At 52.3% G+C, this 69902-nt stretch overlaps 2 protein-coding genes across 4 annotated transcripts; one reads left to right on the top strand and one right to left on the bottom strand.

The window, feature by feature from the left end:
• The first annotated feature begins 1410 nt into the window (after positions 1–1410).
• On the top strand, positions 1411–10236 carry SLC30A2 (solute carrier family 30 member 2). Of its 3 annotated transcripts, none has more exons than XM_084609619.1 (8): positions 1411–1561; positions 2635–2849; positions 3396–3542; positions 5738–5891; positions 6681–6852; positions 8459–8564; positions 8697–8831; positions 9780–10236. In XM_084609619.1, exons 1-8 carry the CDS (start codon positions 1506–1508, stop codon positions 9923–9925), a joined length of 1131 nt encoding a protein of 376 aa, XP_084465745.1. In that variant the 5' UTR covers positions 1411–1505; the 3' UTR covers positions 9926–10236. The 3 variants fall into 3 exon arrangements, with proteins under 3 accessions (XP_084465745.1, XP_084465746.1, XP_084465747.1); XM_084609620.1 differs by having other exon boundaries at positions 2565–2849; XM_084609621.1 differs by lacking the exon at positions 9780–10236 and adding an exon at positions 9552–9648.
• Positions 10237–16039: 5803 nt separating this feature from the next.
• Positions 16040–62812, bottom strand: EXTL1 (exostosin like glycosyltransferase 1). Its single transcript, XM_084609618.1, has 11 exons — positions 60216–62812; positions 27028–27121; positions 26301–26408; positions 25201–25320; positions 22222–22354; positions 22017–22135; positions 20917–21012; positions 20477–20563; positions 19086–19246; positions 17836–17992; positions 16040–16554 (listed from the first exon to the last, which is right to left on the bottom strand). Exons 1-11 carry the CDS (start codon positions 61148–61150, stop codon positions 16366–16368), a joined length of 2199 nt encoding a protein of 732 aa, XP_084465744.1. The 5' UTR covers positions 61151–62812; the 3' UTR covers positions 16040–16365.
• Positions 62813–69902: the final 7090 nt, after the last annotated feature.

Genomic DNA, 69902 nt, shown 5'->3' with positions numbered 1-69902 from the left:
AACTCAACAGATGTTACTTCCATGCATACGTTTTTGCAGGATCAGTGCATTTCAAACACAAGCTACATTGGATGGCTACATGAATATCCCAAAAGCCCTACCACTGTTTCTGTTAGGATTGTCTCTATTAAAAGTGTCACCAGTTTAACTAAACGGGGCCTATTTCCGATCCTCTGTCCGTTCACGTCTCCGAGCGGAGTTCCTCTGGGCGGCGTCCACCGACTCCCTTGACGCCTTTGAGGAGCGGTGGGCGCTGTCCGGGGTTCTCTGCTCGGTGTCCCCGTCCGGTTCCCTTCGTTTGACCCTTTGACCGCACTCCCGTCCCTGTTTTTCATTAGTTGTCCCCCGTAATTAGTTGGCTCCAGGCCCTGTGGATCTCCCCCTTAGGCTGGGGGGGGCTCCTTTCGTAGTGGACGAGCTCCGCCCGCCCACTTCCTGGATCCCAATAGGACCAGTTTAACTAAAGATATGCTGTTAAACTGATTTAGTGAAACCCATGTGGACGCTATTGAATGGATTTAAACCAATTCAAATTCGAGCCCCCTTAGTTTAAACTCTAACCACCTTAATTTAAACAATCTTTAAATTAAATTCAAATCATCTTAATTTAAATCACTTCAATTAAAGGAACCAGGTTCGAAACCAGTTTAAGAGGGTTCACACAGGGATTTGCACTGGTTCAACGAAATCGATTTAAAAGCAGATATGCATTAAAACTGCTCCAAGGTCTAACTCAGTCAAGACTTCCCATTCCCTTTTCCTCCTGGCACTGGGGGCGAAGGTGTGGGGAAGGGGGCTACAGCAGGAACTGGGGCGGGATCGCAGGTGTTTGACACGTGGCTCGGGAGTTTGCTACGCTCCTTGAGTCCAGTTAGCCCCATGGCAGTCTTGCTGCCCGGGCGCCCCGATGCCAGGACAGGTGACCGGCTCAGGGCAGGATGGAGCTGCGGGACCAGCTAGCTTCGCATTCCTGCTGCGGGTCTAGCTCTCAGTTGCTCCGTGGAGTGAGCCAGGCTCCAGCGGGGGCGGGTGGGCGGCGGCAGCTGGACCCATGGCTCACACCGGGATTGGGGACTGGCACGGCGGGAAGGGGGCGACTCGGGGCTGGAGCATGCCAAGGGGGTGCATGGCCAGACCCCCTCCCCCAGGCAGGGCTGGGCCCCGGGGTGAAGCCCCTCGCTGCCCCGGGGGGAGGCGCGCAGCTTCTCCAGGCGCAATGCGCCCCGCGGAGCGCACGGGAGTGGCCAGCCGGGGGTCCCCTCGGCTCCCCGCCGGGCGGGCTGCCGGGGTGCCCGGCCCCCGGGGAGGGAGGCAGCTCTGCAAAGTTTGCAGCCGGCCTGGCCGGAGCTCGCCGCCCCCGCCGGGCCCTTTGCACACGAGTCCCCGGCGCTTCACACGGGCCGCGGCCGGGGCCAGATAAAGAGGCAGCTGCGAGCCCGGGGGGGTGGCTGGAGCAGGGGGACCCTCGCGGAGAGCCAGAGCCGAGCGCGCCCCGGCAGGTGAGGATGGCGCAAGGGGACGGGGAGGAGAAGCGGCACTTGCTGGGGGAGCCCGGAGCCAGGTGAGAGGCGATTTCTCCCCCTTCAGTTACCCCCTCCATGGGGCAATCGTGTAACCCCCCCTCCCTTCTGAGCCTCCTCCCAGTAACAAACCCCAGTCCCCCTTTCCTTCCCCCATAGCACCCTCCCCCTACTCTGTCCCCTGTGTCTCCCCCATCTCTTGCAGGGGATCCCAGTGCTTCCCCCAGCCCAGCTCTGCAGCTCCCCAGGCTGGCCTGTCTCCCCCCTGCACTGTGGGACCCCAGGGAGAGAGCCCAGCCTGGCTGCAGCCTCCTTTCTCCCATTCCAGGCTGCCAGGCCCAGCTCCCCAAAGGTATTTAGGTGCCCAGCTCCCATCAGTGCCAATGGGCATTACGCACTTACCTACGTTTGAGGATCTGGGTTCCAGGGCACCTGCTTCTGGCTCAGCAGGTTCCCTGGCTCTGGTGTCTCTCTACCCGATGTGTGTCTGCCCTTCTGGGGGGAGAGGGTGACTCTGGCACAGAAGGGCTCCCCAGTAATTTAGTCTGGGGGACCAAACCAATCCACTGTCTCCATCTGCTGCCCTTATTGGGAGGAACTTGGAAATGGGGGCTACAGCTGGAATAACTGTGGTTCCTTCAGTGTTAAGGGGGGGGGGGGGAGGAGGGATTGCCTGGCAGGGAATGAGTGATGGGTGGAAGAAGGAAGGGGTAGGGAATCTCCTGCTTTAGAGCTTCCAGTCCTCCCTGGATGGAGGGGAGTTTTCAAGCAGGGGAGACTAGCTAGACTTGGCCCAGGGCTTTCATGAGTGACTGGTGATTTTTAGGGTGCCCAGAATGAGATGCCACCAAGGGGTCTGGCTTTCAGAGGGTGAGTGCTCCAGCACTATCTGAGAATTGGGCGTCTCAAGGTGGGCACCCAAAAATCCCTAGCTTCTCTTGAAAACCCTGGGGCACATTTCCTTTGGGGGGTGGGAAGGGAAGGGCCTTGGGCACAAAGGGGCATCATTTTAATTTCAATTGGAAATCTCTTTCCCCCTTTCAGACCCTCTCCCCGAGTTTCTCAGCCAGCAGTTCCCAAGGGTGATCAGTAACGGTGACTCTCTGTCATTCAGGACCTATCTGAGCATCTCCGAGAAGAACTTTCATAATTCCATGCTCAAGTACATTCCAGACATGTCCTCCATCGAGCTGGGCCTCCCGGGGAACCAGCATTGTCATTCCAACTGGGCTGCTGGCAGCCACTACGATTCCGAAAAGCAGCGGGCTCGAAGGAAACTCTACATCGCATCTGTGATCTGCCTGGTCTTCATGACAGGAGAAGTCATAGGTAAGACGCCAAAGTAGCCTATGTTGTATGGCTTCCTTGGCTGGTAAGAGCCAAGATGCTGGAACAGCTAGATTGGACAAGAGATTTTTCTCCACCTCCTCCCTAAACTGTTATGTGTGGCTATTAAACAGCTGCCACGGTCTGCCCTAGAAGTAGTTGCATTTCATTGTTCAAACAGCTAATCCCAAAAATATAATTGTGTATCTGGGTAAGGGCTTCGTCCCGCAAGGTGGGCACTTGGTAGGATCAAACCTTAGGGCCCTGATCCTAAGCCCATTGAAACTGATGGCAAAAACTGCCAGAGGGGCCCTGGGTTAAAGTGGCAGACACAATGAAAACCCAGGTGAGTATTTTGCAGCAGGCTCCGCTTATAACCAGGAGCCCCTCTGGTCTCAGGAGCCCGCCATCACATGGACTCTGATCTTTCTTCAGGGTTTCCTCGGCACTGGTCGCGTGCCCTGTCTGTGACGGGCATAGGGGCAGCATTGGTGCTCCTGGAGGCTTCCATCCTTTCACTGACTCATTCTTTCTCCTCCACGACTTCAGGGGGATACCTGTCCCACAGCCTGGCCATCATGACAGACGCAGCCCACCTGCTGACGGACTTCGCCAGCATGATGATGAGTCTGTTTTCCCTGTGGATGGCCTCACGGCCGGCTACCAAAACAATGAACTTTGGCTGGCACCGAGCAGGTAACTTGCTGAGTGTATTCCCCTGCAGGGCAGGATATGAAGCCCAGGTGCTCAATGGAAGAACAACACTGGGTGTGGTGACATCTAATAATGCTCCTTTCTGCTGCTGGGTTTATCTGAAAGGAAGGGAGTTTCCTTGGTGTGGGGTTTGCAAAGGCTCTTGAATGGAGAGGGGAGGGAGGGACACTTGCAGAGCAGTGGGGGATGGGGAAGATGTCCAGATCCCACACAAGTCCCATCTGGCCAGTGCAGGCTAAGAACTGGGATCCAACAGACCCAACCCTGCAGAGCACACACCTGAATGCACGGGGGGATCACAGAAATCTGGGTGCAAGCTGTTTGCTAACCCGACTCCCCCGAGCCGGTGAGCCTTGTGATTGTCCCTTTTTACTGCCCCTGTGGATCCACTGTTCCAGGATCGTTGGCACCTCTGGCTCTAAGATCATTAGTTACCCCTGTGGGACCCTACCCCAGCAAACACCCATGCTGAGCCACTGGGCCCTTCTGGCAGCAAGTACTTCCCCATCACGTTGAGTCCAGTTGTAACCAGCCCCGTGGCACTCCTGCTGGAATGGGATGTTCCCCTTTCCTTGTTCTGACCTGGTATTTGGGTACAGTAATTCCCTCCCTCCTTTAAGGGCCACCCCTGTTAACTTCCATCTGAGGGCAACCCGAGAGTTAGCTCATCACTTAGCTGCAGTTCTAACCAGGGGAACAGCTTTGCTGAAGTCAAGGAGAGCCTCCTGCGAAATGCAGCAGCTGAATTATTTCAGCCCACTATCTGCCCAAGGGCGGGGAAACCGCCAACTGCCTTTGCTCTCTACATTCTTACAGAGGCTCTTTAGTGCTGCAGTTGTTAAAGGTCTGTTAGCATTCCCATTGCCAGTCTCCCTTTGTCTGTCTCTTCTCTCTGGCATTTGTGAGATACCCAGTCCCCTTCTCCGCTCTCCATTCCCGGCCATCTCCACGGTGTTTTTCTGCTGTCGTCATCTTGACGTCATTAATTTTTTCCTAACTTTGAGCTAACGCTGTGGAAAGTGCCGGACCACCAGCCTTGCAGACTGAGGCCTGGTCTGTAAATAGATGTTTACAGGCTATCCTATCATATCATATATCAAATAGGCTGTCATGATTTCAGTGCAGGGAGGTGGCATTTAACTGAAATAGTTACATCTGTACCGCTCCGAGCACACACGTAGCTCTCTTGGGGTAAAGGTCCATTAGGCCCTGTCTAAACTCAAAGGTTGTATTGCTTTACCCATCCTGGGATAGTTAAAATGGTATCCGCTTAGTATGGATGCGGTTTTACCCGTATAAAGGTGCTTATCTAGTAAATAGCTCATTTCCATATGGGAAGGTATAATTGCATCCACACCAGCAGCTGTACCAGAGTAACTAGGTTTAAAAAATTACACTTTGGAGTGAAATAAACTGGTACAAAATCTGTGTAGATCAGACCTTGTTCTGGTATAGCTTATGCCCCTTCCCTTACAGGTATAAATGATACAGGGGTACGCACCTTTATACCAGCGTCACTGCATCCACACTAGATGGGGTTGTGTAGCTTTAACTAGACTGGGAGAGTACAGAGGTGCAACTTGTGCCCAGAGAGCTGAATTCAGAGAGGACACGTCAGCTATGTTTCAGAGGGGGGCACAAGGGGAGGGTAAGGTGGTGTGATTGACGAGCCGAGGGGCTGGAGGAAAGGTGTGGATCAGAAGCAACAATGAGGGGGTGACTTAGAATTGTTAAACATAATTAGGACTAGTCCTCCTGCGGAAATTGACCAGTATAGCTAGAGTGGAAGAATCGTTATTCTGCTAGAGCTATGCCAGAATATTTCCCCATGTAAACCAGCCTTTAGGGGTCAATTCTGCACACCCCCCTCCCAGCTCCAGCCCCTATATGCTGCTCCGGTGCTGTATATGGACCATAAAGGAGTTGCAATTTCCCCTGGTGCAGGAGCTGCATAAGGCCAACGGAAGTGGCTCACCACAGACCCCACTCTCAGTCCCTGGCGCTGGGGGAATCTGGGATTCTGTGCAGCCCTGGGGAGGCAGCTGTGAAGCCAAGAAGTCCCTGCATGAGGCTCCGTGGCCGCTGTCCCACAGGGTGGCGAGTGCTGGGTGTCTGGAGGAGGATTTGCTGTGTGTTTCTTGCTCTCTAACCCTGCGTGTGCCGGGCTGTCTCTGCAGAGATCCTGGGGGCTCTGGTCTCAGTGCTGTCGATCTGGGTGGTGACTGGAGTCTTGGTTTATCTGGCCGTGGAGCGTCTGCTCTCAAACAACTATGAGATCGAAGGGGACGCCATGCTCATCACCTCCGCCTGCGCTGTGGCGGTGAATATCATGTACGTCCGGCCGAGTCACTGGCTCTTGGCTCCTCTGAGAACACTCCAAGGCGATGGGGCGGGAAGGGTCATTCATTGCTGGTCAAATTGCAAAGGTTAATCCCTCACACTGGAATGTTTCTTCTGGCCAATCCGAAAGGCCTGCCCGTCCAAACAGGCGATTAATCCGGGGATTAGCGGTCTCCCGAGGCCCGATCCTGCTCCCGTTGGAAGCCCCTGAGAGTCTGGCCGTTGATTTCCACTGGGAGCAGGGGCAGGGCCTTGGTTGGTAGAATGCCAGCAGGGATTTTGCAAGTGAGTTTGGAAGTGGCTGTGAAGGGCTCTGTGCTCCTCTCCCCTCCTTCCCACCCCCGCGCTCCCTGGAGCTAGTGTCCGCTGCACGCGGCTTGCACTAGAATCCAGGGCACCAAGGGGGCTGCGGGGTTCTCAGCTGTCTCCTCGGCCTCTACTGGGAACTACCAGACTGGGGTTCTGTTGACCCAAGCAGTGGGGCATAGGATTGAGGATCTGAGCCTCCCTCTGTGTCAGGGTTCCAGGCCCTCTGTTACTGAGCCAGAGTGACGCAGGCCAGAGGGTCTGTGGTTAGCGCTGTACGTTGCAGTCCGGGTCGGAAGCTGGCAGCGAGAGCAGGGTGGAAACTCGCGCTGCACCCTGCATGGGGAGATGGAGGGGAGGTGGCTTTGCCCCTCTGCAGGCAGGGCTTGTCTCGACTGGTGCAGAAGGCATGGGAGGAGGCCGTGGGCTGAGGTGCCACGCTCCGTGACCTTGCTGCTCCGTCTTTCCCTGAAGAATGGGAGTCGCTCTTCACCAGTCAGGTCATGGGCACAGCCACCACGGCCATAGCCACCGTGGGCACAGCAAGCAGGGGAACACCAGCGTCCAGGCCGCCTTTATCCATGTGGTCGGGGACCTGCTGCAGAGCGTTGGCGTCCTGGTAGCTGCATACATCATATATTTCAAGGTACGGGCTCTGTTGCTAAGAGTGTCTGGGTGCAGAGGGCTGGAAACTCCCCACTGTGCGATGTACGAGGGATCTTTCATTTGTTGTGGCATGGAAGCTGGAGCATGAATCGTGCTGTCCTAGGTGGAGGAAGGAAGAGGTGTGGTCTGAGCACAGGCCACAGGTGTGGTCCGAGCACAGGACTGGGAGCCAGGAACTCTTGCGTTCTTATCTTTGCTCTGCTGGTAATTCCTTCTCTGTCCTTGAGAAAGTCACTTAACCTCTCTGCCTTAGTTTGAATGCCTTGCCCAAGGACACAGAGGAAGTTAGTGGCAGAACACAGATTATATATGAGTTTTTTTTTTTCAATTGCATTTCACTTACTTCACCCACCACAGAAATGCAGCCACCTCTGGAATGGCATGCAGCAGCTGCCTAGCAGCATTGCACAACCATGTAGGATAGAAAGTAAGGAATTATGTGTGAACTTGAAACTTCAGGGGAATGCAGGGATGCAGCTATCCAAGTTGGAACTTAGTGGAGACACTGATGCCTCAGCTCTGTGCTATATGATCCTTATTGTCCACACATGGTCAGGATCTCTGCTTCTCTTCTCATCAGCAAGGAGGCAGAAGGTCCGGTGATGCTACACTAGGGCATTGGGGTCCACACTCAGGCCAGGTCTATACTGAAAATTTTTGTCCGCATAGTAATGTCGCTAAGGGATGTGATTTTATTTGCAACATTACTACGCTGCTCAGAGTTTCACATGTACAATTATGCTGCCAAAAAATGCTTGTGTCAGGATCTCTTATGCACTTTTTTTGACACTATAAATTGCTTCTACACTAGAATCATAGAAGATCAGGGCTGGAAGGGACCTCAGGAGGTCATCTAGTCCAACCCCCTGCTCAAAGCAGGACCAATCCCCAACTAAATCATCCCAGCCAGGGCTTTGTCAAGCCTGACCTTAAAAACTTCTAAGGAAGGAGAGTCCACCACCTCCCTAGCTAACCCATTCCAGTGTTTTACCAGCCTCCTAGTGAAAAAGTTTTTCCTCATATCCAACCTAAACCGCCCCCACTGCAACTTGAGACCATTGCTCCTTGTTCTGTCATCTGGTACCAGTGAGAACAGTCTAGATCCCTCCTCTTTGGAACCCCCTTGCAGGTAGTTGAAAGCAGCTATCAAATCCCCCCTCATTCCTCTCTTCTGCAGACTAAATAATCCCAGTTCCCTCTCCTCATAAGTCATGTGCTCCAGCCCCCTAATCATTTTTGTTGCCCTCTGCTGGACACTTTCCTATACCAGCAAACCTTTACTCAGAGGAAATAGTGCAGCATTTTGAATTATTGGCACCTGGATGTTCCCTGGAGGCCTCCCATCCAAGCAGTGACCAGGCTGCACCTCTGCTTAGCTTGTGATCTGTTCAGCTGTCACAACACACAGTACAATTGCAGATGAAAAATGGAATTTTCGTTTGGCATGAAGCTGAGTAGCTCAGGAAGGAAACCACTGAGCATTGTGTAATGAGATTACGTGGAGTCTGAGGGCCATTGTTTGAATATGAGGCATTTGTGAGCTTTACATTAAATATACTGAGTAACTGCTTTCCTCCTCCCACCAGCCAGAGTACAAATACGTAGACCCCATCTGTACCTTCCTGTTCTCAATCCTGGTCCTTGGAACCACACTCACCATCCTCCGGGATGTCGTCCTTGTTCTGATGGAAGGTAAGGAGCTCCACAGAGCAGGGTAGTTAACCCAGTCCCGCCCCTGTGGTATGTTCTCCTGTGGGTTACAGGGTACCTCCCTTTCCTGCTGATGTGGGGCTCTGACCCTGTGTGCTTCTTGCTGTCTTGAAGGTACCCCAAAAGGGGTGGACTTCAACAACGTGAAGGAGATCTTGCTGTCCATCAATGGTGTGAAAGCCCTTCACAGCCTCCACATCTGGGCCCTGACTGTCTCGCACCCAGTGCTGTCAGTCCATATAGCTATCAGTAAGTATCTACCCTGCCTGCCCATTAGAGAGACAAGGTGGGGGAGGGAATATCTTTTACTGGACCAACTCCTGCTGGTGAAAGAGATGAGCCTTTGAGCTGACACAGACCTGAAGAAGAGCTGGAAGGCTCGTCTCTTTCACCAGCAGGAGTTGGTCCACTAAAAGATGCCACTTCAGCCATTTGTCTGTCTAACATCCTGGGACCAACCCGGCCACAGCAACACGGCACACATTTAGGACCTGGTAGAAGTGCTCCCGTCGCTTCGGTGGCATTGGATCGGACCCTGGGGGTAGAGCAGCGTGCTCCAAGAAGATGCGCTTTGGAGGCGTCAAGCGCTCTTGGCAGAAAAGCTGTTGGACATGGAGGATCATGGGAGATTCCTCAATGCTGCACTGGCTTTGCCTGGTTTTGTGTCCAGCTCAGAGCTCTGCTTAGGTTCACCCAGAAGCTCATGATCCTTTAGTACAAAATTGGGGCCCTTTTTTTTTTTTTTGGTGGCTTTGCACAAGTTTCCATCCCAAGAGACCTTTGTGCTTTGGGTGGGTTTTGCATAGGTCTCGCTTAGATAAGAGAATGTGATTCCCTGCACCCCCCAGATTATACAGTTTAAGACCCTGATCCTGCAAACTGATTGGCCTAGGCAGTCCCGACTGGACTCCGGGTAGTGACTGTGTCCTGAAAAAAATCACTTTTAGCTTTCTTTATTTTTATTTAAAGCCAGAAGGGACCATGGTGGTCCTCTCCTCTGACCCCCTGTATGATGCAGCAGCTAGCCTTTCACCCAGCGATTCCTGTCACTTGTGACTGAGCTGGAGCACTGTTATCTGTTGGCGAGACGATAGCTCTATCTGGGTCTATGGATGTAGTGCACCCTGGCAGGCTCAAAGGCCAAGTTTTTACCCCACTACGTGACCTCTCCAGCTTCCATGCTTGTGTTGGTTCCAGATGAAAACACCGACGCACAGACAATCTTGAAGGAGGCTAGTTCCCAACTGCAAGGGGCGTTCAACTTCCACACCACCACCATCCAGATCGAGAACTACTCTGAGGACATGAGAGACTGCCGGGAGTGCCAGAGCCCCTCCGACTGAGCGCCTCTCTGCACGGGGCGGGGGAATCGGTGACCGACTGTGGACCAACAGTCCTGGAAACGCTGCGACCTCAGAGCTCCTTTGCCGCCTCCCCAAACAAGGACGTGCTGTGGTCAAGTGGCCGTTCGGAGGCAGCAGGGTGCCAGTCCCTGGGGCATTGGGATGAGGTGATATGACCGTGTTCTCCCCTGCGCTGTGTTTGAGAGACAGTGACATTTTCTTTTCTTTGCTTTTCTTTTTATTTCACTTTCATCCCATCCCAAACAGGGAGCATCACTTTTAATATTCTGAAAATAAAGCAGATTAAACGATTCTGTCCCTCTGGCTTCATGCTCTGTGTGGGAGAGCCTTGCACTCTTCAGCGTGCTCTCGACTGCTTGGTTTGCCATAGGAGCAGCGGGAACGTCTAGTCTGATCCAGGGGCGCCATTTCACATTTTGGGGGCGGTGCAACATAGGCACCTGAGAACTCTAGGTTTTTTGCCGCTAACAACTTAGAAATTAGCTGACGGGAACACTGTATCTAATTTCTATATAAAGAAAGAAAAACATATATATACAAACGCCACCTAAAGCCATATTTTAAGTGTATATGTAAGTTTAGAACAATCAGGAGATAATACAGCAAGATATTCCCAATCCCAAGCCTTCAGGTATCAGTTTTGGAGCCTTAACGTAGATATCAGAAACACACGTGTATACTTTGTACACTCTCTTTAGTAGAGATAAATAAAATCTGCTTACTTTCTGTAACAGGCACTGTTACTGCCATTACCTACTCTATTTTAGTCGATTGTTTTTCACTCCACTAAAAACACAATTTTACTTAATTTTAACTGCACTTTTTAGCCCAAGCCCTGTGAGCCCAAGTCAGCTGACAAGGGCCAGCCAGCAGCCCTGTTACAGGTCATTAATTTCAGTGTAGCCCTACCTTAAGGCATAGCTAATGATCTCCACCAGAATAAACCCAGACCCCAGTTACATTGCTTCCCCCAAAACCAGTTGTCCCTCTCCATTTTCTTTCCCCTGCAAACTTCCACTTCAAAACCAACAGCTCTAAAAGGCCCCCCTAGAAAGCACTGCAAACAGGGACAGATGTCTGCAAGCCATCGCTGAGAGCAAAAGCCTTCCAGTCCCCGCTCTGTTGCTTCCCCCCAGCCGACAGATGTGCATACAACCCCCAGCTCTACATGAGCCCAGCTCATGTGATGCTGCTGCAGGCAGCTGTTGGCTTTTTGACCTTGCTAGGAATTCGAGCAGCCCCATTCCCCCTGAATGAGGAAGACCTGCGTGCTTCACGAGCCTCTGCACCCTTCCCCATTTTTTGCACCCGTCAGTCACTTGCACACGCTACCGGAGGGAGAGTCGCTGGGGGCCTTACGCAGAACTGGCAGTCTTACACATTTCCTGCAAGATTCTCTGCCTGGGTAAGCAATGGCATCGACAGCCAAATGCTAAGGAAGTGAAACCTGATGGATGGATGGGAAGTGATTATTTTTCAAATGCTGAACACTGAGAGACAGAAAAATAAATTCCCGCTCTTAATAAAAGGGGCGGGGGGAACATAATCACATTTGGGCTTGGGCTGGAACCCTAGGCTCTGAAACCCCATGCGGGTCTCTTGCTGAGTCCAGGCTCCAGCCCTAGCCTGAATGGCTACGCTGGAATTTCTAGCCCCACAGACCAAGTCAGTTGCCCTGGGCTCCAGGACTCCATGCTGTGGGGTTTTTATTGCCGTGTCAACCCGCCCTTAGAGGCACAGCCCTGACAAGTGGGTGCTGCGTTACCCCAGTGGGCCCTGCAGGGGGCACTAGAGAGACCAGCTGCAGCCAGGCTGGTGCCTTTGGGTCTCCACGCAGGTGAGGGGGAAGTTTCAGCCCCACCAACCCCAACGGTGCAAACCTCACGGGTCAGGCCCCATCCTGCCTTCATCGGCACTTATGACAGCTCCTTCCCCCACCCTTCCCCCGCCCAGCCAGGTTTTAACAGCTCACACCTGTTGACGAAGATTGCCCGTGACCATGCGGAGCAGAAAGGAGGAGCAGGGCGGGGGGGGAGGGGGGATAACTGACTTTGGGATGATGGATGCTTTCAGCAGCTCATCTCTGCTACGCTGCTTTTGCTAGACTCAAAGAAACTGAACATGGCTCCGCTGCGAGCTTCCTCACAGCAGTGCCGCGTGAAGGCCAGCAACAGCCAGTGAGGTGCGTTGCAGCCAGTGGCAGGAAGGGTATGAACAGTGCAATGGGTTGGTTGCCTCTGGTCAGTCACTAGTGGCAGGCGCTGGCAGAAAGATCCATCAGGTCAGTTCCTTGATGCCCAAGTGACAGATTGATTTAGGGCAGGCCGGGCATCGACATGTTTGGAGTTATGGGTGCTCAGCACCGTCTAGATGGAGCTAAGCCCCCGCAGGGAGAGGGAGCCTGTGCCCATAGGCATGTTTTATGGGCAACGAGGCCTGCTCCCTTGCACGAATGATTGTCCCAGGATTATTTACGGTGCCGCTCGCAGTGCGGCTTGGAAATAAAACCAGGGTTATTTATGCAGCCGCGGTGGAGTGATATTTACGACACAGAGGTTACGAGCCACCCTCTTTATGAAATAATCACTCCTGACGGGCTTGGCTTCCCATTGTTTATAGACTGCTCAGAACGTTTTTATGGCTCTCTCGGGCAATGGGTGGAGCTGTCATTTTTCAAAGCAGCAAAGGCAAGGAAAGCCCTGGCCTTAATGACTCTGCTAGAGAAACCGCTTTCACCTTGTCGGGCCAGATCCTCAGCTGCAGTAAATCAGCGTAGCTTCACAAGGGCCTGGCTGGTGTAAATCAGCTTAGCAGCACTGCAGACAGTGCGCTCCATCCATTTATACCTGCTGAAGATCTGGTCCTGTCTGTAGGAATCTCCATTCATTTCTCACAGTCAGGCTGACCTCACCCGAGGGTTTTAATAGGTTTGTGAGTCAAATGGGTCAGTGTCAGATGTGGATTTTGAGCAACCTTCCCAAGCTAAGAAGACTGGGCTTGGTTAGGACTTGACTGGGAGACTTAAAAACAAGTACACTTATACAGAAAATTACTTGATATTAACTAATTAATCTTCACACACATCAGTTATGAATGAGCTATTACTGTCCCCATTTTACAGATGGAGAAACTGAGGCACAGCAAGGCACCATGACTTCCCAAGATCACCCAGCAGCTGTCCTGGGACTAGAACCTAGGTATCACTGGTCCTAGTCCTGAGCTCCACTAGGCAACACTGTCTTGCTAGGTAGCCAGCCATCCTGACCATTCGTAGCTATTTACACAGTCCTGGACCCCTTCTACAAGAATTACAGGATGTTAACTCCCGTGCCCTGGCTAAATTCCAATTTGGGCATCTGCCTCCCTAAAAGCTTGCCAACAATTTAAGCTGGAAGTGGTATTCTTCACTTCCCTCATCAAAATCTTGTGTGCCATTGGTGTGTGTTGCTCAATTACCGCTGCATTCCACCCCAGAGGAGGCTGCATTTCAGTGGTGGGTGAGGCAATTCCCGTTTGTGGAACCTGGCAGAGGAGAGGGATAAAGGCGAGATATTTGTATCATGGGGACGCAATTAAAGGCTGAATGATCAGAAATACGCTGTGGGAGCCCTGTAGCTTTCACAACATGTTCAGCTATTTCCTTCAGATCACCCCAGCTGAAATTCCAGTGGGAAATCCACCGTCAGGATTTCTTTATGACTTCATTGTCTCCATCCAGCCTCGCTCCAGCTTTATTTATAAGCATCATTTTCTGAGCCCATAATCCTGAGAACCTTAACCAAAGCACTTCTGGAGACCCCGGCAGCAACCTAACTGCCTCCTCGGCACATTGCTTCAAAAGCAGCTGCTCTGTCTCATTTATCTTCTTGTTTGAGGCTGGTCCAAATTCATGTTTATGGCTGTTTAATTAGGAGCTAATGACTTCCGTTTGGCCTTTCTTTCTTTCTCTGCCATTGACAGGTTCTGCTCAGCAAGCGCTCAGGTTGTCGGTTTCTTCGCTAATAATGCTGCCTTTGTTCAGCTCAGAAACTGAACAATATGACTCTGCTGCGAACTTCCCCACAGCAGTGCCACAAGAATTTTGGCAACAGCTGCTGCAGTGCTTTAACAGCATGAATTTCTGCACAACGGTGCCCTGTCTTGCTGAGTCCACGGTCCCGCATGAGTTCTTTTTAGGCCAAAGCACACAGAGCTAACCCTTTGTGCTCATGTAACCATGATAGACCCTGGTCGTCAGTGGGTGGGATTGAACCTGGGACCTCTGGAGCTTAGTGCATGAGCCAAAAGCCAACTGGTGGTTAGCTAATCAAACTTGAGGCCCCACAATACCTCTCTGAGCAGAACCCATCATCTGCATGTCCCCTGGAATGGTGGTTGAAGGTAAGGAAGTATAGCGAGGGAAAAGTAGCTTTTACCAATGGGAAACTGAGGCACAGAGCGGCCAAGGCCTATGTTCTCAAAAGCATCTGCTAACTTGGTGTCCATTTGCCAAGCACCCAACTTGTAACACGAGGGCCTGAGCTGCAGGACCCACTACTCCCCTTAGATTCAACAGGATTTGGGGTGCTCGACACAAGGTGAGACTCAGGCTTGAGGGTCTCAAGCTGGGCACCCATAATTAGGCCTATATTTTTTAAAAGGGCTCACTAAGCGACTTCGCCATGGTCACAAAGGCCAAAGCCTCAAAGTTATGTGCGGGAGGGATAGCTCAGTGGTTTGAGCATTGGCCTGCTAAACCCACCGCTGTGAGTTCAATCCTTGAGGGGGCCATTTAGGGATCTGGGGCAAAAACTGGGGATTGATCCTGCTTTGAGCAGGGGGTTGGACTAGATGACCTCCTGAGGTCCCTTCCAGCCCTGAGATTCTATGATTCGATGTGAGGTACCGGAATACCTTGGGCCAAAGCGAGCCTGAGTTAAGAAGAGAAGCCAGGCGTTCTGCCTCACTGTTCCCTGCTCTGATTACTCAACAGCTTTCCCTGCTAGATCTGGAAGTAGAAGCCAGGTGTCCTGGTTCCCATTGCACGGCTTTGCTTAATACAGAATGCTGCTAGGAGGCGTTTTAGGGGAACACGTAGAAACGATACAGGCTTGGAGGTAATTGCTTTGCCCCGCCGAGAGCCTGAGCTAAGTTTCCATCAGGAAGAACAATAAAGTCCCTCCTGAGTGCACACGATTGCCGTGCGAGGTGATTTAACCCCACGAGCCTTACACTAGTGCTGCTGTGTTGAGCAGAACATGCCTGGTAGCCATTGTTGCCAACCCTAGCGATTTTAATCAGAAATCACATGACAGTTGATGTTTGTCTTAAAGCCCCTGCTCCTGGAGTCAGGTGATTATGTGAGACTCTTGGCTTTCACTGGGAATAAAAAAGTACGTTTTTAGCTCTCCTGGTTGCAGAGAAAACCTGTAAAAATGTGACCCCCTAAATGTTCCATCATCCCAAGGCAAAGGAAAAAATGCACCATTTACTACTTTTTTACCTCTCGGGCTTAAAAATCATCTCTCGTAATTTTGGTGGCCTGATTCATGATTTTTGACCTCGTGGGTTGGCAAGAACAGGTAGACAAGGCGAGTCACAGACACAGGAGCTTTCTAGACATCTCCCTGGGCCCTTAGGTGGCACATCCAGAACCGGACACAATAGTTGTTCTGAGGCACATCCGACTGGACCCACGGTTATTTTTATCTGAGGACAATAACCAGTTTTGTCTGCTGATGGGAGGATGACTGGGCTTCATTCTCAGCCTTGTGCTGAGTCTGAGCTGTTCAATGCATGGGTATAAAACAGACCCTTGATGCTTATTCCAGATTAAATGAGTTTGGATTCATGGAAGATCAAACTCCTAACAGGGCAGGAAACATTACAACAGCTCCCCAGTGTGAGTATCATGGACAGGTGCTGACCCCTAGCGGCAGCAGAGGGAGGGATGATCCCTGGATTGTGTTTCCGCACTTCCACAGGACCCTATTTCTGCTCCTGTATTTCTGGTGAGTTGAAATAGGGATTGTGGCTGCCACCAGGACAATCAATGGAATATACATTCAAACCCAGCTGAGACTCCAGAGGCAGGTCAAGAAATGGAAGCGCCCAGCATCCCTGGAAACCTTTATTTGTACTGGTAAAACCCAATAAAGACAGAAATTCCTTCCAGTATCTCGCCAGCTACCGTTAATGTGAGCGTGTCCCGCTTAGAGCCCAGCATTAGGGAGGTCTAAGCAAGGAACGTTGCCCCAGGCCCCACTGGGATTCCCGTTCGCGTGGCTGTAACGGCGGCTAGATCAGTAACGTTAAAGTCTGTAGCACTGGAATCCCAGCTCAGTCTGGTATCCTCGGAGCATGGGAATAATGCGGCCAGGACAGTGGCTGCCTCCTTTCCAGCTTTGCTTCCCAAGGGCTCCGCTGGGCTCTCCCTGGCGCTAGGGTTTCTCTAAGTGCCGGTACTTCTTACGCAACACGGACACCTGGTCCTTGAACAGCACGGGGTCCAGGCGGAGCTGCGAGTGCACCAGCGGCATGTAGCCAAACCAGGCTGCGAACTGGTTGAGGCAGTCCTGGCGCTGGGAGAACCGCAGGTTCCCGCTGGAGACGGCCGCGCTCTTAGACCTCTGCGGGGCGCAAGAGGAGAAGAGAGTGCTCAGGGCTATTGCACAGACTTAGGGACTTACCCTGCTCCCAAGAAGACAATGGTGGTTTTGCCATTGATTTCAGCAGGACAAGGAGCAGACCCTAAATTAGAGGCATTTGACCCCGTAGCTCATTCGTCAGCCCCCAAGGAGGGAGAGGGGAAGCCATCAAAACCACAGAAGGAGGTAGACGGAGCACTGTGATCAGAACACATGGGCGAGCGAACCGCAGGCAACGAGAGAGGAGAAGTGGAGGTGCAGGAGCTAAGGGGCTGATAGCTCAGAGGGAGAGCTGGGAGTTTCCACGGCTTTCCCTTCTCCACCTACATCATAGGTTGGCCCTGAACAAGCCAGAGAACCAGGCACTCCCCAGCTCTCTGAGAGATCCCACCCCGAGCAATGAACCCCCTGGGGGGAGCCATGTTGCAGCTGCTCCTGTTATTCGTTGTAGGGGATGTGGCCTAAGACCAGGACCCGGAGGAAAGCAGAAGCAGTGGCCAGTGGGGTCGCCCTCTGATAGGAGCCTTTCCCAGAATGCCTTTCCTGGGGCTGGCCCTTTAAATCTGGGAGAAACAAGCTGCTGCGGCTCTAGGGGGAACGTTTTGCACCTAACAGTTACAATCTGCACCTCCTGCCCATCTGGTAAGTATATGTCTTTTATTTTGCTGTCTTGGCCTGAGGGGACTGTCCATCTCCAGTTCCTTCCCCCTCCCTCTGCCCTACAGGGCACAGCAGTCTCTGAGCTGAGCTGGGACTGGTTCCTCCAGGATGCACACAGCCTGCCTGCCGCCAGCCCTGTGCTCTGCACGTGGCCGCTGCCCCAGGAGGAGGGCTCTGAAGGGACTTGGCTGGGCGGCATGGTGGGAAGCAGACCGAGCTCTCTGCGGGTGCTGGAAGGGGCTAAGCCCTGAGGACGTAAAGGAAATATTTAGGGTGGCCCCTGGGCATATGGCACTGAGCAGCAGCGAGAGGTTAATACGTAAGGCCTGGATGTTTTAGGCTATTGGGAAACATTGCCTAGTGGTGAGCTCTACCAGGGTGCGGGATGGCTTCCCTCGGGGACAAGGCAGCTCTGTTGCTTAAGTCATTAAGGACTGAACAGGGCAGGGCACGGGGGCCCAGGGAGCAGGACCCATCCGCACTGTCCGAGGGGGCCCAAGAGAACCCTAACTTTGAGGATTCTATGCTCCTCCTCCTCCCCCCGCCATGCCTGGTACGCTCCTGTCTCGGTGGCGCCCCAAAGCACCACTCTCAGCTCCCTACCTCCTGGTGCTGCTTCTTCTGGGTCACTTTGATGGGAGGTAGCTTGGTGACGGCAGACACTAGGAAGTTCATCAGGATGTCTTCACAGTTGGAGAGCTGATCGATCAGGCTCCTCAGGCTGGCAGGCAGGTAATTGGTGAAGAGGCTGTGATAATACCTGGCGGGGGGGGGGGGGCGAGCAAGGCAGAGACTGTGATAATATCTGCGGCGGGGGTGGGGGGGGGAGACGGGAGGGGTGTCTCAAAGAGCTTGAGCCTGCTGGACCTGCTTGTACATTTCCGCTGTGCTTGGCTTTGCCACCAAGGGACCATCCCGTTCCCCAAGGCTGGGGGTGGCCAGAGCATGGGCCAAAGGCCTCCTACAGTCACAGTGCAAGTCCCGGCAGCTCTCTCCTTCCACATGGCGCCACAGGCCGGGGTGGAGACAGGCCCTGTCCTTGCTCTGTGTTCCTTGCCTCTCCTCTGTTTCAGAGGACTTTCCCCAGCCACGGATGCTCAGGCTAATGCACCGGCCACTTGGCTGGGCAGCTTCATCCATGGCATGGATGAAGGCTGCTCTTTGTGAGCTGAAAGCAGGAGACCCACGTTCTCCTCCCACCCTCGACCCTCAGGCCATGACTTTCTAAAACGGGCACCAGTCGAAGCGCTCCTGGATGCACAGGGCTGGGTGCTCAGCACTCCCTGCATCCCGGCCACTTCTTCAGGTCCCTGCCTATGGATTTAGGGAGCTACCTTTAGCCTCCTCTTTTTCAAAAGCTTGGCCTAGGTCTCCCTCCCTGTCCTGGTGTCCAAATGGAGGTTCATAGAATCATAGAATATCAGGGTTGGAAGGGACCTCAGGAGGCCATCTAGTCCAACCCCCTGCTCAAAGCAGGACCAAAACAGGTTAGCCCTACTGAACTCCTTCCCGGGGCATGGGGCTCGATTAGTCCGTTACTACATTGCAGGACCACTTCCAGCACATGGCCAGGCCGGGCCCCGTTGTCCTGGACGCTGCACAGACACGTAGCAAATGGCAGCCACCGTCTCAGTCGAGGGTAAGTGCTTTGAGATCCTCAGCTGGAAGGTGCTATCTAACCCCAGGCCTGTTATGACTGAAGCCTCCATGTCTGGGCTATAGACAGTTCCTACCACTGGGTGGCTTCAAGCTAGTTCATCTTCCAGTGGAGCTTTTGGGTGGAAGAACAGAGCCCTCCAGCGTTCACTCTCCCTGGGACCCTCAGGCCGGAAGTTCTGGCGAAGGTGCTTTACCTGTGATAGAACGCAGCTGCGGTGAGAACCATGGAGAACTCATTGGTCCACTTGGAGGTGTAGCCCCACTGGCTCTGGTTGGAATCCCAGAAGTGACTCCGCATGGGGAACCCAACGATGCGGTCAGGGAAACTCCTCCACACCACAAAGGCAAAGTCAACCTGGGGAGCCAGACGGAGAGAGGTCACCGCCAGGGCAGGGCCGATTAGCAGCAGATCTGGAGACAAACGCCTCCATCATTTGGAGGAGAACACTGCGGAGAGCAGAACTACCCTGGCTAGGACAGAGCCCATCTGGATTTGACCCACTCGATCTTTACCACCATCGCTACTCTCTGCGAAGAAAGGGCACGTCTTCAAAACATCCTCAGTACCTCTCCGAGCCTCGACACCTTGTGCCATGCAACCTGCACCTCCCTACTCCCTTTAAGGACATGGATCCTCTCCCCCAAGCCACACCCCAACCAGCTAAGAACAGAAACGCAATGCCTCAATCCTCGCCTGCAAGCCAGGCTGCCTGCTGCCATGTGATCCTGCCGGATCACACGCGGTAAGCACCCTTGGGCCAGGCGTGTACTTGGGTGGAGGGCCTGCCGGGCACAGCCAGGTGTCTCAGCGAGAGACGTGGGTGATTCAGCAGGTGGCATGCTGCCATGTGGGTTTTTCCTGGAGGTCTCTTATTCAAGTACTCAGCCAGCCCAGCCCTGCTTAGCCTGGGAGATCTGGTGCCCCAGCGTGGTAAGTGCCAATGACCCGGCGGGGGGTGTTGTGCTGGAGAGATGTAAAGCAGAGCTTCTGGCTGCTCAGGGGCCGGGGCACTTTTTGTAAGAGGGGGGCATTAACCCCAACGTCCTGGCCAGATTCTAGCTTGATTATTATTACAGGGTCTATTCCCACCATAGTTTATTTGCCCCTCCTGCCCTCAACTCGGGCCTGATCCTGCGATGCTGAGCATTCTTTGGAGGCCCTGGGAGTTGAGGGCACTCGGCACATCACACGGTCTGTAGAGTTGCTGTGCCCTGTTGAACTCCTGCCACGTTCCAGCCGAGAGGTGGCTGCACTTTCCATGGTGCTCTGGGTACAGAGGCGGATTATGGTTTTGTGGGGCCCTGAGCCCCACCCATTCTGCCTGCAGTCCCACCCCACCCCCTACCCCATGGGGTCAGAGCACTGGTTGGGCTGGCAGAGCCAGACAGGGCAGGAACACTGGGTGGGCAGAGTGAGTTGGGGCACGGGGGCGCTCATTTTTCCAGGGTCCCCCGGTTGGCTGGAGCCACTCGGGATAGGCCCCGTTGGCCCAGTGGCTAATCCGTGGACAGCTTGTGAAGCCCCTTGAGACCCTGCTCTCCCACAAGGCATCTTTATCTAGGTCCCTCCAGCCCCGGGTCTCACCTCGCTGGTTGACAGGCTGGTGTGTTCATCCAGGCTCAGCACCGCATCCGTCCCGATGGCCGAGTACGGGAAGAAACGGTCGCTTACCTGGAATGAGAGGGAACAGCAGAGTCAGGAAGGGGGCCAGAGCCCCTTCCGTCCCTTCCCCATCCCATGGAGAGCGCAGGCTAGTGCAGAGCAGCAGGCACCTGCCGCTGAGTCCCGGCTGGGCCACCGCTGAGCCGCTCCCTGATGCAGAAATCTGGGCTGAGGTTCTTTGGCCGCACGTTCCCCGGCTGCACGTTCCCCTGGCCCTTGGGAGGGCCGGGCTGCCACAGCACGGAGAGCAGCAGCCCCACCGTGCACTGGGGGGTGCATAGCCCGTTCACAGCCCTCCCTGTCCCGCCCGAGAAATCCCGGGACGGCAGGCCCACAAACAAACCAACCCGGTGACTGCTTACTTTCCGCCGGCCGTGAATGACTGTCAAAGGCACTGCTGTCTGGGGCCATTTCCCCCTCGGTGGGGGAGGCTTCTCGCAGCTCCACAGGACTAGGATCTAAAACCAAAGCCAAGGGCGCCTAGGTCAGCACATGTGGGTGGCTCTGTGTGTCTGGGAGGGGGCGGGAGGGTGTGCCCCAAACCCACAGCCTCCCAGTCCTCCCACCCAGCTGGAAAGTTCAAGCCTGGCTCACAGCTACCACCCTCGCTTTAATCAAACAAACCCAGGCGTCACTAGGGGCCCGACCGCTCACCTGTGGCTGCTTTTAACTTCTACTTGCTATGCAAATAGCTTCTAATTGGAGCCTGGAAGTACTCTCCCAGCTCGAAATTAAAAATCGTAATGCCAAGGCTGGATGCTCCTGCCCGGGGCTGCGGGCATGGGGCGAGGTCTAGTTAAAGAGGGTGATTAATAAAGGTACATAAAACTCTTCCCTCTCCCATCCCTTTGCCCCAGATAAACCCTTTGGGTCTGATTTTCAGAGTTGCTGGGGCCAGCTCCAGAACTGGTGTCACTCCATTGGAGTCACTGGGCCCGAATCCCCCAGCTGGCATAAATCAGTGTCACACCATAGGTGTCCGTGGGTCAGATCCGCACATGGGGAGATTCGGCATCGCTCCATTGAAATCAGTTGGGCCAGATCCTCCACAGGTGTAAATTAGCATTGCTCCGTCGGTGCGAATGGAGCTATGCTGACTTCCGCCAGCTGTGGGCTGACTTTCTGGTGGAGGTTCGGGGGCTCAGCACCCCTGCTGATCTACCAGGGTCTTTCCGTGGCTTTCTGGGTCTCTATGTGCCATTGTCAGAAGTGGGTCTAAGGCACCATGGCCCCAGATCCAATGCCTGCTGGAGTCAATGGGGGCCCTTCCAGTCAATTCAGTGGGAGAGGGGTTCAGATCCAATCCAAATGTTCCCAAAGCCCAGGGGTACCTGGTTCGGGCCTGTCTCTAGTTCTAACAGGGAGAACAAAGCAGTAGCTTGGGCCTTCGCCTTCTCTTCCGCAGCGTTAGAACCCAGGAGCATGGCTGGGGGGGGGGGGGGGGTTAACCTTTGCCCCTGACCTGGGCGCAGTGCTGGGATCTGGAGACAGTCTGGATGAGCTTGAGGATGGGCTGGGAGAGGGAGACCACAGGGGAGACGGCCCGGATGAAAGCTGTGAACTTGCCAGAGGGACTGGACCCTGAAAAGGGAGAGATCGGATCAGTCAGGGGTTCCCAAGGGAAGCGCCAGGGCACACCCGGGGTGGGCGGAGGGAGCGGTTCCTACCGTGCTGCAGGTGGTAGAAAGGGAAGTCACCGAGGTGGGTGGAATACTCCGGCAGAGCCAGCAGCCCCCCAGGCAGGGTGTTCCACAAGAACTTGGGGCGGGATTCTCGACGAACTATCCGATCCTTTATTATCTGGTGGGAGATAGAGACTGCTTTCATCACCCTAGCAGCAAGCAGGCGCATCAAGCCAGCAGTGCTCAGCAGAGGAGACAACATCCAGTTGCAAACCCGGGGCTGGGGAAATGCAACCCAGGCCCCCCAACGTCACCCAAACAAAGGGTGTGCTGCAGCACGGCAGGACCTGGCTGGCCAGGGAGTTGTGCAAACAGAGTGGGGGGGGGGTTGATTTGGGGAGGGAGGGATCATACCCCTGAGTTTTTGCCCTGAGATTCAAATCAGCATGAAACTGATTCAAATCCACCACAATTTGCCCGACTTTGTCACTGAATTTTGCCTGGCTTCCATCTGAAACCATCCCTCAGTCCTGAAAGTTGGGGTGGTGGGTGGGGTCCTGCTTATATTGTACAGTGGTCAATGCATAAATCCCTGATTCTCTTGCCGCACCAGCTTTACCCCAGGCTAACGGCACTGACTTCAGTAGCGTTCCTCTTGATTTACACCAGTGAGTGGAAGCAGAATACAGGCTAAATGCGTAACTAGGAGATGGGCTGAAACCCAGATGGGCTCTAGAACTGAACTGCTAGATCTCCCATCTCTATCCTGAGATGAACAAGCCCCTCCAGGATTTCAGAGCACTTTGGATCCAGATGCTGAGCCCTTTGCTCATGCTGCCCCACTGACTTCAATGGGGTGGGCTGGCAACTCCCCAAGAGTACAAAATCTGGCCCTGGACCTCGCTCCCTATTTATAGCAATGAGCAGACCTCAGAAAGTCGAGCTTTTGGTTTGGCTGAGCGGCCAAACGTTCTGCTTCGAACTATCTCAGCCTTGCTGAGCAGCAACAACAGGGCTGGAAATGGCAGAAAACCAGACTTCCTGGCACTTCCTTCTTCCGACCCAACCGGAATAACTGGGAGACGCGGCCTCCCTGCGGCCCATGCTGGCAGGCTGCTCAGAAATGACGGTGACAGACAGATGTCAAACTCTTTTCTGTTTATCGGCGGGGGTTGAGCCCTGGATCTTGACACGATCGCGCACTTCTCCTTTCTGATGGGAGGCTTTGTGTAAAAGATAACGCTGAGTCTGGGTCTTGCTCCCAAAGGGGAAATGCCATTCGAAAGACTCACAGCCTGACAGCTTTGCTGTGTGTGAATTTAGCATTGGGCAGAGGGGTGGCATGGATAGCCCCTGGGGCCTGAAGGCCTCTGTTATCATTGTTACTATGACTATTTGATTTAGCTGGGGATTGGGCCCGCTTTGAGCAGGGGATTGAGGTCCCTCCCAACCCTGATATTCAATGACTATTATATTTATGTACTGTGCTGTGGTAGCACCTAGGAGCACCAGGACCCTGGTCTGCTAGGCACTGTACAAACAGAACGAAATATATCCCCTGCCTCAAAGAGCTCACCGTGCAAGTGTGAGCTAAGAGATAACAGGGGGAGAAAGACAGAGAGGAGGGAGCATTGAACAGTTCAAGGAAACAATGAGATGTTGGCCAGCGATCTCAGCCCACCAGTTGCCTCACCATAGGGCAAAGGCAGGGCAAGCTTCCCCCGCCCTGCCCTGCCTGTGGGCAGGGGCTTGTTGGGATAGATAAGAGAGCACCAGGATTCCAAATTCATCCCTGGTGCAACATAGAAGATTAAGGTTGGAAGAGACCTCAGGAGGTCATCTAGTCCAACCCCCTGCAGTGGAGTTACACTGAGGATGACTTTGGCCCTGGGTCTGCTTGAGTTCCTGGCCTTGCTGAGATCATCAGTTTTTGGGATGGTCTCTCTGGAGTGGCAACCTGTCCACTGGGAGCTGCGCTGAGACCCCCCCAGGCTCATTTCACAGGTGCCGCTGAAGAGCCAGCAGATAGTCAATTTTGGTCATAACTGAGCTGGGTGAGATTTGAACCTGTGGTCTTGAGGGGAGGAGAACAGGGTAAAGGCAAAGAGGGAGACAAGAGAAGGAAGCTTGGTACATAATGAGCTAGAGAACCTATTTCTTTACTGGCTTATCCACAGCCATCCAGCGATGCCTGAAAGGAAGAGAGTGGTCTCTCTGCAGACAAAGGGCTAATGGCCCATGTTCCGCTCCAGGGAGAAACTGGGTTAGAAGCCAACCATGGGGCAGAGCTGGGAAGCCCTGGTAGATGCTGTGCGGCAGCTGGCTTCCTGTGGTCAAGGCATCCTGCTTATCATGTCCAGTTAAAGTCTTTTCTTTCCATTGAGTGACTCAGGAAAATGTGAGTTCGAGTGCCCAGAGTGGAGACAGTAGGGATTTGAATTGCCCTGAAGCCAGAAGGCAACAGGTCCGTGGGCAACATCTGTTATTGTCCCCTTCCACTTAGCTGAACAAATTCATCTTTCTGTCCAATCACAGCTGTTAACACAGGGACCAGAGCTCTGAGCCTTTCCCAGCCCTATGCAGAAAAGTCCACCAAAATATTGCCCAATGAGGCTGACACAGGCTCACGCTCCTCTTGTAGAGCTAGGCAAGCCCATCAGCCAGCACCCCTGCCCCACACCCCACAGCACCCTGCTGGGAGAGGCTGGGACTGGAGTAGCTAGGCACTCCCCCACAACCAGCACTCCTGCCCCATTCCCTACAGTGCCCCCTAGTGGCTGGCACTGTCGTAGCGATACATTTCCCATCCGTCTACTCACTCCTGCACTGAGCTGGTGCCAATCCCTCTGCCCTGATCTGCTCTCTCCCCCTACGGGATGGAGACAGGGTGGGATTTGCCACCACCCTGTTGTTGTTGGTCCCAGCTGTTGCTGCTGCTGCTTGCCTGTTTAAAAAAACCCAAACTACGTGGAACGGTCACCGAGGGAGCTGCTGTGGGAGAGATACCAGAAGCTTGTGGCTCACCTCAAGGGTGGTTTGCACTATTTTCTCCACGGAGGAGAAATATGCTTCCCACAGGAACTGGGTTTGCTGCTGGAACGCCAGGATCTTGTCACTGGGGATACAGCGAACGGTGGAAGGAATCTGAGCAGGACAAAAACCACGGAAGCGGGGAGGCAGAGAGAGGGGACGGGGTTAGTAAGGTTTATGCAGCCAGGCAAAGTGTCTCCTTCTTATTGTGGCACTGGGGAGCCAGGCCCTAACCCTGGCCAGAGGGTTAAAAACATTTTAAGCAAAACCAGGCCTCGATCCAGCCACCCCACCACCCCCAGTGGAGCAGGTGTGGGGGAGTGGGTAGGTGGATCTTTGGCTTCTCCCCCTCAGCGTGCCAGCCAGCACAGCTGAGTTGTCCTGGGGCTCACTGGAACTTGCTGCTGGTATAGGCCAGTAGCAAATTATTACACACCCAAAGCAAGGGGGAAGGGGTTTGTTCCTCCCAGGGCTACTCCTGGCAGGAGGAAGCTTAAATGCCAGCCGTTGCTCAGACTGAGCCTAAAGGTACAATCTAGCCTTTAATGTTCTGTGCAGATGTGCACAGCAGGCTTGTTTATATAGGGCCTACTCAAATCCACTGTTTTGCGCTGACAAGGGCACAAGCCAGGCACCATTTTCCATCACCTGCAGGCAATGCCTTTTGCAGCAAAGAGCGAGTTTCTCTGGTGTCCCCTCAGGCCTTTGATTAACACCTCTCTAGCTCTCTCCCTTAAGCCGCCCCTGTGGGGTGTTAATGAGCCTTCCAGTCCTGCCTGCCCTCCCCCGAAGTCAATAGCAAACTTCAGTGGGAGCAGCGCGGGCTCTAAGCCAGCTGTGGGAGGGTGAGGCAGGACACATCTGCCGCGGGAGATAGGGGACAAGGTTTGGGAGAGGGGACGACTGGTCGGCCAATTTCTGATGGCTGGCTGCCCTGTCCGGCTCTGTTGCAGCCGTCGGCTAATGGGTGATCCACCCGTCCACCACCAGAACAGGGAGATCCGATGGCCAGTAATTCTCCGGTGCTGTGAGTGAAAGGCACTTCACACCATGGCACTGTCTGCTGTGCCACCCTGTGCCAGGCGCTGCGTTACCTGCAGGAGGAGCCTCTCGTCCCCGACAATGGCCGATTTACTCCAGTCGATCACTTCGGAGAATGGCAGCTCCCAGCCGTTACTGAGCAGCACTGGGATGCAAGCAGCCTGGATGGATGAGAAACAGCAGACAACCGCGCTCATGAGACCCAGGCCAGTCAGCCTTGTACCCACCAGCTCAGGGGCCGACAGCCCAGCCGCTGGGTCTGACAGGGGTGGGGGAAACAGGAGGCCTGAGGGAGGCGCACAGCAGCTGGCTAGTGGTATTGGAAGCCCAAATAATTTCTAGAGAGCCCCCTTTCAAAGACTGCTTTCGTCCAAGACCTAGGAGCATTAACCCTGCTCACGGCCAGCCCGAGGCAGGCATGATTTCCTCAGGGACCCTCCTGATGGCTGCTTCTCTACCAAGGGAATAGACAGGAAGGGCTAGCGGCAGAGGGAGGGGATGGGGGTGGGGGAGTGGAGGGTGTCAGGGAAGGGGATGGAAGTGGGAGAGGAGAAGATGGGTAGAAGGAGCGAAGAAGAAGGAGGAGGGGGAAGGGGCACTGATCTCTGAGGAGCAGAATTGGAGACGTTGAGATAAGTGTGTGGGGTGGGGGAAGGCTCAGGCTCTTGCCCTGCTTCTCTCTCTCCATTCTCAGAGGCTCCTGTGCCCTGGGATTGGGGTGAGGAGGGAAATTCACGGACTGACTACAGACATTTCCCGCTGTCTTGCCCGCAGTGGTACCTGCAGCGCTTCCAGGAAGCGGAAGGAGCCCAGCCGCCTGCCGCGGGGGATGATGCAGAAGGTGGAGTTGTGCAGCAACTCCTGATAGTCAAACCTGGGAACAAAATGCAGCTCTGGTTAGAAACCTGTGGTTAGAGCTCTCTTTTCCTTCCATGTGCCACAAAGCTCCCCCACCCGCCTTGTCGACTTAAGTGTCCTCAGCGCTGTTCTTGTATTTCAGTGGCAAGACCTCGAGGATTCATATACGTCACTCCTAGAACAGAGGTGGTCACAAATAGCATGCAGGGGTCCTCTCCGTCACAAATCTGAGCACAAATACCAAAGTGCTGTTGCCAGGGAGCACCTCCGCCTCCAGAATTGACTCCAGTTGGAGAGACTAAGGCAGGGAGCACCCTCCCCGCTGCTTGCTACAGCTGCTTGCTACAGCTCCCCCAGAAAGAAACATCATCACAAAGCACAACACAGCGGTTTCTTCCAAGACTAAACGCTTGTCTGCCAAAAAAAAAGAAACTTGTAAGACTACGTGTAACAGCACCATGGTTGACCACTGCCATAGTAATATGAAGGGGCATTAATGAGATGGTTACATTTATTTAGGATGAAAATGTTTGGCACCATGCTGGTCTTTTGGACACTGTTGAATAGGGAGCAGTCGATAATGTGCCATCTACCAGCCGGGTGTCATGTAGCGGAGATGCTTTGGGGCCACAAAGATCTCTTTTAGAGGCGTGCCAGCCAGCATCACATGCAGCTGGTTCACTGGCTGGAGCCGATGACCTCAGTGTGGTGACAGCACAAATGCTGTAAATAAATACTCAGAAACCAAAGCCAAGAAAGGCATTACATTATTATGATTGTATTACCATAGCTCCTGGGTGCCCCAGTGATGAGCCAGAACCCCAGTGCGCTAGGCGCTGGACAAACAGACGGTCCCTGCCTCAAAGCTCACAACCTAAATCCCATTCTTATCCCCAGAGAGGGCTGCCTCGGAAAGCTTAATATGCCTTAGTGTTTGTCAAACCCTCAGGATTCCCCCCTCCATGCACCCACGCACAAAGCCACTATCATCGTCCCCAGTTGACAAAGGGGGAAGCTGAGACAGAGGTAGAACTAAGTGACTTGCCCAAGGCTAAAGAGAGGTGTCAGTGTCTGAGCTGGGATGAGAACCCAGGTGTTCCTGGGTCTCAGTGTGTTTAGATCCTCCGGCAAGGCGGCCTGTGATCATCCAGGCATATGACCACAGCATGTTGGAGAGGAGATGGTTGTGTGGAAAAAGCATTGGTGTGAAACTCAGAGGAGCTTGATTTAGTGGCTGGCTCCTCCATTGGCTCGCAGGTGACTGCAGGCAGGTCTGTGCCTCTGTTTTCCATCTGTGAAATGGGGCTAATGAGACTTCCCTACCAACCAGGGGTGTTGTGAGGTTAAATGCATCAGTGCTTGTGAAGTGCTCAGACACCCTGGTGTCGGGGGCTGTGATAAATGAAGGGGGTTCCCTTTTATGAACACCCAGCCAGCCAGTTAGCTATAAAATCCCTGTTAGTAGCTGTTCTCTATTTGCTTTACCTGTAAAGGATTAAAAAAAGTCCATAGGTAAAAGAAAGGGAGTGGGCACCTGACCAAAAGAGCCAATGAGAAGGCTAGAACTTTTTAAAATTGGGGAAAAACTTCCCCTTTGTGTCTGTTGTTGTGTCTGGGAAGAGGGGAACTGTGAGAAGCTTGGGCCAGGTATGAAATCATCAGAATCATACCTAGAAACTGCTTATTTGAAAACTCAGCTATGTAGGTCGATCAGGAAATGTCTAGGAAGACGCGATCAGGTTTATTTCTTATGGCTAGTGGACTCCTCTGTGCTAACCCCAGATGCTTTTGTTTGCTTGTAACCTTCAAGCTGAACCCCCAAGAAAGCTAGTTTCAGTGCTTAATTTTTGGAAATTGCTCCTTTAAAATCTAGCAATAGCCTGAGTTTTCAAATGTATTTCTTTCTTTTTGTTTTTAATAAAATTTACCTTTTTTAAGAACAGAATTTGAATTTTTGTGTGTTAAGAGGTTTGTGCACGTTTTTTAATTAGCTGGTGGTAACAGCTGATTTCCTTTGTTTTCTTTCTCAGCTCTTCCCCGGAGTGGGGGTGAAAGGGCTTGAGGGTACCCCACAGGAAGGAATTCCCAGGAGCGCCTTCCTGGGTCCTAAAAGGGGTCTTTTGCACTTGGGTGGTGGCAGCATCTACCCATCCAAGGTCAGAGAAAAGCTGTAACCTTGGAAGTTTAATACAAGCCTGGAGTGGCCGGTATTAATTTTTAGACTCCTTGCGGGCCCCCACCTTCTGCACTCAGAGTGCCAGAGTGGGGAATTAGCCTTGACGGGGGCCGAGTGACCAGAAGTGACCTATTGTGCCTATCTCAGCTGTATGTTACTTTAGACAGGGGCTGCGGAGTCCCATTTAAAGTGGCAGGGAGCACAGATTTTCCTCTGCCGCCTGACCTGCCACCGGCCCATGAGCCCCTACACCCACCCCCTCTACATTTGAATGAGCGGCATTGCCACCTGGTGCACAGGGGCACAGGGTCACTCTGGTTTGGCCCAGCCAAAAAGTGCCCTCTCCCACCCCAGCCCTGCAGCCTATGGCATGGGTTCTCCACCGGGGGGCTGTCAACCCTCCCTTCCTTTTAGCTAGATTTAACAGGGAGGTCCTGTCACAGTCTGGAAAGCTTTGAGAACCCAGCCCCCCAAGGACCACCTGCCAATGGAATGCCCCCTGCAACAAGGGTTGCAGAAAGGATGGCATTGAAGCCACTTACACTGGCTATATGCACTCTTGGGAATGCCCACCCCTCCATGCCCGGAAAATCCCTAGAAGGGGAGAGAGTCCAGAACTCTCATCAGACATCAGCGTCACTTGGGCTGTGTTTTAAGAACCGGTTTGTAGTTGTTTGATTTTGTGTGGTGAAGAGTCGGTCGAAGATCAGCCTTGGAGACTGAAGTACTTTATGTTTCCACAGAACAAGCACAATATGAGCTGCATCAGGCCAGTTTCCACACACACACACCCCGCTACCAGCATGCCTCAGCTCTGAGCTGGAAACAGACCACCCTTTGGGGATAAAAGGGGAGTTCAGTTTTCATGGTCAGATCAGTCCTCAGCGTCACCCCCGAGCCTGCCAACCAGAGGGGGGCAATTAGTGCCAAATGCCAGGGTGGTTTCTGTGGTGTGGAGGTTGTGGTGAGTTTTTACACTGGAGCGTTTGACTCGGATCACATCGCCTCCAGCAATGAGCAGATGCATGCAGAAAGCCAGCCTGGTAGCATCCGCCTGTTTAAACCCCAACCAGTCTTGGTTGTACGGTTATCACCATTACACAAACAATGGCCCGGCCAATTGAAGCCTAGAGTTTAGGTTTGTAAAGCCTAATATTAATGCAAATGGTTTCATGAAGTTTGATTTTTTTTAAATACCAATGAAAACAATATTTTGTCTAAGCTAAACATTCCTCTGCTATGTTGGCAACCCAGCCGACCCTGCAGCCTCGTGCTCCTGAAAGTGCAATTGACTTAAACCGGAGTGCAGCTGACCAGGCTGTTTCCACAGTCCAAACTGAGTAAAATGCAAACAGCAAAGAACTGGAATCCATTGATCAAAGTAAATCCAATTAGTACAAATTCTCTCAATTTCCATAATCTCTGGTGTCACTGAGAGCACAAGTGATAGTACTCGTATTTCTTAAACCCTTCTAAGTTACTCTTGGAGCCCAAAATACTGGGCCAGATTTTCTGCTGTGCTGAGTTTCCAGTCAGTGCAGTGGGTGGTATAGTTGATTACTGTAATCAACTCCCTGATTCTCCGTTGGGCCCTGTGAGCTGCCATAGGTTAGAGCAGCCTGGGGGCTGCTCTAATTTGCACCATCTGGCAACAGTCCTCAGGGGCCAACAGAGTGCCTGCATGGTATTGGAGCCAACTACACTGGTTCTTTGCCCACAAGGGAGTTCCTGCCCCCTGTGCCAGGAGAATCCCCAGCAGGGGTGAGAGGGCCAAATCCTGTCTTCTCTGTGTCACCATGGCTACATGCTGGGTTGGAGTAGGTGCAGTTCCTCTGACCCTCTATCTCTTGTGATGTTTTTAGCAGAACCATGCTCAGGGCCCGATCCTGCAAGGTGACTATCTAATACAGGCCAACAGGGTTGAGGCCATTCAGTCCCTCTCAGGAGACACTCAGCAACTTCCAGGTTCAGGCTCGTCAAGTGGCATCAGCCCCTAAGGGAACTTCCAAGTCCCACCCTATTTAAACCAGACTCTGCTCATCTTTCCTAATTCTCTCAGCGTTGTCCTGAGTTTCTCTCCTTCCCAGCCCTGTTCCCACAGAGAGCCCTCAGATCTGGACTGTGATATTACAGACCTCAAAGAAAGGTGAGCCCTTCTTCTTCCATGTGATGCTGAATCCCGGGAAGCTGCTCACCCAACGAGCGTACGCCAACAAGCTGAGTTGTGAGGCGTGATACATGAGGAAACGATAGAAGACATTTGTCAAGCAGGAGGGGATCATTTATCAGAGGGTCCTGATCTCAGTGAGCCACAGGAAAGCATGATCCTCAGTGTGATGTACAACTCTTTGCAAAGTGTGGTCCTGGTCCATGATTTGGGGGAACAGGGGGCTAACACAGTATAAAAAATAATAACGCTGTGTAGAAAGGGAGATGTGGCCTGCACGCAGAGGGGCCAGAGGCACCAGGGACAGCATCACACAGCTGTCCTGTTGGCTGCTACTGAGAAAAGTTCAGACTGTAACTTGCCCTGCCTGCATGCACAGAGAAGAGGGACTCAAGGGTCCCTCTTTGCCCCCCTGTGCCAGCTGCAATACTGTACCTGTGGGACAAGGACATGGGGAGTCTGTGCTGCCAGTGGCTCCAGACCCCCGTTCCTAACCAGCTGGGGGTCAGAAGCAGGCGTGGCTTCAGGGCACCCCACCCCCACGGTGCAGTGGAAGGGACGAGACACACAGCAGAGGGGAGCGTGTTTGACTTCTCCACATCCTGAAGGGGAAGGGGCCGGGACGGCTCCTCTGCTGGCTCCTGCCCTTTGCCGCTGCTTCCTGGAGGGCAGCCGTGTTTGTAAAATGTAAATTTTAGGCCGCATTTTTTTATCTTAGGGATGCTGGGAATCCCAATCCTTGTTTTGTGACTGGAGGACTAGCGGTAGATATGCCCAATGGCCTGTGATGGGATGTTAGATGGGGTGGGATCTGAATTACTACAGAGAATTCTTTCCTGGGTGTCTGGCTGGTGAGTCTTGCCCACATGCTCAGAGTTTAGCTACTCACCACATTTGGGGTCGGGAAGGAATTTTCCCCCAGGGCAGATTGGCAGAGCCCCTGGGGGTTTTTCGCCTTCCTCTGCAGCATGGGGCACGGGTCACTTGCTGGAGGATTCTCTGCCCCTTGAAGTCTTTAAACCACGATTTGAGGACTTCAATAGCTCAGACATAAGTTAGGGGTTTGTTGCAGAAGTAGGTGGGTGAGATTCTGTGGCCTGCGTTGTGCAGGAGGTCAGACTAGATGATCATAATGGTCCCTCCTGACCTTAAAGTCTATGATTCTGTGATTCTATGACTTCAGCAACACCCCCGAAAGGCAGACAGGATGCGAGCTCACTGTGGGCCAACGTGCTTGGTCACACCCATCACCTTTAATAATACCATGATAACAGTGCCGAGAGGCCCAGCTGAAATCATGGCCCTATTGGGCCAGACGCTGCAGCACACAGGAAGCCAGAGTCCCTGTCCCAAAGAACTCAGAGGAAAGAGACAAGAACAAGGAAGAGTTATGAGTAAAGCTGGATGGGAAGTTTTTGATGAAATGTTTTTTTCATTGGAAAATGCCACTTCATTCAGAAGGTTTCTCAGGTCCAGGATGGAATTGGGGGGGTGGGAGAGCAAGAGCACCACCCCAGAATAGCTACTTGGTCAGGGCAGTTGCCTGGAATGTGGGAAACCCAGATTACTTGTACCTCAACCTTCTGCATCCGAGGGAGTGCCCTAACCTCCAGGCAACTGGCTATTCTGGGGTGGCGCTCACTCGCTCTCATTAATTTTGTGAAAAATTTCAAAATGTTTTCCCTCTGCCACGGAACTAAAACAAAAGTCAAAACCTCAAATTTTGTTGTGAAACAGAATGTCTTGTTTCTGACCGACCCTGCTTATCAGCCCATGTTCCAGGGGGGAAACTGAGGCACAGGGAGACTCAACAACCAGCCCAAAGTGACACCAGGAGTCTGTAGGAAAGCCAGGGAATTGACTCCAGATCTCCCAAGTGCCAGTCCATAGGACGGCCCTTCCACTCAGAGGGGAACATCAGAGGAGTGACTCTGGATTACAGCAGTGTAAAGCGGCGAGATCAGAATGAGGCCCGTTATACACCTCACAGCCTCATGCCACCGGGCGTACTTAACCTTCGCAGACAGAGCCATGCGGGACACATTGTTAAGCAGATGCAGCCAGGCAGAGATCTCAGCACAGCCCTGTTCACAGAGCCATGCGCTCCCCTCCCAGAGCCCCGTGTACAGGGGCACAATGCAGCTTTCTGCTGGGTGGGCCCTGGGAGCGTTCCTGACAGGACAGCCCCATAAAGCAAGGTGGTTTCTCTGCCCCCTGCACGTGGAGATGCCTAGATCGGGAATGAACACGCGTCCGAGCTGAGTTTTCTTGCAAACTGGGCACGTGCTCCTGGGCACGTGCTCCTGACTCTGTTCCCCACTCCAAGGACTCAGACTCGGAGCCAGGAGTGGGACCCAGTACATGGGCCCCTGGGTCGGTGGGAGGTGCAGCGTGGCATGGGGAGGAATGGGGGCCTGCCAGCTGCCTGCTGGGTGGGCGGGGCTGCCTGCCTGGGCAGGGTGATCTAAGGCACAGAGCGGAAGATGAGTTAATTCTGGGGGGTGGCAGAGTGTCTAGGGCAAACGCAGCTTTGGAGGAAGAGCGTTTCTGGAGAGGGCAGCAGGAAGGAGGCCAGAACTCAGGCTGGTCCAGGCCCTGTTTATTCTGATGACATTTCTTTACACGGCACGGCCTGCCTGGAACAAAACTACCCCAGGGGCTCCCTCGTCCCACCCCGATCCCACTTCTCACACCCCAGGTTAAATACCCCCCTCCCTGCAAACTCACCTTCCAGTGCTCCCCCACTCCTCCGCCCCCCTTTCCTTACAGTCACTCCCCACCCCCGTCAATCAGCCGAGCCGGACTCTGCCTGCTTATCCTGGTGTGAATCGAAAGGCACCCCCTGACTTCAGCGGAGTTACCTTCCGGGTGACTTGTACCCGGGCATAACCCCAAGCAGAAGCTGCCCCATGTGAGAGCTGGCACGGCAGCAGCGAGGAGGGGAGGAGAGATTCCGTCTGAGGATACTGGGGAAAAAAAATCCCTTTGTCCCAGGATATTTAATGTCCACGTAAGGGCGGAGGCAGAATTGGGGGATCCCTGCTCCTCTCAAGCCCAAGGCAAAACCCTCATTGCTTTTGATGAAGGCAGCAGGCCTCTCCTCAGACCTCGCTGGCTCACGTCTCATGTAAGACCCTCCACCCGCCTCGAGCAAGCTGGGAGCCGACTGTGGGTGTTCCAAGGCGTCTAGGTATTTCCAGCCTGCTGCTTCCGTCTCCCAAGCCTTCCCCCGGTCGCTGTTTCTCTTGGATCCTCATGTATGAGTCCCAGGCTCGTCAGCCTCTTGTCCGCTCTCTCTGCGTGCTCACTTCCCTGCGAGCCCTGGCAAAGGTAAAGAACTTCCCCAGCATGGTCCGCCTCCCCCAACCCCGGCTAATTCCTTGGAGGCCGAAGGCCGATGCCTCTCCAGGTGACTCCCCCTTCATTAATGTGCCTGAAGTGCCCTGGTTTGAGGGTGACTGTTTCCCCTTCAGTGTTTCATTCTCCAAAGCTCAGCCCCTCGCTATGAAAGAGGTTTCTGTGCAGCTGACCTGTGAGAGGCACATTCATGGCTGGGTCCCTGCAACCGCACCGGAAAATCCAGTATTTATGTTCCTTTTGGACAGACCCACCTTTCTGTTTCTTCTCTAAGCTCCACCAACAAGGAGGGAAGGGGCAGAAAGAACAAGGAGCCACTATTTCCCGGGCTGCGCCGAGCTCAGCTCCTGGTAGCTTGGGAAGGGGGGGAATACACCTCTGGCATGTAACATCCAGGGGTGTGTTGGATTGGAAGGGTTCTATGGGACCGACTCAAGGACCTGCTCTAGCCTAGCCAGAAAAGGGCTGTGCTCCTGCTTAGGGGATCAGCAAAGACATCACACCCGTCTGAGCAGTCCACATGTCATGACATCACACTCACACCAGCACTGCATCGAATGATGTCACACCCAGCTGAGCATTCCATGGGGATGACATCACATGCAGCAATGATGTCACACCCATCTGAGCATTCCACAGGGATGACATCACACCCACACCAACGTTGCATAGAATGATATCACACCCAGCTGAGAATTCCATAGGGATGACATCGCACATAGCAATGATGTCACACCCATCTGAGCATTCCACAGGAATGACATCACACCCACCCTAGCACTACATAACAATGATGTCACAACCATCAAGAATTCCACTGCGACATCATGCCTGCCCTAGCATTGCCCAGCAATGATGGTGCACCCACCCAAGCATTGTGTGCTGATGCTATGCTCCACCCTGAGAATTGGATGACAGTGATGTCATGCTACTAACTGAAGCATTTCATGGTGATATGACACTTGCTCAAATATTAGGGGATGATGTCACAGTGGCCTGCACAATAGGTAGTGATGACAGCACACTGGCCTCAAAATAATGTATCCCTGTCTTACCCAAGCCAGAATAAACAAGTCAATGCTCTCTCGCTCTCTCACACACACACACAATCAGACCTTTTTCAGTTACGCCGCTGTGTTATCCCAGGTCTCACTGCAGGATCTGAGCAAATCACACACCAAGGTGGCTTGTTCCACCACTCCTGTTACACTTGCACCAGTGACCCCCCACCATCACCTTCAGTCTCCCGCGTCCCTGGAAATCCCCACCGTCTTTCCCTGCCCCTTCCTAGGACCCCATTCTTCCCACTCAGGCCCTGTCCACTCTGTAGCTGACCCCAGATTCTCACGTTGCTGGCTGGGCTCGAGTGTGGGCAGGGCTATTTTGAGCCCTCTACGCTCCCCACGCTATAGATCAGAAGGGTGGATTGAGGCTCCATCCCGGCTGGGCGAGTGTAGGTTTCAGCTCACTGAGCTAGCAAACAGCATTGCTGTCTGCATTCACTGAACCGTGCTGGGATAACCCTGTTCAAGCACGCTGCCCAGAAACCAGCATTATCTCTGCCGTGCTCACAAGCAGCAGGGCTGAAAGATTCCCCATCCCTCCCCAAGTCCTGCTGGGGCCGTCCCTTTGCCTGAGAGCACTGGGCAAGCACCAAGACATTGCCCTGACTTTGCAGCAGCTTGGTGATTTGGTGCAGCGGCAGAGAACGCCCCGTGGCTGGTCCTCGCTGCCTTTGCCCCAGCAGACTGCATGAGAAACGGCTCCAGGCTGGAGGGCCTCCAGCTCCTACTGCGGCTGCCAGTGCTTTACCCGGTGTTCTCATGCCACTCGCGTCGAACAGTCCCAGCACTGGCAAGCCCAGCAGTCTGCTCCTCTTGGCCTGGCTTGTGGGTTTGGCTGGAGCCTTGCTCAGGGAGGTTTTCCAACCCTGATCAACAGTTTGCTTTCTTTAAATCCATATGGCCCTGAGCTGCCTTTTGGATTGCAGCCAAGGGAAAGTCACTGGGTCCTGTCAAGGCTCCTGTCTCAGTGACGCACAGAGCCCTGGATGGATCCAACGCCTCTGAGCTCTGAAGGAGTTTGGAGCCACCTCCCAACATTGGGTCTGTCTGTGCAGCAATCGCAGGGAGTGACTGCAGCGTGAGTAGATGGACCCGAACTCGCTTCAATCTAGCCAGCCCGGGTACCAGAGCATGAAGCCACAGCTGCCTCTGCTTCACCCTGGGCTGCCCCGCGAGCAATCACCCGGGGCTCTGGGCAGGTTTGTCCCACCTGCACTGAAGCGCACTCGGCCATGGCTTCACCACACCGGGACTCGAAGTGGCTACATTAAAGCTAGCTCTGGAATGTCAGCCCAAGCTGTCATTACATCCTGTGATTGCAGCACAGACCATAGGCACGGACTTTTATTGGTGTTCAACCCCGCTACACCATGAGGTCCCACCCCCACTCTGCCCCCTCCTCCAAGGCCCTGACCTCACTCTGTCTCTTCCTGCCCCTGCTCCACCTCCCCCCCCAAGGCCCCTGGCTTGCACATGGCTTCTCCACCCTCCCCCAAGCACCTCCCACCAGCCGCAGAACAGCTGATTGGCGGTGCCACGGAACAGCTGTGGCTGGTGGGTGCTGAGCACCCACTGTTTTTTTCCACGGGGTGCTTGAGCCCCGGAGCACCCACGGAGTCCGCACCTCCAGTATAGACATACCTTTTGTTGCTAGCCCTTATGGGTGATGTCACAAGGATGACTGGCCCCTTTAAGGGGAGATGGGGCCAGCCACACCTGTGTCATAATTATTTTGCTGCTTCCCAGCCTGAGGGGGTGGGGTGAAATAGGGTCAGGTGATAGCTTAAGGGACAGCTGGGCCTTATAAAAGGACTGAGGGAGCAAAGTCTGGGTATTAGCACTGCAGAAGGCTCTGAGCTACGTAGGGGCTGTAGGATGCCAGATGCGAGCCGAGCCGAGCCGAGCCGAGCCCCGGGAGGTAAGCAGGCCATGGTCTGAGAACACCAGGACTCTGGCAAAACCGGGCTTGGGGGCGGTGTGCTCCATACCAGAGCAGGGGAAAGACTCACAGAGGGCCCTAAAAGCGTTTGGTCCCAGCGCTGAAGACCCACAAGGACCTTTTTGTTTGTTGGGGCTGTTTTTTAGGTGGCTCTGTGCTCCCTGGGAGGAAGTTTGGGGTGTTTGCAACTTGGCTGGAGGGCTAAGCCACAGCTCCAGCTCTGAGCTGTGTGTGGAGAGCCAAGAAAAGCTGCTTTGGGGAAGGAAGTTGAGGCAGGGAACGCTGGCAGGACCATTCTCGCCCAGCAGGCGTGATACAGGGCAGGGAGACTTTCAAAGTCACGGAAGTGACTTAAGTGCACAAGTCCCCCTGAAAGCCACACTAGTGCATCTGAAAATCCCCCCTACCTGTATAACAGGCCTGAGCTCCCCTCCAGATACCCCATAACTTAGGATTCAAAGACCCCATGGGAATTTGGAAGCCTGGCTGCTGTGCACCTTTTCCTGGGGGACCCAATAGGGCTGCAGGTGTTCTCTGCACACCCTGTTCAGCTTGGAACCGTACAGCCAGGCAGGCTTTCACAGACCCAGAACGCCCCACCCCGACACAGCGGAGGAGCGCTTCCCTCTGACAGCCCAATCCATTTCACTCATTTAAATCTGCATCAGCCTAACCCTTCCCCGCTGATGGCTCCTGTCAGCGGGTCCCAAGCACGTTCTGCAGGCAGCTGGCTGGATTTGGTAAATTAGCCCCAGCTGGGAGTTGATGTATTGACAGCATAAAGTTTATGAACAAAAACCACCTCCAGGGAATTCAGCCAGACTCCTCGGATAGATGCTGAAAACCCCATTGGCTCATTTCAGCTCATTAACAACCCTGTTCTTACTCGCGCTACCTGCAGAGATGGAGGGTAACTTAAAATAGGCTCTCAACAAAAATCCCATTCCCATGAAATGTCATTAGCAAAGGCCAAGGTCGGTGCTTTCTCTGCTGATTGCTCCCCTCTGTTCTGCTACAGCTCCCAAGCCAGGGCGAAGGACCGCTACAGCCTCGGGAGCGAGAGTCTCTCTCAAACCCCCGGATGCATCTCTGGGCTTGCAGCTACTTTCCCTCGTTGAATGCTGGGACTTATGTGGCAAACTGGCTATGTTATGACCTGGGCCAGTTGCACCCGTGTCCTTCGGGAGCTGCTCCATTGAAACGATCCCAGTGTAACTAAAAGCCGAATCCAGCCGGCTCCCCAATTCTGATCGCTTGTGTTAGAAGAAATGTCAGTGCTGCCCTTATACGCCGGTGTGGGTGACAAGTTCATTACTGAGCTCAAGGCAAGTTCCAGTGTAAATACTGACGTGCCCAGTGGCGTTTCTGCCCAGTTCCCTGCGAACACCAGGCATGATTTTTGAGGCCCTATTTTAATTCACTTGGGCCAAATGCTCCACTGCCTGAAGTCAACCAAGTCACAAGGAATCTCGGGGTTATGTCTGCATGGCCATGGAGCTGTGGCAGGCCTGGGTCAGCTGACTCTGGCTCGTGGCACTAGAAAATGGCAGCGTAGATATTTGGGGATCGGGCCGGAGCCCACAAGAGTGGGGGAGTCTCCGAGCCCAGGCTCGGCACAAGCCCAAATGTCTTCACTGCTGTGTTTAAGCTCAGGTTGAGTCAGCTGCTCCAGGCTCTAAGACGCAGTGCTGTGGGGTTTTACCACTGTGTAGACACACCCTGGGGAAGCACAGAGGGAGCCGTATCCCCTTCACAGAGGGTTTGGTGTCCCATTAATGCCCCTTTCAAGACAGCAGCAGAAGTCGCGTCTTCTCGCTCCAGCCCCGTCCCAATGATTCTGCAGCAGGTGCGCCTCTGCTCAGCACACAGTCTGTCCCCTTGTGTCCACGCTACACCCACTCCCCGCTTGGCAGGGCGCTGCTCTCCATGACCCCCGTGTGAATCAGAATGACCCCACTACAGTCTCTCCAAAGAGGAGCTGAGACCAGGAACTGGCTATTTAAAGAGATGCTAATGCCAGGCTGGTGAAAGATGCTGGCCTAACAGCCCTGGAGGGCTCCTCAGAGCAGAAGCAGGTGCTCCGCACCCCGCCGATGTGCCTTGGCTCAACTGTGGGGCTGAGCGGGGAGTTCAGTTTCCATGGCGTGCGTGGCCCCAAGGCCTGGGCTGCCAACAACGCAGCCACTTAGCGCCCCTTGTTCTGGCGGTGGCTTGGTGGTGATGATTGTTCAGATGAAACTGGCTTGCATCTTACATTTCCGTTCCAATAGGCCACTAACCAGCTATCCGAGGGCAATGACTTTTGGCTGCTGCGGAGGGGGACGGGATTTGAACCAGTGAGCTGGGGGTGAAGGCTGTGTAGACGGAAGGATGAGCTTGGGGTTAAGGCTCTCAGGTGGGGCTTATGAGGGCTGGGTTCCAATCCCAGTGCAGCCCCAGACTCCCCCAAGAGGGGCAAATCATTTAATCACAGTTCCCCACCTGTGAAGCAGGACTAATACAGCCCTGAGATAAATCACCCATGTTTGTCAGGTGCCCACCCACTGTGGGGATGGAGCCCCTGGATGTAGAGTGCCGTTCCTTCTCGCCCTGCCGCCTGGACCCAGTAATCCACAGGCCGGTAGCAGTGGCTAGTACCCGCTGCTTCAGGTGGAAAGTTCTCTGTAGGTGCCAGCGATTACCTTTCAGACGGAGCCTATCACCGAACTTGTTTACAAGGCTACAAAAGTGAAACTCTCTTCCCTCCCTCCCCCCAAAAAATGATTGAAGCTTAAATGCCAGCCGCAGTCTGTTCGGGCAGGGCTGCTTCTCTCAACTCCGCTGCTGGCGCCTCCGGGGGAAAATCCTAATTAGCTGGTAAATAAAACCAATCAAAGCGCTGCCCTTGGATCCTGTTCCTCTTTCAGATCCTAAAACAAGCTGGCAACGTTCATTGCACTGAAAATCTGAAGAACTCGGTGGAATTAAAATTTTGAATGAAATGACAAAAAAAGTTTCCCTTTTGTTCAAAGTTTTTCATAGGAAAATATTTCTAGCCCTATTATTCGCCTGGCAGTAATGCCTCCATCAAAGCCAGGGCCTCATCATGTTAGGTGCTGTACAAACACACCGTCAGAGACAGTCCCTCCCCTGACGAGTTTGCAATCTAAATGGATACAACGGACAATGACATGAAGAGCATAGAGCAAGTCTGTAGCAGAACTGGGATTAGAACCCAGCTGTCCTGTCCCCTAGGCCACTGTGCTAGCCATCAGACCAGTGGTTTTCAACCTTTTTTCATTTGCTGACCCCTAAAACATTTTGAATGGAGGTGCAGACCCTTTTGGAAATCTTAGACATAGAATATCAGGGTTGGAAGGGACCTCAGGAGGTCATCTAGTCCAACCCCATGCTCAAAGCAGGGCCAATCCCCAATTTTTGCCCCAGATCCCTAAGTGGCCCCCTCAAAGATTGTTCTCACAACCCTGGGTTTAGCAGGCCAAGGCTCAAACCACTGAGCTATCCCTCCCCCCCACCCTCCAACATGGTCAGGTTGAAAACCACTGCTTTGGGCCATACTCTTTCCTAATGTTTTTTTAAAACCCTCAAAGGAGGAGAGTTCAAGCTTGCGATTCTAGCGATTGCAAGGTGTTTTGCCGCTGAAAAGGAATGACCCCAACAAAGGTGACATTTCAGCTCGATGAGGAAAGGGCACTGGGCATGAAACAGCTGTTGCTATAAACATGCAAGAGCCAGGGCGATTTCTGTAAGACGTGGCATCCAAACTGAATGTTCTGCCATTGCCATGCTTTCAATTTGTGGCATAACTCAAGATCCAGGGGCTCCGTGAGTCTCCAGAGAAGCAGCAGCCAGCTCTGGCCACTGCTGAATTTTAACCAGAGATGGCCTGAAAGGAACCCAGATTCTTTCTCTGCACTCTCAGAGCCCCAGGAGACTGGGACCGAGGAGACTGCAGCCTGTGGTTTACGTAGCCAGATTAAGAAGTAAAAAAATTTCCCCTTCCAGAAACATGCAACTAACTTCAGGCCCCGGCTTCAGCAAAGCAGCAGGGAAGAGGGGGTCTAAGTTTCACTTGGAAGCGCCAGGAAGGAAAGTGGCAACTTAGGAGTTGGCTGTTACCCTCATTCCCATCCTGCTGGGAATTTATACCATGGAAAGAAGAGAGAAGGGGAGATCTCATGCTTCTACAGGGCCAGAGAAAAAGGGGTATTTGTACCGAGAGAGAGAGCGGGAAAGGGGGGTGTTTTCAGGGCTGTCAGAGGTCAGCCTTATCAGCCAGGGAAATGAGAAAGTGGCAGCCGATGCTGGCAGGGCTGAGGCCTTATGGAAACACTTTGCTCTTGACGTTCTGTGGTTTCTGAGCAATAATATCCTCAGTGCTTCCCTGTTTTCGTACAACCCGAGGGACATAAACTCTCTGATCTCTGTTCATCCGCTCCTGTCATTCAGAAGCAAAACAGCAGGTCTGGGATGAGGGGCCAGGGGGTGACGACGGTGGGTTTCACTAATGGGATCGAGAAGAGCTTTTCCAAAAAGCGTCGGGGGGGGGGGGGTTTGGTGTGTTGTTTTTTTTTTTTTTTTTAAACCAGCGTTCTTCCTGCAGCAGAACAAAGATGCTACAAGACGTGCTTTATCAGGGCACAGAACCTGTTTGTGCAGGCAATTCCCTGCGGCAGAGGGGAGCCTGAGCTGCTTGCAAGCCCTTCCTCTGCTTGGAGCGTAATCTGGAAGGAGGCAGGTTACATGATACATGCAGTAACATGCATGTGTTACATGCAGTTGGAAAGTTAGAGCCAGGCAGCTTGTTGCCATGCTAGGCCCATGTTTCCCCTGCTAACAACAGAGCAGCCACTTATCTAGTCTCGCTTCGCTTCCAGGGTGAAAGGGGAAATACTCCAGACCTCTAGAGTAGGAGACTGAACCAGGAACGGGAGTGAGGGTCTGGTACAGCCCTCTCCGGCCTCTGGGAGCAAGAGGACTGGGCCTGGGTTGTTAGTTCTGAGCCAGTCTCACCAAATTTGGGGAGATGGGTGGGGTGTCCTTGATGTCACTAAAAGAAAGCCAAATGGGAGGGACCGAGGATTACTGACTAGCACCCCAGATTGGGATTCAGCTAACCTGGGATCTGTTCCCTACTCTACTACTGACTGACGGCATGACCAGGGGAAACTTGCTTCATCTCCACGTCCCCTCCCACCTATTAAGACTGTAAATTCTCCAGGTCAGGGACTGTCTCTGCACAGCACCCAGCACAACGGGGCGCTGAGCAAGGTTAGGGTTACTAGGCCCCCCTATAATGGTGGTGATCTGCTTTTGATCTCAGCCTCCTCAAAGATTTGGGGGTGTTTAGAGATGGAGTTCTGGCTTGGCTGCATCCTTACCATGTGCACATTCCATATGAATTCTAGGCACTATCCACTCACCTGGAAGAGATCTCTTTCCCCCCCCGCCCCGCCCCGCTTTGAGGAAAGCCCATATTCTTCTCATCTTACTGATGGAGAAACTGAGGCAGGAAGCGGGTTAGTGGCTTGTTCACAATTACATCAGTGCCACAGCTGAGCAAAGGACCCAGGTCTCCTTGTGCCTTTAAGACCATTGCGGGATCAGTGGTTGCAATGAAATGTGCTTGGCTAGCTAATGAGAACAACATCGATGCCAACAGAAGAAGTACCTTGCAGCCCAAGAGCTGGAGCACTTTACAAAGGTGGGTGGCCAGGTACCATTATCCTCGCAGTTCAGATGGGGAAAACGAGGCCCTGCGAGGGTCCTCATCGCTTATTAGTAGAGGAGCACCCAAAACGCACCGGGTGCTATACAGGGATCTGGGATGGCCTGGCCTGTGCCCTGGAATGCTTCCATTCTCACCATCCCCCCAAGTCAGTGGCAGAGGCGAGTGTTAGGCATGGTGGTTGGGCTGCTTGCCTAGGACTTGGGTTCAAGTCCCTTTGCCATAGCTTTGCTGCGTGACCTTGGGCAAGTCACTTTGCTCTGTTCTATCGTCCCCGTTGTACACTGCCCTAGCTCACAAGGGTGTGGCAAGGAGAAATACATTAAAGACGGTGAGGTGCCCAGACACCATGGTAATAACGGGGGCCAGATGAGTACGTGAGCTAGAGGAGAACCCAGGTGCTAGGCGCTAGCCCAGGCTGGCTGTCTCAGCATTAGTATTTTTCATCCTACCTGAACAATTACTGGGGGCTCTAGGGGTGTGAGGGCCTCCAAACGTTCTCCGAGCAGCTGCTGAGATCACGACGACCAAGCACTCCAAGTGTTTCCTGGGAATCGTGCGAACGGGAGCACTCTACTTGTTTCTCTGCTCTGGGCTCATAGCTTTGGGGAAGGAGGACTGCTCTCACATAAGCCCATCCACATGCAGCAAGAGGCAGCTTGGGCGCTCCCCCACCAGGCAAAGTGGGCTCAATCACCTCTCCAGTGGTTTGACAGCCCCGTGGCGCCAGCCGCAGAACGGTTCTTGGTGGGGTTTTGTGCGAGAGGAGAGGAGAGGCTTTGCACAGAGGTGAGGTGGCTGTAGGCAATGGAGCCTTGAGTTGCTAATTCTTCCCACTCACTCCCCTGCCTCGCAGCTCTCCTGTAGGTGAAACCACCGGCTGCTTTAGCAGGGCTCCCATAAGCTCCTCCTTTCCCCTGTGCTGTGCTCCTGCTTGCTTGGCAGCCAGTCAGTGCTGCTCCATACAGGTAACGGAACGAGGGCCAGAGCAAAGGGCAGGATGGAACCCTGCTCTTCTAGGTGAACGTCTGATTGTCCCAGGGTGGGTGACTGATCCCTTTAAGCGGGTGTCAGGGCCCGGTCTGCCCACGAAGAGCTTCTTTAAAGACAACCAGCCCATCTCAGGCCACCTCTAAGCAATGAGCTGCCAGCCAGCTGCTTAGGCAGTTAATTGACTAATGAGCACCTGGCCTGATAAAAGGCTACCAGAGGCCAGTTGGAGGAAGATGCCCTTTGAGAGAAGATCCCTGAGACTGTAGGCCTGGTAACCTCTCCAAGCTGATGGGTGAAAGGATTCCTGGATGTGAGGCCTGGTTAGGGTGACCAGGTGTCCGGTCAAAATGGGACCCTGGCGGCTCCGGTCCACACTGCTGACTGGATCGTTAAAGGTCCAGTCAGTGGTGCTGCAGCGCTATGGCAGGCTAGTCCCTACCTGTCCTGGGGCACCGCACTGCGCCCTGGAAGTGACCAGCAGGTCCACCTCCTAGGCAGGGGGGCCCCGGGCCCCTGTGCTCTGCTCCTGCCCTGAGCACCAGCTCCACACTCCCATTGGCTGGGAACTGGCCAATGGGAGCTGGGGGGCGGTGCCTGCGGGCAAGAGCAGCGTGTGCATAGCCTCCTGCCCCTCCTCCTCCTCCACTAGCACCAGACGTGCTGCCCACTTCCAGTGCGTGTGCAACGTAGTGTCAAAGTATCTGGGCGTTACACTGGACCGGAGTTTGACCTTTCAACGGCACCTCGAGAACACCCGCAATAAGGTCAGGTCTCGTGTCGCGCTTACCAGAAAACTGGAGGGAACATCATCAGTCCACTGACCTTACGAACTGCAGCAATTGCCTTGATATATCCTGCAGCTGAATATTGCGTGCCAGTGTGATCTCACAGCAGCCACACAACTCCTGGGCACTCAACTCAATAATGTCATGCGCATAGTGTCGGGGTGCTCAAATCGACTCCAGTCAACTGGCTCCCAGTCCTATTGCGCATCCAGCCTCCATAGATTAGAAGAGCTGCCCAGACATCTCTCTTTCTCCACTAGGTCACTGCAAACGTGAGGATCCTGCTGTACCATGACCTGCAGAACCCACCCAAGGTGAGATTAAAATCCCACAACCATTTATGGAACTGTATCAAGACCCTTACTCCCAACTTCAACGCTGAGGCTCTGTGGAGAGTCACATGGAGCATTTCGACCGTTCAAAAACCACTCATCGTTGATCCTGTTGAGAAACCACCAGGTTTTGATTTGTGCAGATTGACTAGTGCAGATTGAATCGCATCAGGACGTCTCATGGGAGATGTGGACAAACCCTCTTTAAATGGAAAACAAGGCAAACACCTGTATGCGACAGTGGTCACCAGTCACAAACGATGGAGCACATCATATCTGAGTGTCCCCTTCGTTCTTTTGCCGTGGCCCTGCAGGACGTTCACCAGCTCACTGCTGCAGCAATGTGCTGGCTATCAAACTTAGATATAAATTTGTAGCTGTTGCTACCTACCCAAGCTATACGAAAGAAGAAGAAGAACCGGAGAAATGCTTTCTTTGTAGATGATGGATGAACCCCTGAGGTTTTATTATAGTGGGGTAAGTGTCTGTAACGAGGACCACACGTACATTTCTAAGACGTAAAACCTAAAACAATTCTTGGTAAACCACGGAACCTGCTCAAGGAAGATCTCTCCAACCCGACACCACACGATTCCAGGCCCAAGGTTTACCATCATGCTAGGAGGTGTTCAGATGAGGGGTAAGAGGAGTCTAAGGTTTGGTCTACACTTAAAAATTACATCTATGTCGCTACATCCCTCAGGGCTGGGAAAGATTTTGCACCCCAAGCGCCGTAGCTAGGTTGTCGTAACCCCCTGGTGAAGACACAGCTAGGTGGGCGGAAGGATTCTTCTACTGACCCTATTAATGGCCAGATTTTCAAAGATTTATATAGAGATTTTCAAAAGCACCTAAGCACCTAACTTCCATTGATTTCAATGAGGGGCATCTGAATATGCCACGAAAATCCCACCTTTAAGTGTCTCTGTACCTTTAAAAATCCAGCCCCAAGGGCCCAGATCACTTGTGAAAATGGGACTTAGGTTCCTAAGTCACACAGTCACCCTAGATCAGGGATGGGCAGCTGAGGCGGGCTGCATCCAGCTTGCTAGAGCGTTTTATTTGGCCCGCCAACCGGACGAGGCAGAGGGGAGGAGGCTGCCAGCAGGGAGAAGAGAACGGTGAGAGGTGGCTCTTCCTGCCCGCCTGGGGGCAGTGAGGGGGCAGCTTCCCAGTCTCACTCTGGGATGGCCCTGGGGGATGGCACCTGCTCAGAAGGTACCGAATAGCGGGGGGGGGCCTCTGGCAGGGGGCACAGACTCATCTGCCTTAGGGATTATGGTCGGGCAGGTGGATGCCACAGGGCGCGGTGGGTCAATGCAGGACTCGCTGCTCTGGCATGTGTTCTTGCAGCAGCAGTAGCCGCCAGGGCAAGCTGCCCCAGGACAGCAAAGGCGGCTTCTTCCTTGACCCCCAAAGGGTTCTGTGGATTTTGTGGCCTTCTGTTACCTTAAAGCTGCCCATCCCTGGCTGATTATCCCCCGTACGTAACTTCATTCAAATTAGGGGGACCAGATGTTCCGATTTTATAGAGACAGCCTTGATATTTGGGTTTTTTTCTTATATAGGCGCCTATTACCCCCCACCCCCATCCTGATTTTTCACACTTGCTATCAGGTCACCCTAATTCAAATGTCTAATTAAGGGCCTGAGGCTCCTTTGCGCATCTCTGGGAGCCTAAGGATGCCTTTGAGTAGGTGCAAATTACACTTGATTACTCCTCTACGCTGCCGGAGAGGTGTAAAGGGGCCTTAGCATGACTCAGAATCTGGCCCTGTGGGTTTTGGAGAAAACCCTCAGAATCAAAAGAGACACAGACACGAGTGGGAAAATCTGAGATCTCATTGCTAGTTGATGTAGCCAGTTGAGGTCAACCCTATATACCTTCCATCTGGGCTTTACCATGGCTGGCTACATCAAGGTAAAATACAGCACCTGTCTCCACTGGGCTTTTACATCGAGTTCACTGTCTCGCTATCAAAGAAATGCATCTGAGACCACTTGCCCCTACAGACCAAACATACATTCCCACAGCCATTTCCTGCGGTGACAGCCAGGGTGTTTGCCCCTCCCTTGTACCGATCAGTGGGTTGTGAGAGCTGGGCTGAGAGTCATTTCTGCCATGCTTACAGAGGTGGGAATGAATTTCACACCTGTCTGGGTGCCCCTCGGCTGCAGATAAAGGACCTTAGTGCCTCCAGGAGCTGACAATCAGAGCCAATTATAACCGGACTGACCTGCCGTGACATTAAAATGCCCAGCAGAGCTCATCTGGTCCTGGCAGGATGGTGATTTTGCATGGCTATGTGTGGCTGATGTGGAAAGATCACTATTTTACAGCTCTGGAGGTGATAATCTGTTGGCCCTAACAATCAAACGAGCAGTTGCCCAGATTAACCCTTATTACCCAATTCGACTGTATTTTCATGTACAAAATACAAAAGGAATAACACATCTCCCATTGAGAGTCTGCGGACAGTAAATTCTAATAGGCTCAATAACTGGAAAGTGTTTTTTTTCCTCCCATATCTCCCCTTTGCCTTGTTTTTCTGACCACATTACATTTTCTTCTCATTAAAGGCCATGAGTCACAGATTTTAGTTCATCCACTTTCAAGCACCAGGTTAATGAAGCTGTTCTACGCCGATGGTCTGGGGCAGGCAGCTGCTCAATAAACCAAAACAGGTTAAGAACCCAGTGCTGCCTTGGTGAGTTAAGATTTGTTTGCAGAAACATTGGTGCTGATACCATGAGAAAATTGAACTGAAACTGCCATGGATGGACCCATTCTTGTGGGAGGGTTTCAGCCTGGCCCCCTGACCTCAGTGGGAGTTTGGCTGCTGGTTTCAGTGAGATCGGGACTGAGGGCTGAGAGTTCATGGATGGGCCACAGGTGTGCTTCGGGACGCACCTGTGCGCTCTGTGACCACTCTTGGGGAGCCCTGCTGAAAATGACAGGCCAAAACGTCCACCGTCTGCCAGTGGAGGGATAGCTTTAGGGGGGGAGGGATAGCTCAGTGGTTTGAGCATTGGCCTGCTAAACCCAGGGTTGTGTGTTCAATCCTTGAGGGGGCCATTTAGGGATGTGGGGCAAAAATTGGGGATTGGCCCTGCTTTGAGCAGGGGGTTGGACTAGATGACCTCCTGAGGCCCCTTCCAACCCTGATATTCTATGAATGCCAAGAGACCAACAGTGCTCTAGCCCTGCCTGCAGAGGGAGCTGCGCAGGGTGGGGAGGGAGCCCAATAGAAGATTTCCAAGCAGCTATGGGGCATCCACAAGAGACATGCTGGTTTCTGTGGCTGTCACGTCACATGGCCACTGTCCTGGTGGGAGTCCATGCAGAGCCCACCATGCCCCTGCACTGGGTATAGACTGCTATGAGTGTCACCAGACACAGCCTCCCCTTCCCCGGAGACTGAGTGTGCTGGGTCCAAAGTACAGCCATCTCTACTAGCGCAGACCTCACGAGCCCTGGAGCGGGACTCCAGCCCTCACCTTGGGAAGAGCGAATGCTGGGCCGTCAGCCCAGCCCTGGCTCTTGTTTTTAATCAGTGTTTTCTTCCTGTAGCTGGAGATTACCAGCTCCTGATTTGATACCGCCTGCCTCCTCAAGCAGCACAGCCGGCCCAGTGCGTGTCCTGCCTAGATCTAATGGAAGTGATATTTTCATTAAACGCCATATGGCGACTGTTACTAATATCCTGGTTTCTGCAGGTGGCTGGGCAGAAGGTACGTAAATCTGGTACATTTCTCTTTTCCAAGGGGCCAGCTGCCAGGGAAGTGTTATCAAGCCTTGTGCCTAGGACAGGCTAGCAGTAATGAGACGCGTTTTATCTTCACTGAGTACTTAACTACTCAATAGCAACCCCCCAGCATCCAGTGATCCCAGACCCCCCGACCCCGATGTCACCCAGTTACCCCCAGATACAGCCAGCAATGATCATGCTCATATGTCCAGGCCATCATGTGAGCAGTAGCCTTAGAGTTTATGGGGCACCAAGCTGCTGAGGGGCACTGAGGAATAGGGCTTTTGAGGACGGGCCCTTGGCTTCCCTGCACTTCCAATCCTACAGCTAGTTAGGACACTGTACAATAACCAAGGGGGATGGAGAGGGACCCTGGAGAAGCTGACTGCTGACTGCCAGGATTTTAGGGTTACTATCTGCATTTAACACATGGGGAAACTGAGGCAGGGAGCCATTAAGTGACTTGCCCAGGGTCACAGAGGAGTGTGTCAGAGCCACGATTAGGATTCGGGAGTTCCTGGCTCCCACGTCAGCATGCAGCCTGCTAGATCATGCCTCTCTCACCGCTCTTCCTCACAAGCCTCACAAGATTAGCCTCCAAAGAGTTTTTTAGGCTCACTCAAACCAGGGCTCACAAGGCATGTACTGATGTTACATCAGCCAGAGGGGCAGCCCGGCGCTTTCCAGCACTCACGTGCGAGCAAAGGCCCATTTTAATTCTTGACGCCGATGATCTGCGGGTGTTTAATGAATCTGTGCTACGGACAGTGTCTCTTTTCAGAGGACAGCGTCGTCGCATTCCCAGCTCAGACAAGACGATTGCTCATCTTCCCTTCGTAATGGTCCTGGCCTCATCTCAGCTGCTCATGCAAAGATACCCTAGTATGCAAAATGCATTGCCAGGCGCAGTTATGTGTAATGTGCTGGGCGGGGAGGGGTGGTATCAGGGTGAGGCCGTTTTCATTAAGCAATTTTGTTAGCATTGTTACAGGAGCAAAATTCCACTGGCGTCAACCTGCCTGTTCCCACCCATCCCCGCACGGGGAAGGATATTTTAACAAGGTGAGTGCAATAGAACTGATTACTGAGAAGCAAGGATGGTCTGGCTGCTAGTCAAAGACAAGGGGACTGGGAAGCGGGAAAGCTGGGGTTTGTTGCCTGCTCTGGGCAAGCAAACATGGCTTCAAAGGCCACATAAACGTGTGTGTGAATGGTGGCTGGGGAGGTTGGGCCAAACCATGTGTAAGGACACGCGGTAAGCATGCAGCACAGACATACCCCTGTTTTACCTTGGAGGACTCCTGCTGACGTCTGTGGGCATGGAAGATGGTAGGGATTGATTGAACCCTACATTTTTCAAAGCAGTGGGTCAACAGGGGTGCTCCCACAATCCCTTTTTAAATGGCCACGAATTTGCAGTACCCAACCTCGGCCACCTGGGACCTGACTTTAAGAATCACTGAACCCTCTCCCCACTCTCCCCCAGGCCCACTGGAGTCCACGCAGACTGCGGGGGCCCTGCACCTTTGAAAATCAGGCCCAAGGGGTGTCAAGTTGGACACCCAGAACTGAGGCGTATCAGATGAGGCCACTTTGGCCAGTGTAGTCCTTGACCTCTGTTAATCAGCTGTAAAATGGTTGCAAGCCTCACATTCCAGGTAGGCATGAATTCACTGATCACAGAAATGGAGCGCTGGAAGAGACCTCCGAAGGTCATGGAGATCCATTCATCCACCCTGAGGCAGGATCAAGTACATCTAGATCATCCCTGACAGGTGTTTAACCTGTTCTTAAAAACCAACATTTATCCCCACCAGCTAAAGGGCAAAGACCGTTTTTTTTTGTTTTTGTTTTTTTTTTTAAAGAGAGGAGTGAAGTAATTCCAGTGAAGTGCTCTGAAGTCCTCAGGTGGAAGGTACTAGAGAAATACAGTGTGTTAGGGGAACCTGATTCTCCTTTCCAGTAGGCGTAAATTACACTGATGTCCACTTTAAGGCCCATTTACACTGGCAGAGTGGTGTAAAGGAGCTTTGGTGTAAAAGAAACCAGGTCTGTAACGTTTTCATCCCCTCCCTGCCACCCCTTCTACCTGGGCTAATTGGCTGCCACGATGATTTTGCAAGGCAGTGCCCAGAGAGTTGGCAAAGTGCCAGGAGAGCCTTTGGGATTAAAGCGCTGCATAAAGGCAAATTATTGTTGTTAACAGAAATACTTACGCATTATGGGTCCAGTATTGTCCTGCCGAGACAGTAGCAACTTGTGAACATGTTTGTGCCGTCACTGTCTTTCAATGAGGATCAGAAAGGCTAGGGTAGGATTAACTCGATACAGCTGTGATTGAAATAAAGCTCAATCAATCATTTCTCCCAGGGCCTTCTCCCATGTTGCCTGTTTCGTTCAGGAGGCTGCAAAATGTTTGTCTTTCTTTATGTACATTGTTTTTCCCAGGTGGTTTTTGTTCTGTTTTTTGAAAGGATCTGGTTTGGGTTAAATTGGGTTTGATCCCGCAGAGCGCGGAGTGGTGCCTAAAAGGTGCTGCACCCCCACAGCGACCGACGGAAGTTGGTGGGGGATGCTCAGGATTGGGCCCTAACTTTGCACATCACGAAGGTCCGGGGTGGTGCTGCCCCAATGAGCCTTCACCCAGTGGGCTGGCAAATCTGTGCCAAACGGGGGCTGGCCCACAGGCACGGATAGGGTTTCCAGCTGCTCCCCTGGCCTTGTGCCTCCTTTGAAAATCTGGCCCTCCATATCAATGTGAAGATTTCACTTGCTCTGCTTTGCAAGTGTCCGTGCATGATCACATGGGCACTTGGCATTCACATAGGGCCTGCTGCGGCAGTTGAAATGAATAGAAGTCTGGCCCTGTAAGGAGTGCAGGATCGAGCCCACAGCTCAGCGGAGTCCTAGGATGGCTGTTGGATAACCCTGTTAAATAATGTAACTCTTAGACATTCCTCCCACGCTCAGCCCTTCATCCTTCCAGGGTAGATCTGCATTCGGTTCCAGGCAGCTTACTGGGTGCAGATCTTTCCAATGAAACCTTTAAAAACCAAGCTTCCATTTGCTCTACATGGACTTTAAAGATCCCAGGGCGCTTTTCAGAGGAGCAGGGGGGTTGCCTCAGCTTTCTTAGTCAAAATCTCCCCTTTCCCTCACATTGTATCACTAGGTGACCCTTGCGGTCCCTTCTAACTACTATGATCCTATGATTTCTTCTGGATTGACACCAGAATCTGGCCCACTGTTCGGGAGGACTCAGGGAGGAAGGGTGCAATGCAAATGTCAATTCTTAACCTTGCCAGTTCTTAAAAGTGTGCAGCACAGCAAGGGTTACTGTTGGCTAGGGAAATAGGAAATGTATCAAAGTTTTCTACCTTCTACCCATTCTCAGAGCCCTTTGTCACCTTGATCCCAGCTATGGAGTGAACCCTTCCACTCCATCCCATATGTCAGTCTGCCAGTCGGCCAGGTGCTCCCCAATTAAGTCTAATTCCATCCTCTGTTCAATGTAAATCTTCTTGTGCTTGCAAACCATTTTACTGGATTACTTGAGTATGGGGAGGGGAAGGCATTTCACTTTCCAAAGCTCCTTCTGGTGAAGATCTGACCTTGGTCCTGTCCGAACGGTGATTTTTCTCTTTCTGTACTAACCGTACCACTTCTAAGATGCCTTTCATCTGAGGATCTCAACGTGCCCTGCTCAGACTAATGAATTAAGCCCCTATGAAACAGGGAAATACTACCCACATTTTGTAGTCAGGTGCTTAATGTGGCTGAAAAGCAGGCCTGCATATGCGTTTGACATAGCTTGGCCTAAAAGAACTGCCTCGGATCGGTGATAGTCATAAACAGAACCCAGGAGTCCTGGGTCAAGATTTTTAAACAGCAGATGCCTAAAGCCAACTTCCTAAGTTCACGTTTAGATGCACAAATAAGTGGCCTAGTTTTTTCAAAAGGACTGAGTGCCCAGCAGCTCCCCCTGAAAACAGCTGGGGCTCAGTGCTTGGTGAGATAATAGAATCTCAGGGTTGGAAGGGACCTCAGGAGGTCATCTAGTCCAACCCCCTCTCAGAGCAGGACCAATCCCCAATTTTTGCCCCCAATCCCTAAATGGCCCCCTCAAGGATTGAATTCACAACCCTGGGTTTAGCAGGCCAATGCTCAAACCACTGAGTTATCCCTGCCCACCCCCTATTTAGGCCTGCCCCCATTTAGGCCTCATCCAGGTGCCTAAATATGGACTAACCTTAGGCACCCAGGCCCAGATCCTCACAGGTATTTAGGTGCCTAAAGCCCACTGAAATCAATGGCAGTTGGCACCTAAATACCTTTTGGGAATCTGGGCACCCAGTCTGTAAATGGGGGCCTGCGTGACTTGCCCAGTGTGTTAGGAACAGAACCCAGGAGTCTGAGCTTACTGTTCTCAGGAAGGAACCAGAAACAACTCCCTTCCTTCACTGGGACATTCACATCAATGCCATATTACTCTTTTGGCCTGTGTCCCAGCTTCCGGCGGCCTCTGCACAAACGTTCGGACTCCTGCTCTCATAAGCCTCTCCCCAAACCAACGCACGTTAGCTGCTACCCACGTGCACGCTCTCCTTCTTGTACCGAGGACGCTTCCTGCCGGGCTGGCATTTTAATTCCTGGGGAACTGTTCCCTTTGTGATGGATGAGACATGAAGAGCGCCTGGCCTCTGACAGGAGGTGAAATCCAGCAGGTGGCCGGGTAGTTAAACTAATACACCGTTTATTTTAATTCTCGGGATAGCAATTACTGGGCTAGAACCACATTTAGCGCTCCAGGGCAAGGGGTGTTTTAATTATGCACGAGGCAGAGCTCTCCAGGCTGACAATGCCTCTGTCACGTGCACAAGAAATAAACCCTTGCTTTGTCTCTTGGGAGTACGAGGGATCCTGAAATGAAATAGTTGCAGAGAGAGACGCTCGCCGGAGGTGGAGGACACAGACGGGCTCAGAGAGGGTGAGTACCTAAACCTCCTGTGACTCAGGATCATAGTATCGCAGGGTTGGCAGGGACCTCAGGAGGTCATCCAGTCCAACCCCCTGCTCGAAGCAGGGCCAATCCCCAATTTTTGCCCCACATACCTAAATGGCCCCCTCAAGGATTGAACTCACAACCCTGGGTTTAGCAGGCCCATGCTCAAACCACTGAGCTGTCCCCTGATCTTCAGGAACATCCGCACTTTGAGCTGCGGGTCTGATTCCCAGCACGAAGCGACCTATCCAAGCAGCGGGGGCGGGGGGCTACCCCCCCTAGGATGTGCCTGTCCGAGACCACAGGTATCCTCAAAGGCATCCCGACCCCAGCCCCTGGAAGACAGATCGGGAAACGCACATCAGGGAATGACCTGTCCTGATTCTCCCTAAGCTCCCTGACACAAACACCCTTGACTTGATTGTGATCTCACGTGCACTGGTGCAAATCCATTGACTGCAATGAGGTTCTCGTGAGCACCGTCTGTGTTCAGAGAGGGAAAAACCATTCCTTCCTTCTGATTCTCAACCGGGCTTGGCAGTGGGTCCAGGCTGCTCCCATTCCCTTCTGAGTGGGAGGCTTCACCAGTCATTTCTAGACCCTGGGCCAAATCCTGGCCCGGGCTGTGCTGCTGCAAGGCCCCAGGGCACACCCTCAGGGAGTGTTATTGCTCCTGTTTTACAGAGGGGAAAAATGAGGCAGAGAGGGAGATTGTGGCAGAGGCAGGAACAGGGAGACCCAGCCCTGTCCAGTCACAGCACCCCCTTTCCCATGGGACCCCTTCATGGCAACTCTCCATATCCACTTGCAGGCTCTCAGGGCCTTGGTCATGCTTTACTCCATTGTAGTGAGTTCTCCTTTTCTGGGCCCCTTTCCCTTCTAGTCTCTTCCACGCAAGAATCCTGATCAGGGCTGCCCTGTGCTCCATGGTCCTGTTTCTCAGCGAGGGCTGCTTTCCTCTTTCCCTCTGCCATGCCAAGCCGCAGGACCTGGTAGCCTCACCAGGATGCACTGCTCCGGGGACCTGATGTGGCAGCTCTTGCCACCCGCTTGGCGGGCAGGATCTGACGCCGCCCTGGACATCTCTGCCGTTCTGACCCATCCACGATCTCCTCTCACCAGTCCGCACGAGACCTGGGAGGCTGGGTTTCTGGTAGCTTTCCAGTTAACAGAATCGGTCGCCTCAGCCCTCTGAGCCACACAGGGAAAGGCCCCCCATGGGGGCAGGCTACGGAGAGGCCTTCACGGAGTTCCTGCTTCAGCCACTGCGTCCTGCGAGGCGGGCGAGACTGCCAGGGGCCTTTGGAATTCTGATGGATCTTTTCTCATTTCCCTGGCTCCTCGGAGTCTCCCTGCAGCCCCTGATAATCTGCTCCACCTGATGACACACGCAGGCCACATATTAACCTCCCGCTACCTCCTAATGCCAGCGGCCGACGATGGCTCTAATGCTGTTGCCCTGAGAGGCCTTTCCTGTTGATCCGATCTCCCTGCGAGACGGAGATATTATGAATCTATTATGGGGCTGCTGAAGGGCATCTGTCGCTGAGCAGAGACGAGCAAAGACAGAAAGCCTTGGTGGGTTCTGGAGAGACCCATCCTCTCCGCCCGTGTTGGTGCCAGGCCTCATGTTCTCAGTGAGCGCTGCCTTCTACCCATCGTCAAAAGAAGCTAGAGCACTAGCAAGTGCCTGCTTCCCAGACTAGCTGCCTTCACCCGGATCTGGACAAGACCCACCTTTCAGCCTGGGAGGTAGCTCAGTGCCTTAAGGCCTGTTCCCGCCTTGGCATCTTCTGAGGCTGCCAACAAAGGGGGCTCTGATGTGGAGACTTGGCCACTAGGGAGAGCTTGGCAGCAATTAAGGTGCCAGCCTGAGACTCACAAGGCCTGGGTGTGATCCCCAGCTCTGCCACAGACTCCCTGGGTGACCTTGGGCAAGTCACTTCCTCCCTCTCTGCCTCAGTTTCCCATCTGTACAATGGGAATAACAGCACTGCCTTGCCTTACAGGGTTGTATGAAGATAAACACATGACAGATCAGGAGCTGCTTGGACATGACAGTGATGGGAGCCGTGTGAGTCCTACAGCTAGGAAGCTCACCAGCCCTCGGACGGTTATGGGCTTTATCCCTACCAACCAGTGATCTAGAGGCAAAGGAAGGCACTCTATCCTGTGCCCATGGCAGCCAACCCCCAGAATCGTTGTTGTGAACCCAGTCACTACTTGAATGCGAGATCCTCAGTGTCTGAAAAAGCCAGTAGCCTTATTAAACCTTAGCTAGAGTCGGCTCGAGGAACTAATGATCTTTAGTTAATGAAACCATATTGAACAGACCTTTAAAAAATACCAACATGTATATCTTCCCCAGGGCTTTGCAGCCATAGTGTGGCCCCTGGGAGCTGCCACTACCAAGACTCCTATGATCTGACAAGCACCAACCGTCCCCTCCCCTTGGGGAAGAGAGCAGAGAATGAATGGGACCTCCCACCCCCACAAAAAAAAACTCTTCCCAGTGCTGCACTAAAGGATATAATTGCTGCGGACGGGCGGAGCCATCCCTGGGATGTGCAAACCTAGTGACGCTGTTATGATCCATAATGACACCCCGACCCCGGCTGGAGGAGTTAGTTCAAGAGGCTAGGTGTGCAGTTTGGGATGGCGATACTCCCTGGATGCACCTCGTCAAACCCTACCAAGGCTGTCTCAGCCCTTCTGCCTTGGGAGGTAGCTATACTGAGTCCCATGCACCTTACTGTGTGAGGGTCTTTCAGACGAACCTTGAGAACTGAGCTGGCAAAGGTCAAAGGTCCCCAGGCTATTTCTGAGAGAGGATAGGGGGTCTTTAACCAGCGTTTTCCCTCCCCCCAGCACTGCATGGCACACTGGGTGCTGCCCCCCGCCTCAGAGGTGGCTGTGTTTCTGGTGTGCTGTACGTATAGGGTTTCATCCCGGGCTAGCTTTGTCATTGGCTTCAACGAGAGCAGGAGCCGACCAACGCAACTGCTACCTAGGTGGGCTCAAGTGTCCGAGTTTGGCATTCAGTTAGATTGTGTGGAAGGTGCTGGGCAGGATTTCAGGGCAAGGAAAGGGGAGGAAATGAAAGTCCAGAGGGGCCCCACTCATTAGGACTCTGTGCAGAGCCCCGTGACCTCTACTAGGTGCTGCTCAGAGTGGCATTGAGATACTCCAGAGGAAGCCATTGCATCCATCCCGTCTCAGCCATCTAAGGTGCCCCAGCAAGGGCATGGAGAGGAGGCGTCATGGGGAGCCGGGTGAGGGTTTAGAGAAGCAGCATAGCAAAGGCAGAGATGGAGGCAAAGCAAAAGGATGTGGGGAGGCTAGAGAGAGAGAGAGCGTAGCAAGGGGACCACTGCAGGGATGCTACCAAGAGCCACTGAGAGTAGCATGATGTGGGGACACCCTGACGGACGGTGCATGGAGAGAACACAGACAGGGAAGAGCAGTGCAGGGAACATGGTCAGTGCAGATGTTTGTTGGGGACCCAGAGCGCCAGCTCGGTGGATGAGGTACCTTCAGACTGCAAAGCCGGGTCTAGATGAGAGTTACCCACCCCTGGGACAGACATGGCCTCTCAAACCTCTGGAGCTGATCTGAAGCTACCCACAGCTGGGGCAGGCGCATCCTGGGATCCATCGCACACTTTGACCTGCACTGCTGTAGTGGTCAACCAGCGCCAGAAGTCTGTTTCCTATGTGCCTGGCTGCCTGTGGAGTATAAAATGCCCACTCGAATCTACTGGGCAGAGTTTCATCCCTTATATTTAAAACTAGAGGCATCAGGACTTCTGACTGAACAACTCCCACTGGGATCCCTAGTGATGGAGTATAAAAGTAAGGGGACAAAACAGTCCTTATTCTCCTCTCATCATTCCACTATGTCTAATGACTCCCTCTGCTGGGTCTCATCTTGCTAACTGATAGCAACGGGCTTGAACCGAAACCCTGAATCGGAGTGCGTACACACATTGACCGTCAGGAAAGTGACTCGTTGACAACCATCATCAATAACAGCTCAGAGGAAAATTAAAATGCAGGAATTGCCGGACTGGAGCAGACCAGGGGTCCATCTCATTCAAAAGCCTGTCTCCAACGGGGACCAGCACCACTGTGGGGCCAAGAAACTCCAAAGTGAACAATTATAGAATTGCCTGCCCGCAGGGGGAGTCTACCTAACCACCACCATCGGTTAGTGGGTGGCTCATGCCCTGGAGCCAATCTCGCCTCACCTGAATGTTCCTGCTGCTGGAACCCTTCGGTCAGTGATCATTTGCAGTCACAAGAATGCCCGGTGGCACTGAGCTGAGCCTGACGCCACAACATGGCCCTGCTGGAAAATCCCACTTGAACCAGTGCACGCTCAGCTACAGCCCTTCAAGGAACCGAGCGGCTCCGGAGAGATGCTAAGCGCTCTCAATGTAAAGTCAATGGGACACGTCGCTGTTCAGCACCGCTCAGGATCAGACTCTATGGCTGCGTCTACATTGCAAAAAAACCCACCCCAGAAACATGGCAACGAGTCTCAGAGCCCAGGGCTACAGACTCGAGCTCCCGCTATGACATCTAAGGTGCGGATGTTTCCGTTTGGGCTAAGGCAGGCTCTAGACTCGCTTCCCTGGCTGGGTTTCAGAGCCCCGGCTCCAGCCTGAGCGGGAACGTCTAGGCTGCTATTTGTAGTACCATTGCATGAGCCCGAGTCTGTAGACCCGGGCTCTGAGACTCACTGCTGCTAGGGGCGTTGGGTTTTTTTGGCAGTGTAGACGCACCTACGGGTACAGCGGCACTCAAGCTGAAGGTGGAATTTCCAGCTTGGGTAGCCAGATGCACACAGGACAGACCAGCCGCCCGAGTAAGTCCCTAGTGTCCCGGGCAAGACTGTACTTGGGGCAGCTAGCCATCCTGCTGCCTTCCCCCCCACGGCTATGCTTCTATATTTAGCCGCGAGGTCAATTAAAGGTAGCACACGTGTGTCTAGCTGAGTTGGTAATAACACCTCCAGCTTGAGTGTAGATGTGATCTTAGTGAGTAAAGACGCTAACAACCACGGCATTGCAACAGCTCAGCAGTAATCCCCGTCATTACCAAACTGAGAAGTCCTGCCTAGAATCAGTATTCCAATAAAACAACCTCTCCACCAGCCAAGGCACTGCTATGGGCCAAGGGCCGAAAGCCTGGATCCAGATTTCAAGCACCACCACGTTAGGGGGTGTTCAGCTCTGAGGGTTTAGTCTGGGCTCAGCTCCAATGAAAATATTTATGCTGGGGCGGGGGACGAGGGGAGCAAGTATCATTCCTCTCTGCTGGAATTCTGGAAAAAAGCAAATCTCCTATTAGAGGGGCAGCTGTGCTGATCGCAGATAAGAGCAGCTCTCACTAGATTATTTGAACTTTAATACAGAACAGGCACGCCCTGCATTTCACTTCCCATCACGGAAATTAAGCAGTGATTTATACAGCAGGATGGGAAGGGGGAAGATGACTAGAGAAATTACCCCTGTCTGTTATGTGACTCGAAATGTTCAGGGCCAGATCTTCAGCTGGTGTAAATCATCACAGCCAATGAAGCAATGGCCATTTACATCAGCGGAGGATTTGATTCTCAGCCAGGAGAGACCTCTTTTCCTCCCTTCTTCCTCTGTCTTTGCATTTTCATTGGCTAACTACATTCCAGTGCACTATTTATCTTGGTCCAGAGCCTCGGCTCGTGTGGAGTTTCCTCCATCCCCTAGGGATTTCACCCATAAATCACATCTCAACATCAGTAATGATTGGAGTACATCTTAACATCAGTAATGACTTACTTTTCATAGTCAGAGTTATCCTTGTCACAGCGTGTGTCCTTGTGTTTCTCCCAGTCTTTGCCATGTCTGCAGGTGGTCAGGGAGATGATATCCTTGCCATTATGGATATGGTGTAATGCATTCCTGGTGTCAGAACCAATGCCAGTCAGGTACCTTTTCCCTTTAAAAGCCAACTTGTACTTCTTCTTAGGAGGCACAGAATTCTGGTACAGCCAGCCCCTCTCTCCACCCTTCTGAGGATGCTCCTTCGAAAACAAAGGGATGGAGATATCAAAGCCAGGCCTGAAGTTCTCAACATAAAAACTTGCCTTGGCCAGGATGGCCTGTCCAATGTCAAAGCCCAGATCCTCTGTGTAATTCGGCCAGGTGCCTGAGTAAAGATTAAATATCAGATGGTTTCGGCCGTCGTTCCATAGAGGGAAACCTTGGATTTTATCGTTGATGTTGTGAACGTACTGGATGGAGAGATGATCCCTATCCAAAGTATCAATATTTAGGATAAAGAGGCAGGCTTCTTCTGGGTTGGAGGTGTAGTATCGGGAATCCTCAATGGATGTGATTATTTTGAGGTAACTTTCTGACACTGGGTCCTCTCTCTCCATGGGGTAGACAAAGACCTTGAAACCATGTTTCTCACACCTCGAAAAATCAAAGCAAGTTTCCATGCGGCACCTGCTGTGCTTATAGATGTTCATTCTTGACTCCCTTCTGACTTTGGCAGATTGTTTGTGGGGGCCTCCATCACTCTGAAGTTCTTCGGGATCTGCAAAGCTCTTGAGGAGGGACCTGTCCGTCCAGCGGGGCCAGTTCTTCAGCACTGTGGCTTTCTTTCTGGAGAGGAAGGCCAGGCGTCTTAGTTGGTCTCCTCCAAAGAAGAAAAGCAGAAGCCAAGAGGCAAAGAAAGTTATGAAAATGTATTTCTTCCTGGTCTGCATATGTTCATCTGGGACCCTGACTCCTCATTTGAACCAGGAGGAGGTGAACTTAATCAGCAGGTAGATTCAGAAAGGAAGATCATTCCAGTGGACTCCGTTCGCAATCCAAAGTCCACTAGCCAATGGCAGCTTCCGAACTGGAGTGGGAGCAATTCGGAGCATGTGTTTTGTATCCTGTCTTTTTCAGGACTTCGGAGCACTGTATTAATCTGTAGGCTCTTCCAGCATTTCCAGCTCCACACACTTCAAATTGGACTCTTGTTGCTTTTCTTATTTAAAATCTGTTCTCCTCCCATGGAGATTTAATAGCAAAGCTTCCCTAGCACCATTCGGTTCTGTACCCTTCAATTTCTTGACGCCGTACAAGATTTCCAAACTGTCTGATTCTGTCTTCTATAATGCAATATTTATTTCAGCATGAAATTGTGTTAAGCAATGATCATTTTTCTACCACTGCTTGGCCTGGCTCTTAAACCCCTGGAGAAAAAGGTTACACCATTCCTTTCTCTTGGGTTAATACTCTGTGTCATTTTAATCAGCTCCCCCACACTTCACTGTTTTAGTTTAGATGTAGGATTTTTTGCCCCAGTCCCTTCAGACTTCTCTATGTATCAAAAGTTTATACTTTCCTGCAGGCAGCAGATAAATGTCTCTCTGAGTGGCTCACTCTAATGCTCTCATTTAGAAATCTTTTCCTTTCCACTTCTGACAGCTTTTAATCTCAGTCTCCCCTTTACCTTCAATGGTCCATAGATAGAGATCACCACTTCCTCTGCCATTGAAGAGCTTCAAGAGAGCAGCCGGGGCTCCAATCTGCTATCCTTCGATTGATCTGTCTGTGGAGCTTTGACTTCTAGCTTCTTGCTGTGTTTGGGGAGCATTTCCAGTTAAAGAGATCGCAGTGCTGAAGGCATGTCCCCATGCCCTTTCCACAGATGATCAAAGCAGCTCTTGGTCACTAATTGATCAGAGTTATACTGACATCCTCAGCCTCATTAGAGTCTTTGGAGGTCTTTTAGGAGTAAGCTCTCTGCACTTTCTGCCTGTTATTAAGCTCTCTCTTTCTCTTTATCCCCTTTGGTTAGCCCTTTCTCTCTGAGTGGAGAGTTATTTCTGTATGTGTATGGGGTTTTTTTTTACCTCCCACTTCTCTGGGTGGATGAAGAACTATGCTCTCTCACCTTACCTTCTGTAATTAGCCCCCTCTACCTCTGTGTGCATGTATGGCATGTACATATTTATACAGAACATGTCCTAGTTACTGTACCTAGTCACCTTTCTCTCTGCCTGCCTATTTTCTCTCTGTTTCCGTGTCGTCCTCTCTAATCCATGATTAATTTCTTCTTGCTCTCCACTCACTTCCTCTTCTCTCACTCTCTATTAAACTACATTTATATCTTTTTCTCCCCAATCCTCTATTTTTTCTCTTGCTGACTACTTATCCTGCTCTCTTTCTGGGTATGTATCTGGCTTGATCGCCTTTCGGTCTCTCAGGACTTCTATGTTGGTCTCTTTCTCTGTGTGTGTCTATCTTGAGCTCTCTCTCTCTCTATTTATTTTTATTTCCATTTTCTTTCTGAGCCCCCCTGTGCTTCTTTCTAGCTGCCTATCTGGGGTCTAGTCATCCGTCCCTCTACTTCTCTCTCTGGCTCTCTCCCTCTCAGCCTGCCAAGCAGCAGCTGTCACACAGCGTTCTAATGCCACTTTCACAACCTTCCATCCCGGCCCCGCCCACTCGTCTCTCATTCGTCCCCCAACCCCTCAGGGGGCGGGGCTTCTACTTAACTCCTTCCTAACCGAGCCGCAAAAGAGGGGAGGGGCCTGGAAAGGTCCTGGGCTTGCGCTCCGATTGGCTGTTAGGCGCCCGCCCGCAAGAAGGGGATCTGCGGGGCTGCGTGTGCGGCGAATCCCAAGGCAGGGGGGGTCTTCTCTGCTCCTGTCTCATCCCGTCCCAATGGGGGTGCAGCCGCCCCCCCCCAGTAGGAGCCTGGGAGGGGAGCCTAAGCCTGACAAAGGCACTGTGTTGGTAGGGACTCGGGAGAGAGCCTATAAATCGCCCCCCACCACACACGCACCGGCTAGTCGTAACAGGGATTCATATATAGGGGGAATCCAGGTGCACCCCTTACAGTGATGTGATTGGCCCAGGGAAGTGCCAGGGGGATCTTCTCTCCATCCCCCCGAGCCAGCATGGAATCAGACCTGGCTTTATTTAGAGAGAAAGCTAAATAACCCCCACCACCTCCTAGGTGACTTAACAGTGATTTGCTTGTAAGGGGGATTTTCCCCACGCCCTGCCACCAAAGAATCCTGGCAGCGATTTATTCCCAGAATCGGATGAGCAGGAAAAATTCACACACCCCTGGCATCTTCTTAGCCGTTCATTGTAGGCAGGAAGAGGGAAAATATCCCGCATGGCCTCTGAGTATTGAGAGCAGAGATCTGGTTTTAGAGGAGAAGCAGGGAAGTCCCCATAAGATGTCATTTATCAGGGAGGGAGAATGCCAGGAAATCCAACCTTCTTCCCCCCACCCCATTGCCGTCACCACACAGACACTCCTGTAGCCTTGTCAGCGATTTCTTTGCGCTCCCCTCAGCCAGCCACTGTGCCAGCAATTCAGTTTCCCTTTTGGAGCCTGATGCTGATTACAGAGCTCTGGGCACAGCAGGAGGGAGAAAGAATCAGCTCTCATACTTTCTGGAAAATGATTATTTAGAGATAGGAGCCCTGAAAGCACTGGGCCGAGTAAACTCCATTGAATTCAGTGCACCTGATTCTCCTATCTGACCAAGGTGATGTCATTGACCTCAATGGAGTTGATCCAGATTTGCCCCGGTGTACATGAGAGGAGATGCAGGCCCGGGGCTGTGTTTAACATACTAAATTCTCTGCTGATCAACTCATAATAACGTTTCTTTGGTTCAGTGTTGTCATTTGGATTCCCACAAAATCCCGCTGGGCCAGAGGGATCAATTCTGGTTTACACCGGCTTGGGGAGCTGCCTTCCTGACTGGAAAGTAATTTGATGACAGACCCCCAGTGGTGTCTCACCAGGTTTTCCTAAAGTCAAGGTAGCAGCACCTTGTTTGTTATGTGGGAGCACCAGTGTTCCTCGCAGACTTTAACTGGGAAGAAGCAGACTCTAGTGAGCGTCAGGACCCCTGGGCTATTTTCCCAGGTGTGTCACTGACACGTTAACCTTTAACCCACCTTAACCTCAGTTTCCTCATAGATACCATGCATATATATTTAATACCTACTGTCGCCGCCTGCCTCACAGGGCAGTTGTGAGAATTAATATTTGGAAAGTGCCTTAAGAGTGTAGCCTACAGGGAGAGGTATTTACAAGGGTGTAAGTTAAGGCAGTAATGTAATAAGCCTACAAGAACTTAGCTAAACAAGGCATAAGGCTCAAAACCCTTAGCATAAGCAGCTAACCAGGAGTAAGATATCACAAAATAGGATGGTATAATGACTAAACTGCTGGCAGGTAACCACAAGATGCTAGTTTATACCAGCCTGGGATATTTTACATTAGGAACATGAGCAGATGCCTGACCACAAGCGTGCCGTGGTAACCGAGGTATGTGCTGAGAAGCTTGAGTGCAAAGGCCTAGTAAACTGAGGGAGAAGGGCACCCCACCACTACTAGGGAATGGACCGACAAATCAGGGGAAAGGGCTGAACTCTCTACCGAATGTGCCTTAGGCAGAATGACATCAGCATTATAAACACGTTCTAACAGTTGTGTCCCAGCCTGTATGCCTTGGGAGATGTAACTCTTGGGAGATGCCAGGATGATGACCACTTGTGGTGATGATGTTAAGGATGAGGATGACGGACACTTCGGGTCCTTTTGCAAGGGATGGAGGAGGATGTGGATGCTCAGACACACATGCTGTGTGATTTCTATCTGCCTTGCTGGGTTTGGGTCTTTATTAATTGTGTTAATAAGACAATTGCAGATTCAGAAGGTTTTTCCTAAGTGTGAGTGTGGCAACCGTGCAGGACAGCGAGGTTCCCAGCTAACCAGTAATTCTAATAATGCTGGGCCTGACCTTGGGACAAGGACCCACCAAACTTCCATGTCTTAATTGGTTTCAGAGGAGCAGCCGTGTTAGTCTGTATCCGCAAAAAGAAAAGGAGGACTCGTGGCACTTTAGAGACTAGCAAATTTATTTGAGCATAAGCTTATGAAAGCTTATGCTCAAATAAATTTGTTAGTCTCTAAGGTGCCACGAGTCCTCCTTTTCTTTTCATGTCTTAATTGGGAATTCTTAAGAAATACACAGTCAATAGATCAGGGAACAAGATCCTGAGATGAAAGAGAATCCCCTCCCATCTCTTTCCTGGGCTCCGATGATCACAGTCTTCCATGCCCTTCTGTCCTTTTTACTAATTCCCTTCTCCCCCTCTTCCCAGTCTTCCAGCGCCTTGCAAAGCTTCACAGGATCTGGAATTCAATCTGCCACTGTCTTTGCAGGCTGTAGGCTAGTTTCCTGGATGTTAGTTTCCCAGATCTAGATTCTGCTGTCTATGTCTGTGAAGTCAATGGGATTATCTTGCTGGGGCGTGCAGAATTTGGCCCCTGGCCTATAGGGAAAGTGTGAGGGCAGGGACTGTGCAGGTATCCCAAACACCAATGATGATGGCCTGGTTTTCAAAGGCCCTGAGCACCTGCAGCTCCCATTTACTTCAGCGAGGCTTCAAAAGCTCAGTACTTCCGAAAGATCGTGGAGTGTCCCTGCAATCCCAGTGTCACTACATCTCCTGGTTTCTAGCTCCAGATCCTGGGTCCCTGGCGCTACTCACTCCCTGTCGTGTCCTCTGTTCCTCCTTATCCTTTCAACCAGTGATCGTCCCATGCCCTTTCCCCAATCAAATCTTTGCCATCCAGCTGCCTAGCTGCCCCCGCACCTCTTGCTGCAAGCACTCTGAGTGGGCTCCAGGCTCCCATCCCCTGCTCCTGCCTTTCTCATCAGTCTGTTTCCATATCATTAATCTCCACTCTTTGCTCCTATTCGCCTTCTTAATCCTTCTTATTCTCATTTTCTTCTCAAGCCTCCCTGCCTGGCAAGTCCCTTTATGAATGGCTGCTAGGGTCACACCGGTCACAGTGGGGATTTTCCTTTGTAAGGGAGACCGGCTGATACCAAGATGATTCAAGGATCGTGCCGCACCCTCTGCGACTTCTGCCTCCACCTGACTGGGTTGAAAGGCTTGTGTTATAATCGGGGGATGGGGAGGTCTTTCATCATTGATTCGATGGCACACAGGCTAGCTTGTGAGAGCTGGATGGCTCAGGGCATTAGTTGTGGGCTACTGAACCTTTCGCTTTCGCAGTCTGTGCCAGCAGGGACACACACTCTACCGGCTGAGGCTGTTCCGTGCCATGAGTGAGATGAAGTGGAAGGTCTCAGTCCGGTTCCTAATAGAGAGGTATTCACTTGGCAACTGGCATTAATTGCCCCCCTTCCCATCTTGCCCTGGTTCCCGGTGTCAGCAGCGGCCAAGGATGGGCTGGGCCATGAAGAATGAATTCCCCTCTTGCCCTGAGATGTGGGGTCACTCCAGAACCAGGTGAAGGCACCTTGGCAGCATGGCATGGGGGCAGTTTGCCCTGCCACTGCCTGGGCTGTACCTGTTCGGGGTATAAACTCAGAGCCATGGTCTCCAGGGCTGTGAAGCCAGCATCCTTCATGAGCATGAAATTCTCTTGAAAGAGAAACTGCAGAGCAAAGATGTTTGTTTTTTTTTATTTCGTGCCCTTTACTGCTCCTTTGAAGTTCACCTTTAAAAAAACAAACCAAACCCTCCCTGCATGTTGGATGGATCTGAGCTCAGCACATGGGAAGTTGCAGCTCTTCAGAGTCTGGGAGAAAACGAGCAGGACTGTTGTACTTCTAAGGGCTGCTCCTGCTCCGTCTGAAGTCAGTGGGACAATTGCTGCTGATTTCAATGAGTGCAAGAATGAGCCCATGACACACGTCAAACCCTGGCATTCACTGAACAATGATGTTTATGTGAAGCAGCCCTTATTTGTAATGGTATGAAGAAGAGACTACTTTGATAACCCGCTGATTTCCTCAGCTTCTAACAAAAGCACTAAAGGGAAATAATCTAACAGTTTGGAAATGCATGTTTCACGTTGCCTAGCAGTAAGCCAGGGTCTGGAAAGTACCTGGGAGTCCTTCCTGTCTCTGCCACTGACTATACATGTGACCTTCAACAAATTACTTCACCTCACTGTGACTCAGTTTCCCCAGCTATTAAATGGGAATAATATGTCCCTCACAGTGGAGTTGTGGGCCTTAATTAATGTTTGCAAGGAGCTTTGAGATCCTGTAAGGGAAGGTAACAAAGGAATGCTGATTATTAGTAGTCCAACCACATATAAACCCACATTTTAGGTAAGTACGAGAGAACAGATAAACCACACAATAGGAAGGGATTATTGAGCAAACACTTGGTTTAGCCTAATACATTAATTATTTTTATAATTGTTGTTTGTATTACAATAGACCTGGCCCCAGCTGAGAATGGGGACTGCTGTGCTAGGATCTGTACAAACACATAGGAAGAGAGTGTCAGGCCTGCCTGCCCCAGTGAATTCACAGATAGATCTCTGACCCCACGGCACCTCCATGCTGTACAAAAAAAATGGAATGACATTCACAGACTTGCCACAATCCAACTTGCATGGGAGTAAATCTGGGCACAGCTGGGTTGATGGGCATCAGGGCTCACTGCAATAAAGAAGTGGGACAGGAAAGACTCGGCTGGAAACAATGGATTGGAAAGCAAGGCAATTGTCCAGGTGGCAGAGTGATGCAGACCAGGAGGGCAGGTGTGATCTCTCTGCTGGCATTAAGGTACAGTGAGTCCAGCTTCCATCCTTAGGACTGTAAGTCAGGGGCCCATTTCACATTTGGGTGCTAAATAGGTACCTTCCAATGAATCATGAGAAATTCTGGGTGTTCAGCACCTCTCAGGGTCAGTTCCTCTGGCAAGCTCTGTCCCCATGTGTTTGTCCACATATGGAACCAGGTAACCCATCTTAGTGGCCCAGATCTGGAAACTCTGGCCCAAGGGGCCAAATCTTAGATCCTTGAAATCAATGGACTCTGCCATTCAAAGGGAATAGGGTTTGGCCCACATCTACACACAGTGCAGGCCACAGAATTCCACAGTGTAGCCTGTGACTGTGTTTTTAATACAGATGCAGCACCCAGAGACTACAGGTCCCATTGTGCAATGCTCCATCTTGGCTTAGCCACTTGGATTAAGCTGAAGCTTTGCATGCTGGGATCAGTAGTCTTTAGAGCCCAACATCTGGATTAAAAATAAATGCAGGTCCAATCTGCTGCCTTTTGGGCAGATTAAGGGTGGGATTTTCAGAAACATTTAAGGGGTTTAGAAGCACAAATCCCACTGAAAGTCAGGGGGACTTGTGCTCCTATATCCCTGGAAAATCAATCCCTAAGTAATTAGTCCATCCCTTGAGCTCCTGGCTAGTCACAGTCACATCCTGGAGCCCCTCTGCTCTCCAGAGACCAGGGCTGCTCCTAACACCCCTGCTACATTTGAGCTGTTTTAAAGATACAAGGAAACTGACCTCATCGCTTCCTTTGAAGTACGAGATGTAAATGACACCATCAGGATTTTATTTAACAGTGTTTTGGAAGTGCTGTGTTTGATGTCTATAAAATATTGAAAGGAATCCAAAGCCAAGTTTGTACTTGGGTAATTTTATTCTCCTGCAAGTGCATTGCACAAAAAAAAAAAAAAAAAAAAAAAAAAGCTAAAGCTGTCTTTTAAGTAATAATATCCCTTTTACGTATAAAAGGGATTCCTTTCTGACTCAGATGGCAGGAGCCTGCATCTTTGGAGCACCACATTGCTTTTGACACCTATTTGGGAGTGAACAGGGGTTCACAGGGGTGAACAGATCACGGCTTCTTGAAAACTCCAGAGGAAAAGAAGCTCCATCATGGAAGGAGCTGCCATCACCTGTTGACAAGCAAGGGGAAACAAGGGAATAGGCCAGGCCTCATTTGCATTTCTATTAGATGGCAGTTTGGGGGTGTTTTGATCAAATTTCAATTAAGTTTTAATTTGGGGGGGGAATTAAATGTTGTTATCCCTGTCAAGGAGGAAAAGGGGCAAGGGGATGGCACCCATAGTGCATGAGGAAGGGGTCACCCTAACCTAAATCACAGTCAGGCATGGTTGGGTACCAGAGCCTGGCTAAACTTAACAAAAGATAGTAGGAAGATGGTTGCTGCTTTCTGTGGGGAGTGCTTTCTTCATGGTAAGATTGCTATTTCTAGATGCATAGCATAGAGCAAAGGCTGTATTTCAGTATGTGTAATAAATTGTGTAGGGGATGAGTCTAAGGTGGTTTGGGTGCAAACCTCAGAGAGCTACGTTCCAACTGAGGACTCTGGTGTCAGCCTTCCTACCCAGCATGAAAGCTGTCCTCACTTCAGCTGGGGTAGGTGGTAGGGTACGGCAGCCCCTGGAGTACCTAAGCAACACTTCCCTTCAGGGCTGGAGATGGACCTGCCTGGATTTTAGACTCCAACAAGCCTGGATGACAAACTGTAAATGAATCACAGAATATCAGTGTTGGAAGGGACCTCAGGAGATCATCTAGTCCAGCCCCCTGGTCAAAGCAGAACCAATCCCCAACTAAGTGGAGCAGCCTGGAGGAGGGCAGGGGCTAGTGCTGGAAGGAACGTGTTGCCTGTT

The sequence above is a fragment of the Lepidochelys olivacea genome (genome assembly GCF_965140295.1).
Source record: "Lepidochelys olivacea isolate rLepOli2 genome assembly, chromosome: 19".
Classification (NCBI taxonomy): Eukaryota; Metazoa; Chordata; order Testudines; family Cheloniidae; genus Lepidochelys; species Lepidochelys olivacea.
Note: the sequence above shows the minus strand (reverse complement) of the source record. Positions and strands in the feature narration are given on the sequence as shown.

Bases quoted from the DNA above. Each gene is read 5' to 3' on its own strand.
- SLC30A2 (XM_084609619.1), top strand. From the start codon at position 1,506: ATGGCGCAAGGGGACGGGGAGGAGAAGCGGCACTTGCTGGGGGAGCCC. The intron at 1,562-2,634 runs GTGAGAGGCGAT...TCTGTCATTCAG, and splicing joins CTGGGGGAGCCCGGAGCCAG to GACCTATCTGAGCATCTCCG. The intron at 2,850-3,395 runs GTAAGACGCCAA...CCACGACTTCAG, and splicing joins CATGACAGGAGAAGTCATAG to GGGGATACCTGTCCCACAGC.
- EXTL1 (XM_084609618.1), bottom strand. From the start codon at position 61,150: ATGCAGACCAGGAAGAAATACATTTTCATAACTTTCTTTGCCTCTTGG. The intron at 27,122-60,215 runs GTAAGTCATTAC...TTTTGTTCCCAG, and splicing joins GATAACTCTGACTATGAAAA to GTTTGACTATCAGGAGTTGC. The intron at 26,409-27,027 runs GTACCACTGCGG...TCATCCATCCAG, and splicing joins GCTTCCTGGAAGCGCTGCAG to GCTGCTTGCATCCCAGTGCT.